The sequence below is a fragment of the Quercus lobata genome, chromosome 2 (genome assembly GCF_001633185.2).
Source record: "Quercus lobata isolate SW786 chromosome 2, ValleyOak3.0 Primary Assembly, whole genome shotgun sequence".
Classification (NCBI taxonomy): Eukaryota; Viridiplantae; Streptophyta; class Magnoliopsida; order Fagales; family Fagaceae; genus Quercus; species Quercus lobata.
Genome location: NC_044905.1, coordinates 51,159,914 through 51,231,202, shown reverse-complemented (window position 1 = coordinate 51,231,202; position 71,289 = coordinate 51,159,914). Strand labels below are relative to the sequence as shown.

The window sequence follows — 71,289 nt, the reverse complement described above, 5'->3', positions numbered from 1 at the left end:
TGTGTGAATATAGTATTGTGTTACTGGGTGTGTGTGACTTACTGAATGTATATTTATGTAATTTTGTTGTTATTATGAATGTGTGGGAACTCGAACATTGTTGCAGGATTGAGATTTTGGATTGTTATACGGATCCTCTTGGTTGGAAGGATGCCCTTTTGGCGTCTGGAAATGGTGGGAGTCTCTCTAACGAAGCTTCGACCGGAGCTAGTTTGTGTAGGAATGTGAAGGATATGGACAAGTTGTACTCTTCAATTATCGAGCTGGGAAAAGGTATTGGTCGAATGCGTATTTCTTTTCACTGTTTCGTTGTTGAGCTTTAAGTAGAAATTGTACCTACTAGGAAGCTTGGAATGTAGAGTGTATTTTGTTGGCCTGTTGGCTAAATGGTGAAGGGGTGGGGTAGTGGGTCTTAGTTTTGAACATTAGTCATTAAAAGGAAAAGGGTGTTTTTTATTCTTTAGGTTGTTACTTGTTAGTGATTTTGTTTTGTAACATTGATTTGTGGGTGGTGGTTTGTGGTTGCAGGAATAGTTGGACAAGGCAAAGTTCGTTTTTGTGTTGCCATAGACTCGGTAATTTTGGATCCCATAATTGAGAAAGTTTAGTATGTGCAAATTGAATGGCTGATGCAATTACTGTGAGGTTTAGTTGAAGATCTAGCCAGCCTGTTGGTTGTAGTGTGAGTGTGACAAGTATGCTTTGCTATTTTTTCCATGTTCTTTTGCACGTTAATGTCATCTAGAATTTTGAATTATATTACGAAACCTGGGTTACAATTCTATCTATTTGGGTAATGTGTGGAAAAGTACCAAACATGGACCAAAACAAGAAATTTGGGTTCTAAGATGGATCTATTTGGGGCATCCTGTCCTTTTCTGTGTTGGTGCATGGAAACTTCCTCAAGTGTCATTGATGTGCCATCAAACATCACGAGGAACAGGTTTTGCGAAAGAAAGTAAAGGCACATTAGGAGCTTTGGATTCTAAGATGAATCCATTTGAGGAGTCCTGTCCTTTTCTGAATTGGTGTGTGGAAACTTCCTCTGAAGTTCCAAAGATGTGCATCATGAGGAAAAGGCTTTTCCAAATAATCTATAGCCGTATAGGAGCTTTTATGTCTTGTGTTTATGCAAAAACTAGTTCGAATTGTGCTCTTCCTTTATTGGATTTATGCTAAACCGGCCATCATGTGCGCTTCCAGTATTTTGTCTAGTTCAGTTGATAAAAATTACATTGGTGTCTCATTTTAGACAAGCCGTTGGGGGGGGGGGGGGGGGGGGGGGGATGCATGGATGGCTTGTGGAATCCCTAAAAATCTCTTTATTAATATACATAAGTTCTCCTCCTCAAGTTTATTGTTCATTATCTTAATGGAAAATGGAAGTGCAGTAAAAGGAATTCTAGGACATAAAAGCAAATTTTGTATTCTGTTTTAGTGTAAAATGGAGGTTCATAATTATGCTGTCTTAGTATTTGAAACATTTGGACAATAATGTATATACCGAATGTAACCCGGATAATCCACTTTCAGGTTAGGAAATATGGAAAATACACAATATTTGAGTGAAATTTTATATAATATACAATTCTCTAAGAAATTTTTGTCTGAATATCTTTTGTCATGCAATGTCTTCAAATTCAAATTCTATGTAATTTTATGTAGTCATTTATAAGGTATGCTTAGTGCTTTTTAATACAAAATTATTAGGTTGGAGTGCAATCATTTAACTCCATAACCATCTTCACATTATATTTACTTTCAGCCTTTTTATTGAACAAGTTTAGAATAATTGAACTTATAAAAGTCCCCCAAGTTGGCATTTTTGCTAAAATTTCTTAAAAAATAAATTCAAAAAGAAAAATTACTCATTGACTCTTTGAGGTTTGTATTCAATTTATACAAGTGCCCATATTATTTTATATTCATCCTTGGAAAAGGAGGGGTATTTCAGTTTTAGTTTTGTCATTGTTGCATAAATTTGGGAATTTAAAACAGGGACAAGGTACAGTCTTTCTTGTCCTAATTATATGGGTGGGGCTTATATTTAATATTTATAAAGACAAAATGTATAAGTTTCACATGATTAGAGCATGTGAATCTCTTTTTCTGCTATTGGAGATATTATGTGAAATGAACCTACAACTGAATCTCATGAATTCAAATTAAAGTAAAGAGGGGGAAAGTAATAAAGTAAAAGGCATTATATTTGGTGCAATAATAAGAAAGATCAAAATAAAAATATTTATAGTTCTTTAGAATTATAGGATTAATCTTAATATAATATTGTTATATAGTAAATCAGTTTACTTAATTGTTTTATTTTGCTTAAAAAATTTTGTGGGGAAAAATATTTTCAATGTTAATTCATTTGTGCTATAATGTCACCCTAAATTTTGGGAATTATTTTTGTGGTTTATTTGCTCGTCTATGCCAGTAACATTTAAGATTTTTCTATCAAACTTCTGGTAATATTTTTGCTGTGCGTATTTGAGTGTGTTTGTGATGAATCCTCCTCAAATCTTACCAGGTTAATGAAATCTTAAGACATGCATCTATATCATCAGTTGCAGGCCTTTTAAGTAACCTTCGAAGCAATGGTATACACATGTTCTATTCCCTCTTGATTGATTACGATTTTCAGTTCTCATAAAAATCTAGTGATCTGTTGCAGCTGTAATTTTGTTGCATCACTGGCATTTTTTTCTGTTCTGTTATTCTCTGTTATAAAATCAAAGGAAAAAAGAAGTTTTTTGATGCACTTCAGCTTTTAGATGCATGTAGTTTCACTATTGTACTATGGTTTCAGATAGAGTTTCGAGCATCTTTTGGTTGTCACATTCAGACCTTCATGAAGACAGGGTTACTGCCGTTCTTGAGTATATGTCCTCGATGGTGGCCAGTATAGAACCGCTAAATCAATCTGCAAATGGGCATAGATGTAATTGGGAGAGCCTCCCTTTACTCAAATGTAATTATTGGAAAGGGAAGTTTCATGTCCGGTTTAAGCGCAGAAATGGTCGTGTTCGAGTGATGGTGATCTCTCCTGCTTTCTTTCTCTTTGGAAGTTTTTATACTTACAAAGTGGTGAACTGACTGTGTCTTAACATAAAAACTTCATATCCAGTCTGAAGAATTTCATGTTGAGCAATCAGCCATCAACTTTAGATCCATTTCATCCGAAGATGAAATAGTCAATCGAAGCCTTTTGCCAAAGGTCAGTTGAGTAGCTTGAACTTGTTGAGAGTTTTATTTGACATCTCTCTCTGTCTGCCTCTCTCTCTCTCTCTCTCAGACGCACACACAAAGAACCCAAGTTTTAATTGATGCTTCATTCATAAATCGGAAATGACTTTGTCCTCCATTCTTGTTTGGGAAATCATGTTTTCCTTGAAAATTCTCAGTTTCACTGTTTGAGTATAATTTGTAAGATTTTGTTATTATCAGTTTTTATATGTAATAATTTTTTATTGGAATAGAGGGGAAACCTCACTTACACAGTACGTGCACATAAAGTAAGTTGTTGTCTTCATCATCGTCATCTTAGAAATGTGTGACCATCATGACAATTAATTTTTTTCCTATCGCTCCTTTGACCCCTCTCTTTAGCATGATCACAACCCAATCTCTCAGCATATCCTTCACAATCTTCGCAGGAAAAATGACAGAAATAGAAATATCAGTAAAGGTTTAGCACCATGCATATTGAAATGTGATCATAATATTGATAATGAATTTTTGACATTAGGTCAATTTGTTTCCTGCTAAGTCTTGACTGGTTTAAGAATCACTGACCAAGTACGAGTCCACATGGTGAGCTGGTGCATGATTTTTCATCTTTTCCACCATCTCCAACACACCTATGGCCAGTCCGCTACCCAACTAGGTAACCACCAATGAGGAACCCAAAACTAAACACATTGCTCTTATCGATTTACTAACAGGCAAACATTTATCCTCTCTCTGTTGGTTTTTACTTTTGTAACCTCCACTCTCCTGGGTTGAGCCTCCCAAATTTTTCTTAATTCATTATTATGCAGAGTTCTGAAAGATAAAGATTAGCAAAACATTATATTCGCTCCCAAAGAAAAACATACCTAAATAATTATATTTCTTTGGACCTATCAATATTTGTGCAAGATTCCTCATTGTCATTGCCTGCAATGGTTTGGGGAGGGGTTTTGATGGTGGGTTGAGATCTGGTGGACTCAAACAGTTCACCACGTTCACAAATCTGATATCAAACAGTCCATAGAACCACTCAAGTTTCACTTTTCTTAAATTTTCACAAACTAGTGTTTCATGCATAGTTATAAAAACCGTATCGGAGGTTGACTTGGCTGTAGATTTGGTTCACTGGTTCATTTGTTCAACTAGTGGTTCATTGGTTGAATTGTAGGTTTATTAATTAATTAAATAATATATTTTATAATTATAAAAAGCAATTAAAATAAAATAAAAATACTCCATTTAGGTAAATAAATAAATTATAACAATAAAAAATTACATCATATGACATAAGTTAGAGAAAAAAAAAAAAAAACATCATTCACATAAATCATCCAATAACCAAGTTATATAGTTCAAAAGTCTTGAAACAACACATCTCATAGAATTGCAAAATAAAGTTTTAGCTTAATCATTAAACCCTAGAGATACATTTGTGAGATGTTGGAGTAGGCCATAGGATTGCTTTCTAACTTTTTAGTCTGATGAATTTTGACTCTTTTAGTGTAGAATTTCTTCCATTTTTGTCTTCCTTTTCTTCCACCCCCCCCCCAAAAAAAAAACAAGTTCATCTTTTTATACCTGCATCTATAATTTTATCACTGTCTCTTTGTCTCTTTTGGTCTCATCGCTATCTCTTAATGTCTTTAATTTCAACCCTCATCTCATGGCACAACTCTTACTTTATCTCTTTAGTCTTTAATCTTTATTAGATTATCTTTGCAATCTTCAGTAGTTTAGTAAATACAAAAGGTATTTTTTTGGTTTTATCCGCGGGTTAAAAAGATTAACCCTTGCAATCTGTCGGTTTACCCGGTTTGATAATGGGTCATTGCATATTTGGTATTTTAAACCAAAACATTCTGGATAATGCTTTGGTTCACAGTTTTTATGGTTTAACCAGTGGTTTGGTATGATTTTTGTAACTATGGTTTCATGAGAGTCTACTTTCAACAGATGCAATTCAATTTACAGCTGTCAGAGAAGGAGCAAATTGATAGGGCTAAGGTTGTACTTCCTTTTGAACACCAGGGTACGGAATCAGGGATGCTTGTGTGTGTGTATTTTCCTTTTTCGAAATGAATTATTATATTGCACTTCCAGATGTATTTTCCATTTGTAATCTCTTTTGTTAGATCAGAAGATGTGTCTGTTTTTAATGACTTCATACTTGACTTTTGATTGCTTTAGGAACTGGTAAACCCATTCAAATTTATGATGGTCGGAGATCACTTACGGATGGCAATAGTGAAGCAGAACCTGTTTCTACTGGAATATTGCAGACAAATGAGAACTCTAGCAAGGGTGAGATAATATATTTGCGTGATTCAGATGATGAGAGACCAGATTCTGATGAGGACCCAGATGATGATTTGGATATATAATTGTGTGTGCCTCATTCGTGATCTTGGACTGCCAGAGTACTGCATTTGTAAATTGATCTTCTCCTTGTTTCTTTTATCTATTGCGATGTTCAGACCTTATTATAAATGAAATAATGTTTTGTTTATGAATTGTAGATGCTCTGTACCAACTTAACCTTTTTGCATTTTGAATCAGTAGGGAATTGCGTTTTTTTTTTACACCTTTAAGTGGTATGATTCCTTTGTCTTTGAGAGAAGCAATCTGCATATAACCCATTAAGCTACAAGCAGAAATAGTGAAGAACATTACAATAGGAATTCCAAGTTCTTGAGCAGCAGTAATGGTGAATGGCATGAAACCATCTGAGATAATACAAGTCATGGAGGATTCTTTGAAGTTGCACCATTGAGTTTTACAAGGAGATCAGAAAATGGAGCCCAGAAGTTTTTCATAATGGAATCACAAAGAAAATGGATATCTTGGGTAGCGTTGAGGTCCGATGGAGGGAGGCCGTCAGGAATGGTTTCAAATCGGAAGTCAGACAAGCCATCTAAGGAGTTGGGACCTCTAGATTGCAAAAAACGTTGGTGGTTGAACTCAGTGTTGACAAAGGTAATGTGAAAACCTTTATGGTGGAGAAGCTTTGAAAGTTTTAGCATTGACTTTATGTGGCTTTGAGCTGGGTATGGAATACAAACTGCATGAGGCTTATCAGTTACTACTGCCTTATTGGAAGAATCCATTTCCTTCTTTCTGTTGTGTGTTTATGAACCCAGATGTGCACTTTCATTGATGCATATAATAGGTTTCACTTGTCAATCTTGGCTATTTCGTTTGACCAAGATTTTTTTTTTTTTTTTTTGAATGTGAAGATAGAAGGCCAAGATTTAACGAGGATAAGAAGCGATTTCTCCACTTGTAGAAGAAACAAAAATCAAAACAAAAACAACAATAAAATACTCTCAGGATATATATATATATATATATATATATATTTTGAGGAACGAATATTCTCAGGATATGTATCTGTAACACCAGTCATTTTATTTGTCTTGTAATGGATTTTTAGTTTACATTGTTCAATTTGCATTTCCCTAAACAAGTGACATTTGGAGCCGGCTGATATATTCTCTTCATCTCGTCCTTAAACGCACTATTTACTATAGGTAATCATGTAAACAGCGGTGGTGGCTCCAAGATTTTATTTTTATTTTTAAGAGGTTAATAAAAAGATGAATTTTAGATAGAAGCTGAATCTTGTGGTCTATGACTATGAGGTTTCCTTATTACAAATTTGTCCATGTTGGGTTAAAATGAATTGACCCCTTAGCAAATTAATTAATTACCTAAGTTCAGGGACGAATGCAGGATTTTAAGTCGGGAGGGGGGGGGGGGGCAGAGATAAGTAATTTTTTTTTTTTTTTCAAATACGCATCCATATAGTATTAATAAACTATCAACCAAGACAAATACCCAAAAATCATTGTTTCTTAATATATTAAGATACAATTTACTAACAAAAACAAAAGATACAAAACACTATTGTTTCTTTATACAATCATCTATGAAAAGGGAACTCGACGCTCTTTCAAATCTTCAAAATCATCTACTATTGAATCCAAACTAAATGTCGAAGCTATATCCTTTTCAATGTATAACATCAAAGAGTCATTTAAAAAGTCATCTTCCATTTTGTTTCGAAGTTCAGTTTTGACAAATTTCATAGCTGAAAATGCTCGCTCTGTAGTAGCAGTAGAAACTGGAAGAGTAAGCACAAGTCTCACCATTCTATAAATAAGTTTGTAGTGTTCTGAATTTCCAGTTCTCACTAACCATTGAGACAACTCAGATAAAGTTTTCAATTTTTTGAACTCTGGATCTTGGACTACATTATGCTCAAAATGATAAAGCTCCTTCTCCAACACTTGTTTGTCATAATCTGTGAAATCTTGTGGATAGAAATTCTTTACGAACAAACAAAGATCACTAATTCTGAAAGATTTTAATGCCTCTCGAGGTTCTAAAGCTGAGCTAAGCCTAAGTAACTTCATTGCATCTTCATTAAACCGATAATTTAGTTCCTGTAGTTGAGAATCTATTGTAGCATAAAAAATATTTACTCGATAATGATGCTCATTTGTAACGTTATCTTGTTGATTACGAGCTCGACCTCGCCTTGCAACATAACGAGCATTCATATCCAGGACATCAATACGATGCTTCTCACAAAATGATATCACAGTGGTGAGTAATCTATCCCATCCATCATCTCTACATTTTTGGATAAGTGCTTTAGTAGATGAAACTAAATGCATGACATTTAAAATGTCTTGAGATTGGCTTTGCAAAGCTTAACAAAGTTTATCAGTGATCTCCATAGTTTCCTTCTTAAGATGCAAGATGAAAACAAATTCAAATGAAGTTAAACCTTCATAAGCTGACTCTCCTTCTGCCCGATTTTCTCCATCAATTGCACCATCAATTATATTTTGTAAAACTTCAACAGTTGAACCAAACATCCTTAATAAGTTAGGAACTGATCTAAAATGTGAACTCCAATGTGTTTCTCCAGGTCGTTGTAAAGTGCCAATTTGATTAAGTCCACTTCCAGTCTCAAGCTCTTCAAGATCAATCAAACGTGCTATTTCATTAGCATTGGCAACTTTCAATTGCTCATTGCGCTTGCATGAAGCATTAACAATTTTGATCAGAAAAAGCAATGTAAGAAAAAAATGACTAATGGGAATAACTTGTTTTGATGTTTTTACTAATGCCAATTGTAAGCGATGTGCAAAACAATGGATATAGTAAGCATATGAGCAATCATTCAAAATCAAAGCTTGTAATCCATTCCACATACCTCGCATGTTGCTTGCTCCATCATATCCTTGCCCTCGAATATTTTGTATATCTAAGCAATATTGAGATAACAAAGAATATATCCCCTTCTTTAGAGTCAAAGCTGCAATGTCAACAACATGAATAAGCCTAAAAAAGCGTTCTTTCACAAAGCCTTCTGCATCAACATATCTAAACACCACAGTCATTTGCTCTTTCATGGACTCATCACGAGCTTCATCAACCATTATGCAAAACTTTGCATCACCAATTTCTTCTCGAATGGCCTTCTTCACTTTGGCTGAGAAAACATGTAGAATTTCCTTTTGAATCCTAGGTGATGTGTAGGTTGCATTTTTTGGAGCTTTTTCTATTATTTTAGCAACCTTCTCATTCCAAAAAGTCACAATACCCAATGATTCATGAAAGTTCTCACGATTTAATGAACTAAAACTTTCATCTCGACCTCTAAAAGCTATAGCTTGAAAGGCAAGATATCGCACAATAAAAATTATGGCCTTCAGTTGCAACCGATTATTTGCAATTTGTTCAGTAGTGAAATGATCAACTACCCTTTGCAAATGCTGCGATTGGTTCATCAAATCCTTACACATTTGCTCAGCAACTCTATGAGCTGAGTTAGGATCTTTTCCTATATGAACTTGAAAAGAACAATCTTTGCCCCCAACCTTTTTCCAATTTCTAAGTCCACCAATAATAAATGTATTTTGTCCCACAACCACATTTGGATTATGAAATACAAAGCAGGGTAGACAATAAGCTGCATCTGTTGTAGGAGAATATTCAAGCCATTTTGAATTATTTCTATACCAAGAAGCTTGAAAGCTATGATTGTGCTTTCCACTTTTTTGGAATGTCTCTAGAGGAGGTTGGTGCGGACCTTTTTTAATGTAAGCCCGTCGAATTTCATCACGTTGATTAACATGATATTCCCATATTTGTTTACGTGTTCCGGGATCATAATCCAAAGAATCAAGGTCAATTCTTTGAAATTGTGTTTGAGAGATTGGAACATCCGCATTTTCCGGAATTGGAACATCCACATTTTCCGGAATTGGAATAGCAACATTAGTTGTTGGCAATTCCACGTTGACTTCGAAAGAATTTGAAGTTGAACCTTTTCTTTTGAAAAAATCAAGCATTGTAGTTGATTTTTTCATGATCTACAAATAAAATAAAAATTATATAAGAATTACCGTTATTTTTTAAAATTTGTGTGATAATTTTTTATATTATATGATTTATTTTTTTTCTTTTTGCCTTTGGTCTGCCTACTGCCTTTAATGTCTTTGTGTTTGGACTGCCTTTATTTATGTCTCTGTGTTGTCTCTTCCTTTATTTATGTCTTTTATGTTTTTTGTATCTTTGTGTTGTCTCTTGTCTTTATCTTCCTAATTCTGACCCACTAACCCAAATACCCAATGAATCCCACTACAAACAGTCAAGCACTACTAACAAAAACTTTTCTTAACTTTACCTTTTTTTTTTTTTCTCCCCTGTCCCTTGTCTGTTGCCCAATAGCAACTCCACTTTTCCCTATTCCCTATTATTATGTCCAACTACCAGTCAACAAAGAAAAAACCATCTGACTATCACTACAATCTCTACTCTCTCTATCTATCTCTTTTATCTATATAATGCAAGAGTCACAACTCACAAACACAGAGTAAAACCAAAAAGCCAAAAAAAAAAAAAAAAAAAAACACAAATAGTTCAGTTCAGTTCAGCCGCAGCACAAGCACCAAATCACCAAATCAGTTCAGTTCTATCAGTAAAAACACAAACAAGAAACACTCAAACACCACAAGCACAGTTTCTTTGATTCTCAGAATCTCAGATCACAACTCACAAGGTTTTGAAATTTGAAGGAAAAGATAAGAGTTAAAGAGTAAATACCTGTGAACTGTGATTCTGTGAAGGCTCGAAGCTGGGCTGGGCAGATCGGGCAACGGCAGCGGCGGCAAGTGGATCTCGTCTCGCGTGGCGGCGGGGGTCTCGCTCTCGCCGGCGTGGGTCTCGCTCGAAGCTGGGTTCGCACTTCGCACTCCCTCACTCTCGTCTAGCTCTCTATCTCTCTCCGTCACGGTGTCACGGCAACACCGCTGCCTCTCTGTCTCTCTCCGTCTCGCTCGCAACTTTCGCCTCTCGGTCTCTCACTTTCCTTTCTTTTTTTTTTTTTTTTTCTTTTTTTTCCTTTGTTTTTTGCTTTCTCCGTTTCGTTTTGGAGTCTTGGACTGCTGAGAGCTGAGGTTTTTTTTTTGGATTGACATGGGTTATGGGCTCTGCTCTTAGCTGGCCGGATGATGGGCTAGGGGAAGGGGGGCCGGAGCAAAAATTTTAGGGGGGCCCAAGCCTTTTTTCTTTTTTTTTTGGAAAAATTTTACTTGCTAAATTTTTTTTTTTTTGGGCCCAGAGGGGGGCCCGGGCCCCCTTAGCCTTCTACCTGGGTCCGTCCCTGCTTAAGTTAATTAATTAATCAAATTATATGCAATAACGTGGTAGTACAAACAAATCACCAAATAACTAAATGCAATGGAAATTTAATTTGACACCGGTGATTTGTTTACGAATGGGGAAATCTACCGAGGCAAAACCCCACCAGGTGAATTTATGGTCACTACTCTCGAGATTCCACTATTATCAATCACAACCGGTTAAAAGTAAAAGGAATCCCAATACCAACCTACAATTAAACCCCTACCCCAATATCCTATTGGACTTGTATTGTAGTGGCAATCTCTCCGTTCAATGCACAAATCTCAGTACGTGACTATCTAATGATGCACGGATCCTAGTACATGACTAACATACCAACTTTAGCAAGATTGTTGGCTACAAAGTTCTTCAATTCATCAATAGTAAAGATCAAGAAGCTCCTTGGTCACAAAACCCTTGGCGTAAAGACGCAATAGCTTCTATAGAGAATATGATGAACTAGAGCAATTTCTTCCCCCGGTCACAATATGCATGGATTATTCTTTTGCAACACCTTGCATCACCTTGTGACGACTCATAAAATAATCCTTATATATGTCTAGGGTTGTGAGAAATAGGGACAGAGCCAAAACTTGAAGTTAGGGGGGGCAGTTTTATTGTTAGTTGTGTGTGGTGACTCTAGCTTTCGGCTCAGTTGCTTAATAATTAATGAGTTTTTTATTTTTATTTTATTTTATGTGTGCATCCAGGTATGGACAAAATTATTTTGTTTAAAATTTTTTAAAGGGTCAAGTTGTTTGTTTTAGGTAAAATTGGTTGATTGAGTTTAATTGTTTTTAGCTTTACTATTGGTAATTTTTGTTGTTGAATAATTTTTTTGGGCTTGTTTATTTTGCTTTAGATTTTAGATCTAGCCTTTAAAAGGAGGAAAATGCTAGAATTACAAACTTTTTTTTTTTTATAAATTATTAATGTGATGAGTGGTTATTTGTAAGTTAAAATGCGATGTAAGTGATGAGTCCAGATGCAAACTAATAAAAGTTTACTACCACAACAGTTTGTAAAAATGTTATAGAAAATTTTGTGGCTAGAGTAGTATTCCTAAAAGAATCAAAGATAATATTAAGGGAGGCAAAGTGTGATTTTATAGAACAAAATTGCTAAAATTGGTGACTATGTATATATTAATTATAAAAAAAAAAAGAAAAAAAAAAGTGGGGGCCATTGCCACCCCTAGTCTCCCTCCATCCCTGGTGAGAAAAGAAACCCTACACAAATACTCAAGGATATGAGTGTAATCAGATCTGGAAAACTTGATTTCGTAATTATCAACAAATATAGCTTGTGTCGAGCTTCAGCAGTAATTCTCGATAGAAAGGATTCTGTCGAGCTTTAATGAACAACACTTCCTTCACTTGTTTCTTGGTCAGATTTGCGTGACTTCAATACTAAACTTGAACACTTGTTTCTTGAAGTAGTAAACCCATCCTAGATCTACCCAATTACAAGTAAAGTGCGTTTTGTCAAAAGATTAGCCAATTACATAATTATGTCCCTAACAGTCCATAGTACTAGTAAGAAAATAAAAAATAAAATATTAGTTCATTTAGCGTATTGTTTCATAATACAAACATACTAATTATTGTTACTAAAATCACCTAGACAGCTATGTCAACCTTACCTAAATTTAAAATTTTAAAAGAAAAAAGAAAAAAAAGAAAGGGCAAAACTTACAGTACCTTATGTCCAGTACCTTAAATTCCCGTTTAATATTAAGACATGTAGCTACTTAACTAGAGACACTAAACAGTGTTGAAATTTTGCATGGACTGAGAAAACCCAACCCAACAACTCTTTCTCTTTCACTTTGATTGAACTCAAGAAACAAAACTCTCTCAATCCACTCCTCTCTTTGCTAGAAATCAAGCTCCCATACCCTCTTGAACAGCCGTGTGTGCCTTTGACTGTAACAAACTGTGGAACTCATCGTATCCACCAGCAGTAGCAGAATTTTCATACACCCAATTTCTTGGCTTATGAAAATCTATCTTTGGAAAGAGATTAAGTGGCCATTAGTCTTGAAAATATACCTTTAGAAAGAGATTTGATGGCTCATTCTTCCAATTGATAACACATTGACCAAAAATTGCGACCATAGTTTGGAACGTGTCAACAAAAACCATGGACAGCAAATCTTGGGACAAAATTGGCCAATGCCCTTTTCGCTCAAATTATATAGCCTTATGCCCCCCATCCCAAACTAATTAGGGAAATCCCCTCTTTTGTAACTTGATTTTCTCAAAATCGAGTTAAAAAAAAAAAAAAAATTTGGAGCCTTATAGTGGCGTTTTAATGAGCCTATAGTGACGTTTTAAGGACCTATAGTGGCGTTTTGGAACTCGATCTCCATGAAATCGAGTTATAGGCAATTTTTTTACCTATAACTCGAGTTCATGGAGGCGAAGTTCCAAAACACCACTATAGGTCCTTAAAACGTCAATATAGGCTCTTTAAAAAGTCACTATAGGCTCCTTAAAAACACCACTATAGGGCTTAACTCGATTTTGAGTAAATCGAGTTTTAAAAGAGGGATATTTCCCTAATTAGTTTGGGAAGGGGGGCATAAGGCTATATAATTTGGGTGAAAAGGGCATTGGCCAATTTTGTCCGCAAATCTTGATACACTCTCTCCTCCAACTCATTGAAGTTGCAAGAAAAAAAAAACAAAGACCCTAAATTGGATAAATTACTGAAGTGGGTTTGCATAACCTCCATTTACCACCGTGAATTTGTCTAGCGGAACACTAATTCTTGACTACTCTCATCTAACCTAAAAAAATTAATCTTCAAACCCAAAACTTGTGTTTTTGCATAACCTCCCAAAACTTGTGTATAATGGAGAAAATCCATTCTCTAAATTCCAAGCCCAACACTAGTCCTATCAAGGCAAGTCTATCAAAATTGTTTGATTTCTCTTTAAAAGGGTATGGGTGCTTGATTTCTAGCAAAGATAGAAGAGGGGAGTTGAGAGAGTTTCACTTGTTGAGTCCAATGAAAGTGAAACAGAAAACGCTACTATCTTCGTCGCAATGTTTGAAAGAGGATGAGTGTGTATCTAAGATTTGCCCAAAAAGAAAGAGCTGCAGAAGGTGAAAATTCATAACATACTTCAGCTACAGTTGGAGAGTGAAATTACGATTTACAATACAAGAAACTACTAGTGGAGATAGAAATATAGAAAAAAAGAAAGTGGTTCACAAAGGAGAAATGCAAAATCTCAAATAGCAATTAACAAACTGACAACATCAATGAAAGCGAAAGCACCCTATATTGTGAGCAAAGCATTCACTCAAAACCACTAGATCAAACACTTGGGGGCCAACTTTGCTCAATAAAGTCCAACCGTACATCATCAGTTGACACTTGATAGTTCAAACTTCAAGATGATGTACCGCATTGGTAAGACACTCCTAAAATCTGTAGCCAGGGATTATCCTTTCTTTTTTATAATCTAGGTACGGCCCGAACACGGTCACGACACGGTCACAACACGCTAGTACGTCCCAGACACAGATTTCGGTCGGAAAAATCATACTGACCGAAGTAAAAAAAAAAAAACCTCAACTTTCAGATCTAAAAATTTGAGTTGCCTCTTCTCTCAGGAACTTACTAGCTCAAGGTCATTGATGTTGTCGTCGTTGTCAGCATCTTGCCACTGTCTCCACCATGGAGTTGCCACGTTGTTGCTAACTTGCTGTAACGTCTACTACGCCGATCTCCTCCCCCGTTCTTCTTCTTGCTTCACCTAGCGTTGTTTGAATTTTTTTTGCATTTAACATTATTTTTGAAATATTTTAATTAGTTGTCATGTTTGCAAAACTATATAGTAAACTAGCTTCTAGAGACTCTAAAACTCAAGTTCAGAGGTTGAACTCGAGTTTCTAAGACTCGAATTGCATGTGATGGCAATCTGATGTGGAAAAAAATCCACATGAAAATCGAGTATTTAAAACTTGAGTTCCCATTCTCCAAATTCCACGAACAAGTCTATTTCTTCTTCTTCCTCTGTTCTCTTCTTCTTCTTTCCAAATCTGATTCTTCTTCTTCTGGCTCGATCTGGTCCTCTGTTCTTCTTCCTCTCCTCCTCCTCTTCTTCTTCTTCTTCTTCCTTCTTGATGTGCTCCTCTGTTCTCTATTCTCTATTCTCTGTTTCTCTGTTCTAGATCTGATTTGATCTGTTTCACTATAGAAATCAAGTCCTATGGACTCGGATTTACTTTTTACAAACTCGAGTCTATAAGACTCGAGATCTATGTGGCAAAAAAACCCTAGATCAGCAAGTAGAACTCAAGTCTTTGAGACTCGATATTTAGATGGAAATCGAGCCTTTAAAACTCAAGATGCTAGTTTGCAGTATTGTTTCTAACGTATGTAAACTTATTATATTCTTTCCCTCACTAATGCTATCTTGAAAATCACCTCAGCGTTATTTCCTCCTTTTTAGTTTCTTCCGTTGGTTATTCATTTTGGTCTTAATCTTTTGTGTGTTGCTTTTTAATTTTCACATGACCCACATGTTTTCTATTCAATTTAATTTTTTTTTCTTTTTCTTGTTTACGTAGTAAAGGTGGGTAGAGGAAAAATGGGGGTTAGCTAAGCTACACCTGTTCCCGTATAGGGCACTCAGGTTAAGACCCGCAAGCCAACCCTTATGGATGCCCACCAATGAAGAACTGCTGGTAGCGGGACTCGACCCTAGGTAGATTAGACGAACTGCCCGAACCTTACCAATTGAACCATCCCCCATTGGCATTCAATTTCAACTTTTATGCTTTGAAGGATGTCACATGAATAGCTATGAGTCTATGACTCTTTAATAAAACCATTTTGTATATTATTTTTTTTTTTAAACTTTAAACTAAAAATATGTCTATTATGTATTATATTACTTTTAATGCCTATGACTCTTCTTTGGTTTTATTGTTCTTCTCTGCTGTTCTTATTTAATTTAAATTCTAAAATGAATATAAATTGTCAAAAATATATAAAATTAATCAATTAATTATTAGCCATATCCCAGATGTGTCGTACTCTTTTTTTTTTTTTTAAATTGCCGTACTCCCGTACTTGTGTCAATATTTGTGCAACTTAGATCAATTCATAGTCACACAAAACCAATCTAATCTCTTATCTTCCATTGTTGCTTTAAGTATTTGTTTGTGGTAGTATTTCCAAGGAAAAAAAAAAAAAAAAAAAACCCATTTGAGTAAAGAGAGAGATTATACCAAAATCAGCGTCACCAGTAGATCAATCGTCGTTGGTCTTCACCATTGGGCACCATGCTTGATCATCTGGCGTCACCACCATTAAATTGAAATTACCAATCTCTTCTGTTAGGGATTTATTTTTATTATTTTTTACCTAAGAAATCACGGGCTAGAGATTTTTTTTTTTTACCAAACATGTGAGCTTACTCACTAAGTAGGTTTTTATTTATTTTTTATTTAGGTAATACTGACATGGCAGTGTGGTAGTCTTATGTGGCATTAAACCAATAGTTTATTTTGATGGTTAGCCAACATTTTTTATCAATTATTTATCTGTAGGGACCATTTTGATATAGTACCAAAAGGTTAGGTACCAAATTAACCCATTTGAAATGTCAGAAATCAAATTGATATACAGCGTAAAAATTAGAGACTAAATATATAATTTACCCTTTTATTTTTCATAAAAAGATAGTACTAAGAGAGATCTTGTGGTTGTGAGTTCTATTTAGCGGTGCTTGTAACTTTGCAGTTGCAACAAATATCATCTGTTTCTCTCTCTTTTTCAATTTTTCTCTTTTCTATTATTATTTCAAACTCTCTTATTTTATTACTTTAATATTAGCAATCCCAACTTTGACTTTTATCTCTCATCAGTTCCTTTTTGCTTTTTCATTTTGTTTGTAGAATGAAATTGTAAAATTTCATATACTTGCATGTTTTTTATTTATTTATTTATTTTTTTATCTTCTTTTTGTAACCAAATTGATATACAGCGTAAAAATTAGAGACTAAATATATAATTTACCCTTTTATTTTTCATAAAAAGATAGTACTAAGAGAGATCTTGTGGTTATGAGTTCTAATTAGCGGTGCTTGTAACTTTGCAATTGCAACAAATATCATCTGTTTCTCTCTCTTTCTCCATTTTTCTCTTTTCTATTATTATTTCAAACTTTCTCTTATTTTATTACTTTAATATCAGCAATCCCAGCTTTGACTTTTATCTCTCATCAGTTCCTTTTTGCTTTTTCATTTTGTTTGTAGAATGAAACCCATTAAGCTACAAGCAGAAATAGTGAAGAACATTACAATAGGAATTCCAAGTTCTTGAGCAGCAGTAATGGTGAATGGCATGAAACCATCTGAGATAATACAAGTCACTGGAGGATTCTTTGAAGTTGCACCATTGAGTTTTACAAGGAGATCAGAAAATGGTGCCAAGAAGTTTTTCATAATGGAATCACAAAGAAAATGGGTATCTTGGGTAGCGTTGAGGTCCGATGGAGGGAGGCCGTCTGGAATGGTTTCAAATCGGAAGTCAGACACGCCATCTAAGGAGTTGGAACCTCTAGATTGCAAAAAACGTTGGTGGTTGAACTCAGTGTTGACAAAGGTAATGTGAAAACCTTTATGGTGGAGAAGCTTTGAAAGTTTTAGCATTGCCTTTATGTGGTTTTGAGCTGGGTATGGAATACAAAGTGCATGAGGCTTATCAGTTACTACTGCCTTATTGGAAGAATCCATTTCCTTCTTTCTGTTGTGTGTTTGTGAACCCAGATGTGCACTTTCATTGATGCATATAAAAGGTTTCACTTGTCAATCTTAGCTATTTCGTTTGGCCAAGATTTAACGAGGATAAGAAGCGATTTCTCCACTTGTAGAACAAAAAAAAAATCAAAACAAAAACAACAATAAAATTTTCTCAGGATATATATATATTTTTTTTTGAGGAACGAATGTTCTCAGGATATGTATCTGTAACACCAGTCATTTTATTTGTCTTGTAATGGATTTTTAGTTTACATTGTTCAATTTGCATTTTCCTAAACAAGTGACATTTGGAGCCGGCTGATATATTCTCTTCATCTCGTACTTAAACGCACTATTTACTATAGGTAATCATGTAAACAGCGGTGGTGGCTCCAAGATTTTTATTTTATTTTTAAGAGGTTAATAAAAAGATGAATTTTAGATAGAAGCTGAATCTTGTGGTCTATGACTATGAGGTATCCTTATTACAAATTTGTCCATGTTGGGTTAAAATGAATTGACCCCTTAGCAAATTAATTAATTACATAAGTTAATTAATTAATCAAATTATATGCAATAGCGTGGTAATACAAACAAATCACCAAATAACTAAATGCAATGGAAATTAAATTTGATACAGGTGATTTGTTTACGAATAGGAAAAACCACCGAGGCAAAACCCCATCAGGTGAATTTAAGGTCACTACTCTCGAGATTCCACTATTATCAATCACAATCGGTTACAAGTAAAAGGAATCCCAATACTAACCTACAATTAAACCCTTACCCCAATATCCAATTGGACTTGTATTGTAGCGGCAATCTCTTTGTTCAATGCACAAATCTCAGTACATGACTATCCAATGATGCACGAATCCTAGTACGTGACTAACACACCAACTTTAGCAAGATTGTTGGCTGCAAAGTTCTTCAATTCATCAACAGTAAAGATCAAGAAGCTCCTTAGTCACAAAACCCTTGGCGTAAAGGCACAATAGCTTCTATAGAGAATATAATGAACTAGAGCAATTTCTTCCTCCGGTCACAATATGCATGGATTATTCTTTTGCAACACCTTGCATCACCTTGTGATGACTCATAAAATAATCCTTATATATGTCTAGGGTTGTGAGAAATAGGAACGGAGCCAGAACTTGAAGTTAGGGGAGGCAGTTTTACTGTTAGTTGCATGTAGTGGCTCAAGCTTCCGGCTCAGTTGCTTAATAGCTAATGAGTTTTTTATTTTTATTTTATTTTATGTGTGTATCCAGGTATGGACAAAATTATTTTGTTTAAAATTTTTTAAAGGGTCAAGTTGTTTGTTTTAGGTAAAATTGGTTGATTGAGTTTAATTGTTTTTAGCTTTACTGTTGGTAATTTTTGTTGTTGAATAATTTTTTTGGGCTTGTTTATTTTCCTTTAGATTTTAGATCTAGCCTTTAAAAGGAGGAAAATGCTAGAATTACAAACTTTTTTTTACAAATTATTAATGTGATGAGTGGTTATTTGTAAGTTAAAATGTGATGTAAGTAATGAGCCTAGATGCAAACCAATAAAAGTTTACTACCACAACAGTTTGTGAAAATGTTATAGAAAATTTTGTGGCTAGAGTAGTACTCCTAAAAGAATCAATGATAATATTAAGGGAGGCAAAGTGTGATTTTATAGAACAAAATTGCTAAAATTGGTGACTATGTATATATTAATTATAAAAAAAAAAAAAAATATATATATATATATATATAGGGGGCCATTGCCCCCCCTAATCTCCCTCTGTCCCTGGTGAGAAAAGAAACCCTACACAAATACTCAAGGATATGAGTGTAATTAGATCTGGAAAACCTGATTTCGTAATTTTCAACAAATAGAACTTGTGTCGAGCTTCTGTTGAGCTTCAGCAGTAATTCTCGATAGAGAGGATTCTGTCGAGACTTTTGTCGAGCTATAATGAACAATACTTCCTTCACTTGTTTCTTGGTTAGATTTGCATGACTTCAGTACTAAACTTGATCACTTGTTTCTTGAAGTACTAAACTCATCCTTGATCTACCTGTAACACCTCGACCCAATTTTTATAATTAAACTATGTGTTTAAGTGGTTAAGTATTATTAATATTTTAAGCCACTTACTTACAAAAATTAATATAAGAGTATTTAATAAACATATTATTTTATAATGTCATTGAATAAGAATTGTAAAGATTATAAATAATTGAAATGACTATTTGTATTATAAATATATACTTAGCATGTACAAAAAATATATTAAGTGAGTTAAGTTATTACATAGTTGGTATTTTAATTAAGCATGATGTATGAGATAGTATAGTAGAAATTTCACCCACCCACATGCAACCAATGGGAATTCAACACATAATGCCAAAGTTTCATGCATGTTGACAACCCAAAGACCAAGACTTGATTGGCCATGCAATCACCAAGCTCCACCTCACTTCTTCCTTGACTTTTGTCAAGACAAACATCCAAGAAGCCTCTCCATTTCCACCGGTCCATGCAAAATCAGAATTCTCACCTCTAACTTTACTCTCTTTTCTCTTAAGGAAAGTGCTAGGAACTCTCTTAAGTCCCTTTTGTCAAACCCATGGGTCCACACTTTGAAAGAAAGACAAGACTCTATCCTATTTCTTCTTCATACTCTCTCAAAGTAATTAGAATATATATCCTCTTTTAATGTGATGGATATAACTTTATAAAAGTAAGGATATATATATATATATATATATATATGTATATGCAAAATGATATTATTTTTGTACAAAAGTGTGAGTGTGAATGCAAGAAATTATTTTTGTAGAAAGGTGTGAGTGTGAATGCAAGAAAATTGGAAAAGTGGATGGTGAGATTTTTCCTAAGCTCCACATGTATTCCACCCAAAGTCCCCATCTTTTATCCCCTTTTTACTGGCCCAAAAGTCTTCCCCTTATCTCATTTTCTTGGCTGCACCAGACAGAAAGTCCAGGCCCTCTTTCCCTACTCTTTTCCTTGTTCTTTGTTTCTTTCTATCACGCCCCGAACCCAACTATAAAGATAGGCACGTGACAACCGTCGCACACATATATAGTAAACGCCCTACAAGTGTGCAAGGCCTTCTTAGCAACTAAAAATTTATCCTCAAAAATTAAATCAAATAAATCCAAAATATCTATACAATTTCTTTATGAAATAGATCTCCAATAATTTAATAGGAACAAAATCCAAACCTCACGTACATAATGCTAATTGGCCAATAAATATAAAACAATTAGAAGACCATCCAATCCCAAAATTACTAAGCTTCTTTTCCTGCTCACAACACAACATCAAAACTCCCAAGACTCGCTATTCTTCACAATCTGAAACTGGATGGGAAAAAGGGGGTGAGTTGACAACTCAATAAGTAACCAAAATCCTAATACGTTCTATCAAACAATAGATCTGTAAAGTAATAAGATGTAATGTGAGTTTTCAAAAGTTATAATATACTATGGGTTTTCAAAAATAACTAAAGAAGTTTCATAGTCTTAAAATAATAAGTTGCAAATAGATCACATACTTTAATCTTACAAATATATCATAGATGGTTTAGACAATAGTCAATTTTCCATGTATCAAAAGATATAACTTACAATAGGTTCCAAAAATACATAAGCAGTTTAAGTGACTCAAAATAGTTCAAATACTCAAACATTTTCAAAATCACATATGTAGTTTTAAGGACTCAAAATAGTCTAAATATTCAAACGTAATTCATATTCTTAACAATCTTATGACTATGGTCACGTTATATCCCCGTGATTGGGCATCAGAGTACCAATAAATAACCCCTATTGGCTGGGTATCAAAGTACCAATGAATAACCCCCATTGATTTGGGTATCAGAATACCAATGAATAACCCCTATTGGCTGGGTATCAGAGTACCAATGAACAACCCCCATTGGTTTGGGTATCAGAATACTAATGAACAACCCCCATTGGCTGGGTATCAGAATCAATTCATAGTCAAATTGTCCATAATCATATATATATAACATCATAGTTTCTAACAAACATATTTCTTATTCAAATATATATATATATATAATCATATATTCAATATTCAAATATATTTGTGATATTTCTATATTCTTTACTTTAAATCAATATAGCTAAAAAAAATAATTAGTTAAAATAAATCTTATATTCAATGCTCATATATATATATATATATATTTGTGGAAATTCTATATTCTTTATTTTGAATCAGTATAGCTAAAAAAACAATTAAATAAAATACATCATATATTCAGTAATCAGATATATTTGTGATAATTCTTTACTTGAAATCAGTAATACAATAGAAATAAAATTATAACAACTATAAACAATTTTCAGTAATTAAAATTACGCAAAATAAAATCAATTAGGATAAGGTTACTTACCTCAATCCAAAGCCTATTCAAAAATCCTTGCAGTTTCCCAAGACCAATCCAATGTAAACCTTTTAGCAAACTAAATAAAGAATTTACTCCAAACAAGTTTGTCACTTAGATCCTTGGACCTCAAATCTCAATGCCATCCAACACCACAGAGACAACAAGGCAAAGATGCTTTACACGTGAAAAGACTAAATTCTTGGAAACCTTCAAATAATTGGTATTGGCTTCATCTTTTATCTATCAATAAGGAACCTTAATGACAAGTCAGTACTGCCCAATAGTGGCCAACGCACATCTAGTTACATTGCCCTCAATAAGAATCATGGAATAAAAGTGATGTGCTTTTAGTGGTGAAATTTTGCTTAATTGGACATATACTGGTTGGCTTCTTAGATAGGAGAAAAGATGAGGAGGGGGGGGGGGGGGGGGGTGGACGGCAACTCCTCTTAGAAAATCTTTAGGCGTAAAAAACAAAATCCATAGGGTGGCTAGGGTTTACATGATACGATTAGGGTATAAATATTGCTAACTTCAACATCAGAAATTACTAAATTACGCCTAAAATAAATCTCCTTTTATTTATTTATTTATTTATTTTTTTGGAACCGGGTATTACACTTTCTTCTCCCCTTCTTACATGGCAGCCCTCCCTCTCTCACTAAAACAAAATATCCCTCTTTAAAGAAGAGATTAGAGGGTTAACACTAAAATTTCAGCTTCAAATTGTTGGGGGTAAGTAATCAAAACTTCATTTGTTTATTTCTACTTCTTTAACCTCTATCCTGATTTTATAGGCTAAATTATGATTCTGTTTTAGTGATTTGAAGGTTTGATGATATTATGGTTTATTGAATGTTTAATAACATATTTTAGTATGTTTATTATAGGTATAAAAATACCCAAATGAAATTAAGGCCTATTGCTATTTGTTGATGATTTTGTAAGAATATGTACTGAAGCTGTCTCTGTGACAAATTTGACGTTTACAACAAGAAAAATATATATTAAATCATATTCTATGAATTAGGATGCTAGGAGTAGTTTTTATGAATTCTAAGACACACATGGTTGTTATGGAAGTGGTCTCATAGAATTTGAATGAACATAAAAATAATGGTTTAATTTTGGACAGATTTGAGTATGCTGTCTTGTGTGATTTTTAGTAAATCATAGGTTTATTCTTTGACTCTGAAATTTTTATGGTATATATTGGACATACAGGGGAGTTGTTCTGTAAAATTTCATGACAATTGGATGTGTGTGAACAGCTCATTTGTATTTTACAAATGAGGCATACGTTGCTGGAATAATATAGTGAACAGTAAGGGACATGCCTAACTTTGAGGATTTAATTCTAAAGTTAAGGTGAATCTTTTGAGCTATAATTTAATACGTTCATCCTTTGGTATGTTAGGATCATACATAAATTTTATGAATTGGTTTCTCTATGATTTAGTACATCATGTTGTCTGATGAATATATTTTGTATTTGTGGGAACCTCGTTGAGGTGGGATTAGGATTTCCTTGATTCTAAGAGATAGGCTTTGAGATGAATTTGTAAGTTTATGATAAGGAATTATGGATAGTAACAAGCTTTGATATTTGGTTTAGGTGTTACCAGTATCCAAGTCTAAGCTCCTTCGACTTTAGGCTCTCGGTTCCTCTGCTTTCAGATAAGAGATAAGTTATATGGGCATTTGGTAAGTCATGAGGTTATTTTAAAGTATATTATGCATTAAAATGTTTTTGATTAGAGATATGTCATATAATCATTATTTTGACAAAGATATGTTCGTGAGCTTTCAAAAACTTATGTATAGGATTTAAGCATATTGATGCTATTACTGATTCCACGAACATGATGTTTAAAGAAAAGAATGGAAATGCTATTATTATGAAATGTTATGCAAAATAAGAAAATTTAAGTATGATGTAAAGTATGAAAGGTTTTCGGGTTATGTTCTCTGGTGATCTGAACTCGGCTAGTAGGGGTTAATTATTGGCTTTTCATGGAAAAATGTTATCTGTTTGGCCATTTAAAGTAGAGGAAATTGGGCTGCCTGTAACTCTAGGCCATTTAAAGTAGAGGAAATGAGGTTGCTTGTAACTCTAATCTGAACAAGGCCTTCTCCACACTGTGTACAGACGATGGGGAGAAATAAAACCTTGAGGAGATGTGCTATCAGGCCTCTCAAAGAGGACAATATCATGCACACGAGGTTACCCAAATGTGATGAGGCCTTCTCTGTACAGACTTATTAGATATGGACTAACCAATATGTTATGAACAGCTATGTTATGTTATTAACAATGAGAGAATTATTTTGTTTAAATGCATTGTGAAAAAGTAAAAGCTCTTATGGCAAGAAGAAGTTTCTGATGAAAAGGAAAGTTGTTTATTAAAGATAAAAGTTTCTGAAATTCTGTTGTGCTATAAAGATAAAACTTCTGATGAAAGTACAAGTTTATGTTTAAAAGTTATTAGATATCTGTTTTTATAAAACGTTAAGTTTTTTGACCATGAAAGTTATAGTATTTTACGAGAAGAAGTTTATAAAGAAATGTTTTCTTATTAGTCAAGATGTTTCTAGTTTAATACAAAGTTGCCGATTATCTGATTTAAGTTAAAATGATTATTTTGTAATGAGAATATACATATGGTGACTTTGTAGGAAATGAAAGAAGTTTAATCCGAAAGGTTTTGGTAATATTAACTTGATAAGAAAAAGGAGAACAATTATTTTCTATGAAGAGCGTATAAGTTATTATTATAAATAGTATAAAATACTATGCATAAAAAAATGTTCTCCTATTCGACTATTCAAAGAATGAAATGATCTAATTTACATGCATCCTTATTAAATTCTCATATATCTTACCTTTATTGAGCTGTGTAGCTCACCCCTTCCACTCTTTTAGTTAGCAGGTTTTATTTTGGAGCAGAGGGGGCCTTAGTCGAGTTTTGGAAGGAGCTGGTTTTAGTTTTATATGTATAGATCCTAAATTAGCAATTTGATATTTAGCTTTGTAGTATTGTGTATTTTAGGATCTAATGAAAGTTGTGTACCTTAAAGTATTAAGAGATGTATTATGTGAAAGTGTGGAAATTAAATGATTGGTGGATTATGTTATATTTCGAGTACAGTGTAGATGCTCTGACTATCAAGTGAAAAATTATATCAAGAAGTAAAGAAAAAAGAATAACAAGAAAAAGGGAAGCTTTTAAAAAAAAAAGTTATGTTAGTTCTTGTTAATATCAGGTTTAAACTTGATATTAGCATGCCGGTCATGGTCACAAATCCGGATGTCGAGTTTGGGGTGTGACACTACCCATTTACAAGTAAAGCGCGTTTTGTCAAAAGATTAGCCAATTACATAATTATGTCCCTAACAGTCCATAGTACTAGTAATAAAATAAAAAATAAATTATTAGTTCATTTAGCGTATTGTTTCATAATACAAACATACTAATTATTGTAACTAAAATCACCTGGACAGCTATGTCAACCTTACCTAAATTTAAAATTTTAAAAGAAAAAAGAAAAAAAAGAAAGGGAAAAACTAACAATACCATATGTCCAGTACCTTAAGTTCTCGTTTAATATTAAGACATGTAGCTACTTAACTAGAGACACTAAACAGTATTGAAATTTCACATGGACTGAGAAAACCCAACCTAACAACTCTTTCTCTTTCACTTCTATTGAACTCAATAAACAAAACTCTCTCAATCCACTCCTTTCTTTGCTAGAAATCAAGCACCCATACCCTCTTGAACAGCCGTGTGTGCCTTTGATTGTTACAAACTGTGGAACTCATCGTATCCACCAATAGTAGCAGAATTTTCATACACCCAATTTCTTGGCTTATGAAAATCTATCTTTGGAAAGAGATTAAGTGGCCATTAGTCTTGAAAATATACCTATAGAAAGAGATTTGATGGCTCATTCTTCCAATTGATAACACATTGACCAAACATTGCGACCATAGTTTGGAACGTGTTAACAAAAACCATGGACAGCAAATCTTGGCACAAAATTGGCCAATGCCATTTTCGCCTAAATTATATAGCCTTATGCCCCCCATCCGAAACTAATTAGGGAAATACCCCTATTTTGTAACTCGATTTTCTCAAAATCGAGTTTTAAAAAAAAAAATTTCTGGATCCCTATAGTGGTGTTTTAAGGAGTCTATAGTGACGTTTTAAGGACCTATAGTGGTGTTTTGGAACTCGATCTCCATAAAATCGAGTTATAGGAAATTTTTTTACCTAGAACTCGAGTTCATGGAGGCCGAGTTCCAAAACGCCACTATAGGTCCTTAAAACGTCATTATAGGCTCCTTAAAACGCTACTATAGTGCCTAACTCGATTTTGAGTAAATCGAGTTTTAAAAGAGGGACATTTCTCTAATTAGTTTGGGAAGAAGGGTATAAGGCTATATAATTTGGGTGAAAAGGGCATTGGTCAATTTTGTCCGCAAATCTTGATACACTCTCTCCTCCAACTCATTGAAGTTGCAGGAAAAAAAAAAAAAAACAAAACAAAAAACAAAAAAAAAGAACAAAACAAAACAAAGACCCTAAATTGGATAAATTACTGAAGTGGGTTTGCATAATCTCCATTTACCACCGTGAATTTGTCTAGCGCAACACTAATTCTTGACTACTCTCATCTAACTTAAAAAAATTAATCTTCAAACCCAAAACTTGTGTATTTGCATAACCTCCCAAAAATTGTGTATAATGGTGAAAATCCATTCTCTGATTCAAATTCCAAACCCAACACCAATCCTATCAAGGCAATTCTATCAAAATTATTTGATTTCTCTTCAAAAGTGTATGGGTGCTTGATTTCTAGCAAAGATAGAAGAGGGGAGTTAAGAGAGTTTCACTTCTTGAGTCTAATGAAAGTGAAACAGAAAATGCTACTATCTTCGTTGCAATGTTTGAAGGAGGATGAGTGTGTATCTAAGATTTGCCCAACAAGAAAGAGCTGCAGACAGTGAAAATTCATAACATACTTCAGCTATAGTTGGAGAGTGAAATTTCAATTTACAATACAAGAAACTACTAGTGGAGATAGAAATATAGAAAGAAACAATGTGGTTCACGAAGGAGAAATGCAAAATCTCAAATAGCAATTAACAAACTGACAACATCAATGAAAGCAAAAGCACCCTATACTGTGAGCAAAGCATTCACTCGAAACCACTAGATCAAACACCTGGGGGCCAACTTTGCTCAATAAAGTCCAAGCCGTACATCATCAGTTGGCACTTGATAGTTCAAACTTCAAGATGATGTACCGCACTGGTAAGACACTCCCAAAATCCGTAGCCAGGGAGTATCCTTTCTTTTTTATAATCTAGGTACGGCTCGGACATGGTCACAACACGATCACAACACGCTGGTACGTCCCAGACACAGATTTCGGTCGGAAAAATCATACTGACCGAAGAAAAAAAAAAAAAAAACCCTCAACTTTCAGATCTAAAAATTTGAGTTGCCTCTTCTCTCAAGAACTTACTAGCTTAAGGTCATTAATATTGTCGTTGTTGTCAGCATCTTGCCACTGTCTCCACCATGGCGTTGCCACGTTGTTGCTGACTCGTTGTAACGTCTACTACACTGATCTCCTCCCCCGTTCTTCTTCTTGCTTCACCCAGCGTTGTTTGAATTTTTTTTGCATTTAACATTGTTTTTGAAATATTTTAATTAGTTGTCATGTTTGCAAAACTATATAGTAAACTAGCTTCTTGAGACTCTAAAACTCGAGTTCAGAGGTTGAACTCGAGTTTCTAAGACTCGAATTGCATGTGATGGCGGTCTGATGTGGAAAAAAATCCAAATGAAAATCAGGTATTTAAAACTCAAGTTCCCATTCTCCACATTCCACGAACAAGTCTATTTCTTCTTCTTCCTTAGTTCTCTTCTTCTTCTTTCCAAATCTGATTCTTCTTCCTCTGGCCCGATCTGGTCCTCTGTTCTTCTTCCTCTCCTCCTCTTCTTCTTCTTCTTCTTCTTCCTTCCTGATGTGCTCCTCTGTTCTCTATTCTCTGTTCCCTGTTCCTCTGTTCTAGATTTGATTTGCTCTGTTTCACTATAGAAATCAAGTCCTATGGACTCGGATTTACTTTTTACAAATTTCAGTCAATAAGACTCGAGATCTATGTGGCAAAAAAACCCTAGATCAGCAAGTAGAACTCAAGTCTTTGAGACTCGATATTTAGATGGAAATTGAGCCTTTAAAACTCAAGATGCTAGTTTGTAGTATTGTTTCTAACGTATGTAAACTTATTATATTCTTTCCCTTACTAATGCTATCCTGAAAATTACCTTAGCGTTGTTTCCTCCTTTTATGTTTCTTCCGTTGGTTTTTCATTTTGGTCTTAGTCTTTTGTGTGTTGCTTTTTAATTTTCACGTGACCCACGTGTTTTCTATTCGATTCAATTTCTTTTTTTCTTTTTCTTGTTTATGTTGTAGAGGTGGGTAGAGGAAAAATGGGGGTTAGCTAAGCTACACCTGTTCCCGTATAGGGCACTCAGGTTAAGACCCGCGAGCCAACCCTTATGGATGCCCACCAATAAAGAACTGCTGGTAGTGGGACTTGACCCTAGGTAGATTAGACGAAGTGCCCAAACCTTACCAATTGAACCATCCCCCGTTGGCATTCAATTTCAACTTTTATGCTCTGAAGGATGTCACGTGAATAGCTATGAGTCTATGACTCTTTAATAAAACCATTTTGTATATTATTATTATTTTTAAAACTTTAAACTAAAAATATGTCTATTATGTATTATATTACTTTTAATGCCTATAACTTCTTTGGTTTTATTGTTCTTCTCTGCTGTTCTTATTTAATTTAAATTCTAAAATGAATATAAATTGTCAAAAATATATAAAATTAATCAATTAATTATTAGCCATATCCCAGACGTGTCGTACTCTTTTTTTTTTTTTTTTAATTGCCGTACTCCCGTACCTGTGTCAGTATTTGTGCAACTTAGATCAATTCATAGTCACACAAAACCAATCTAATCTCTTATCTTCCATTGTTGCTTTAAGTATTTGTTTGTGGTAGTATTTCCAGGGGAAAAAAAAACCATTTGAATAAAGAGAGAGATTATACCAAAATTAGCGTCCCCAGTAGATCAATCGTCGTTGGTCTTCACCATTGGGCACCATGCTTGATTGTCTGGCGTCACCACCATTAAATCGAAATTACCAATCTCTTCTGTTAGGGATTTTTTACTTAAGAAATCGCAGGCTAGAGATTTTTTATTTTTTATTTTTTTTACAAAACATGTGAGCTTACTCACTAAGTAGGTTTTTATTTATTTTTTATTTAGGTAATGTTGACATGGTAGTGTGGTTGTCTTATGTGGCATTAAACCAATAGTTTATTTTGATGGTTAGCCAACATTTTTTATCAATTATTTATTTGTAGGGACCATTTTGATATAGTACCAAAAGGTTAGGTACCAAATTAACATATTTGAAATGTCAGAAACCAAATTGATATACAACGTAAAAATTAGAGACTAAATATATAATTTAGCATTTTATTTTTCATAAAAAGATAGTCTAAGAGAGATCTTGTGGTTGTGAGTTCTAATTAGCAGTGCTTGTAACTTTGCAGTTGCAACAAATATCATCTATTTCTCTCTCTTTCTCAATTTTTCTCTTTTCTATTATTATTTCAAACTCTCTTATTTTATTACTTTAATATCAGCAATCCCAGCTTTGACTTTTATCTCTCATCAGTTCCTTTTTGCTTTTTCATTTTGTTTGTAGAATGAAATTGTAAAATTTCATTAACTTGCATGTTTTTATTTATTTATTTACTTTTATCTTCTTTTTGTAACCAAATTGATATACAGCGTAAAAATTAGAGACTAAATATATAATTTACCCTTTTATTTTTCATAAAAAGATAGTACTAAGAGAGATCTTGTGGTTATGAGTTCTAATTAGCGGTGCTTGTAACTTTGCAGTTGCAACAAATATCATTTGTTTCTCTCTCTTTCTCAATTTTTCTCTTTTCTATTATTATTTCAAACTTTCTCTTATTTTATTACTTTAATATCAGCAATCCCAACTTTGACTTTTGTCTCTCAGCAGTTCCTTTTTGCTTTTTCATTTTGTTTGTAGAATGAACTTGTAAAATTTCATATACTTGCGTGTTTTTTTTTTTAATTTTTTTTTATTATCTTCTTTTTGTAACTTCGATATATTGAAATTATCTTTTTATTAGATTTTGTATAATTTAAGTTCCCTAATGGCTAACCTAAAAGGGAAAAGAAAAATTCTTACTGACCTGTTTGGATTGAGTCGTACTGCTTCTTCAAGAAATAGGCCGCTTGGCCTATGAACGAAAGAATTCTTTTTGCTTTAGTTTAATTTAGGACAAGTGATAACACATATAGAGATATATATATAAGCAAAACTGAAAGAAAATATAATTAAATTCTATATTGAAGTGTAATTTTTCACCATGTGTCTCATCTTATTTTTAAATTTGTGTGTCAAGTGAATTATTAGGTGCAAAAATCAAAGTGTCTAAATTCAATTAGATTTTATATTGAATTTTAATTGGAGTTCAAATTTATGCCATGTGTCTCATCTAATTTTTTAAATTTTTGTGGCAAAATTTGTGTGTTAAGTGAATTATTAGGTGCAAAAATCAAATAGTTTAAATTCAATTAGATTCTAAATTGAATTTTAATTGAAGTTTAATTTTGCGCATCTAAATTTTTAATTTTTGTGGCAAGTGAATTATTGAGTGCAAAACCCGAAGAGACTAGATACAATTAGATTCTAAATTATAAATATATATATATATATATATATATCTATATATAATTTTGATTGTTTTTAATTGTACTCGTGTATATGCACGGGGTTACACACTAGGACAATAATAAATAAAAGGGTAAAACTTAGATACAGTACCTTATGTACAGTTCCTTAGGTACACCTTCTAAATTACTGCCACCTGTCTAGTTTAATAACTTAGCTAATGTCTGTTAACACTGTCTCATTCTTTTTCTTTCTTTTTTCCTTTCTTTTCTTGGCCCACTAGCAAACTATGGGAGGGAGGGATCTGAACACAATGTAAAGCCCAAAGGCCAGTCCAAGGATGGGAAAAGGCCCATCCATACACCAATCCAGACCTAACACGTGGACTAAGCCCGAGGAGGGAAGGCATGAAGACCACGCTGATTTAGACTTAACATGTGAACAGAAGTCTAAGGATGAGAAACAGACGGACCCACCATTCGAGGAATGAATGCACCTCAGGAATGCCTCAGTTGGCCACCTGCACCAAAAAGTAAGGCACTTTAGAAGACTTCAGAGATGTGCATGTGAAGAAGAGAGGAAATATCTGGGGTAGGTAGCCATCATCTTTGCATTCAATACACTACACCAACTGAGCTGGCCACATTTATGAGGAAAGGACACTTGAACAATAGTTTTACAGCTCAGAACACTCTATACCACCTCTAGAAGGGTTATGATGGGATAAGCATCCCAACTACAACCCTGAGGCATATAGGTGGAGGGCTCAGATGTATTAGGGGAGACTATATAAATGAAAGGAACCCCTCTAGGAAAGGGGTGGAGAAACAAAAGTAAAACTAGAGATAGGAGTGTATCAACTTGTGTGAAGAAGATAGCAAACAATATATGAACAATCCTTCCTCGGACAAGCTCGAGGAAGAGTATACTTAACTTGTGCTTCATTTCATCATATTATGAGTCATTACTTTGTTAATTTCACGCTTGGATCTTACATAGCATTATAGTTGACTTAGAAAGCCTACTCTCTTACAAATTAAATGTGTTGGGCCAAAAAATTGAGTTCCACTATTCTAAGTGGGCTTGAGCCATTTTTTGAGCTCTTACACAAACCTATTTAGAATCTTAGATCTCTTACCCACCTCACACCAGATGGCTATTATTGTGAGATTTTATAATCTAAAATAGCAAAGAAGAACCCAATGCGTACAAAAATCAAATTTTCCCTCTCAATAATGCTATGTTCCAAATGACGGCAAAGCAAAAGATGGTCAATCTATGGAAATTTCTAAGAAGACGATGACCAGGCGTACATGCACTCAAAAGATGCACTACCTAATTTCATTTTTCTAGATGGAGTAAGTGAGTCCGTAGATTGATTGGTAGGAAAAAAAAATTGATTTTTGTCTTTGAATTTCTTTCAAAGCCAAATCTTGACATCAATACTCTAAATTGGGCTTCTGGCATGAAGTTCAGTAGCGAAGTGGTCGTTGGGTTTGGGTAGGAGTATGGGTATGCGGTGGTTTTGTTTGGGTATGTATGGGTTGGCTTTCGGCGTTAACTCAACTTCAAACCCAGTATTTTTTTACGTTTAATTTTGGAATTTAAAATTTTCTATATGGCTACTGATAAATATTCAAGCGTCAAACAAAAAGGAGGAATGAAGAAATTTGGTTACCGTTGATTGTGTGAGAAATTTGAGGCTCTTAGATTTTTTCTCAAGCTAGGGAAAAATAGAAGAAGAAACAAAGGAGAGACAGTGTTAACGAGGGTTAGTGGAGTTATTAAAAACTAGACATGTGGCAGTAATTTAGAAGGGGTACTCAAGGAATTGAATATAAGATATTGTTTTGGTTGTTATTGGTTTGGATTTGGGTTGGGGTTTGCAATGGTGGTGGGTGGGTTGGTTTTGGTTTATGGTGGTGGATGGTGGGTGGTGGGTTGGGTTTTCTAATGGTGGTTGGATTGGATTTTTGGATGGGGTGGTGGTGGTGGCTTGGGTGGTTGATTAGGTTTCTGATGGGATAGTCGTGGTGGATTAGGTTTTCTGATGGTGGTGGTGGTGGCTTGGGTGGTGGATTGGGTTTTCTAATGGTGGTGGCTTAGGTGGTAGATTGGGTTTTCTGATGGGGTAGTGGTGGTTTGCGATTTTCCAATGGATTGTTTTTGTTTGGGAGAAGAGAGAACATAGAAAGAGAGAGGAAGAAACGAATAAGAATAAAAAAGAATTAAAAATTAATAAAGAAATAATATTTTAATGAAGTGGTAAAAAAATTAAACCTTTGTTGTGAGGTGTATTATAAAGTGTGGTGTTAAAATAGATAAAGTAGTGTTTTGAGTTGTTAAAAACTATATTATTTAGCAACTTCACTGTGAATGTTCTAAGAGCTCATAACTTTTCGTTAATTATGCATTAATTAACAAGTGGTGTAATTAGGTGTTTCACTAGTCAGACTACAATTAAAGATTAAAAAAAAAGCCATTGGCATTGCTTATCATCCTAGCACTAAATTGCCAACTCGACAATAATGTTGGAACTTGGAATATGAGTAGTGGACATTTTTTGCCCGCTACTTATTATATAAAAACTAATAAGAGTTCGTAACTTTTCGTTTAGTAGGCATAAATTAAGAAGTAGTGTAATTAGATGTTTCACTAGTTAGACCACAATTAAATATTAAAAAAAAAAAAACCACTAGCATTGTCGATTATTCTAGCACTAAGGTCTTTTTGGAATCTGTTTATTTTACTGAAATTGAAAATTTTTTGTTGAAAGTATTGTAAATATATGTAAAAGTTAGCTGAAATAGTACAGTAAGACACATAAATAGTATTAAAAAAATGTAATTAGACCCATGAATAATAGCAAAAATAAGCTGAATAGTAAAATAAGTTGGCGAAAATAATCTTTGCAAAAAGGACATTAAGGGTGTGTTTGTGAATCAATTATTCACCATTTGTGTTTTTGGCTAGGTCCCCCGGCACTGTTCACGACCCAAACAAAAACGCGCATACCCATGTATTTTTGGATCCCACAGCTCTATTCATACCTTTAAAAATTATTTTGTTACAGTGTTTTCAGTAATAAGTTTTTAGTTTTTAGCAAATAAGCGGTATTCAAATTGACCCTAAATAAACGCAGATCTTTTGGGGGCATATTTGCAAAAATCCCAAAATCTTAGGGTAAGTTTGGTTCAGCTTTTTGTAAAAGTGCATAATGAAAAAGTGGAGTTTCAAAAAGCTGAGTGTTTGGTAAAAACTGTTTAAAAGTGCATAATGAAAAAGTTGAGTGTTTGGCTAGCACTTATAAAAGTGGCCGTTTAAGGGGTAAATTACCAAAAAGGACAATGTATATATAAGGGAATTTATTTCATACTTTTTTTTTTTATGTGAGTTTGTTTCATACTTAAATCAATTACTTCATCATACTTAAATCAATTTTTTTCTTTTTAAAAAAATTATTTTTTTCTTACCAATATTAGCTAATAATAACCTACCACTTAAGATTTATTATGAAAGTATTGTAAAAATATTGTGATAAAAATTGATACTAATTTTAATTTTAACATGCTATTAAAATTATTTTTTCTCTTTCTAAAAAAATTATTTTTTTCTCACCAATATTAGCTAATAATAACCTACCTTAAAATTTATTGTGAAAATATTATGAAAATATTGTGATATAATTTCTTTTTTTCCCTCTTTTTTTCACTCCACACACGTGGGCTCTACTTCTTTTTTTTTTCTTTTTTTTTCCCCCTTTTTTTTTCTCATCCACCCACGTACCCACACTATTTTCTTTTCTTTTTTCCTTCTTTCCTCTACCATCTTCAGTCCAGAACATTCCCGGCTCTCTTTCTTTTTTTTTTTTTTTTCTTTTTTTCCTCTTAGCACTTCGGTCCAGAACACAACTCTCTTTCTTCTTTTTTTACAGCTCTCTTTCTTCTTCTTTTTTTTCCTCTTAGTACTTCGGTCCAGAACACAGCTCCTTTTTTTTTTTTCTTCCCCTCTTAGCACTTCAAAACGAACGAAGGAACCAAACTCACCCAACTCATCCAACTCTAGAACGTAACCTTAAGTGCTTGGATCGGGAAGATTGGATGGTCGGTAAATCTCTCCGCCCCCCCCCCCCCTTTTTTTCGTCAGTCTTCTTGATCCGCCAGAGGGTCTTGATCTGCTGTTGTTCTAATTTTCTTGTTGTTGTTGTTGATCTGCTGTTGATCCGAAAGAGTTGTTGGTCTAATTTTTTTTTTTCTGTTCTTGATCTGCTGTTTCCGAAAAAGTTGTTTGTTCTATTTTTTTTTTCTGTTCTTGATCTGCTATTTCCGAAAGAGTTGTTGTTCTAAATTTTTTTTTTTCTGTTCTTGATTTGCTGCTGTTGTTGTTTTGATTTTAGATTTGTTGTTTAATAAAGGGTAATTTGGTAATTTCCTGTGAGCCCAACGGCTATATCAAAACGCTCCATTCACGTTTTGATTTATAGACCTCAGGAGGTCCATAAATTTTGCGCGTTTTGGACCTTGTTTTTGCCTAAATCCAAAAGGCAGCTTTTATCAAAAAGTTACGTTTTGGACTGTGCCAAACGCCATTTTTCTACCGCTTTTTCTTATATGCGCGTTTTCAGCTCCTAAAAGGGCAAACAAACGCACACTTACTCTTCTTCAGTTCTTCCACAAACAAACAAACTAGGGTTTTAGGGTTTTCTTACACTCTTCAAAACAGGCTTCAATGGCGGAATCGATTTGCAGAGCACTCCGAGACGGTGCGTTGCAAGGAGAACACGCACCGGCTCTAACCATCAAGGACTCCATTGCCTCACCTTACGGTTTCCACGTCTTCACTCACCTCCTCACCCAGCTTTCCACCAACATTTTGGCGGCAAAATCCCAATCACGGTCAGTTGCTGCGTGTTTCAAATTTCATAAACGCCGTCGTATTTCTCTCTCTCTTTTTGAAAAAAAAAATAAAATCGGTTTCAATGTGATCGCAGTGGTCTCGTGCTTGTCGCTTTCTCTCGAAGCCCGTCGTTTTACTTGGATTTGTTGAATAGGAAAGGCATCGATGTAGCTTCGTCCCAAAAATGGTAAACCCTTTTTTTTTCATTATTATGATGCTGTTTGTTTTTATAAATGTATATTTTTTTAATTTTCAAATTTATCCCAAAATTTTACTGAGAATAGTTGTAGAATTGGAACTACATTATTTATGTGTGAATATAGTATTGTGTTACTGGGTGTGTGTGACTTACTGAATGTATATTTATATAATTTTGTTGTTATTATGAATGTGTGGGAACTCGAACATTGTTATACGGATTGGGATTTTGGATTGTTATACGGATCCTCTTGGTTGGAAGGATGCCCTTTTGGCGTCTGGAAATGGTGGGAGTCTCTCTAACGAAGCTTCGACTGGAGCTAGTTTGTGTAGGAATGTGAAGGATATGGACAAGTTGTACTCTTCAATTACCGAGCTGGGGAAAGGTATTGGTCGAATGCGTATTTCATTTCACTGTTTCGTTGTTGAGCTGTAAGTAGAAATTGTACCTACTAGGAAGTTTGGAATGTAGAGTGTATTTTCTTGGCCCGTTGGCTAAATGGTGAAGGGTGGGGGTAGTGGGTCTTAGTTTTGAACATTAGTCATTAAAAGGAAAAGGGTGTTTTTTATTCTTTAGGTTGTTACTTGTTAGTGATTTTGTTTTGTAACATTGATTTGTGGGTGGTGGTTTGTGGTTGCAGGAATAGTTGGACAAGGCAAAGTTCGTTTTTGTGTTGCCATAGACTCAGTAATTTTGGATCCCATAATTGCGAAAGTTTAGTATGTGCAAATTGAATGGCTGATGCAATTACTGGGAGGTTTAGTTGAAGATCTAGCCAGCCTGTTGGTTGTAGTGTGAGTGTGACAAGTATGCTTTGCTATTTTTTCCATGTTCTTTTGCATGTTTATGTCATCTAGAATTTTGAATTATATTACGAAACCTGGGTTACAATTCTATCTATTTGGGTAATGTGTGGAAAAGTACCAAACATGGACCAAAACAAGAAATTTGGGTTCTAAGATGGATCTATTTGGGGCATCCTGTCCTTTTCTGTGTTGGTGCATGGAAACTTCCTCAAGTGTCATTGATGTGCCATCAAACATCACGAGGAAGAGGTTTTGCCAAAGAAAGTAAAGGCACATTAGGAGCTTTGGATTCTAAGATGAATCCATTTGAGGAGTCCTGTCCTTTTCTGAATTGGTGTGTGGAAACTTCCTCTGAAGTTCCAAAGATGTGCATCATGAAGGCTTTTCCAAATAATCTATAGCTGTATAGGAGCTTTTATGTCTTGTGTTTATGCAAAAACTAGTTCGAATTGTGCTCTTCCTTTATTGGATTTATGCTAAACCGGCCATCATGTGCGCTTCCAGTATTTTGTCTAGTTCAGTTGATAAAAATTACATTGGTGTCTCATTTTAGACAAGCCGTTGGGGGGGAGGGGGGGGGGGGATGCATGGATGGCTTGTGGAATCCCTAAAAATCTCTTTATTAATATACATAAGTTCTCCTCCTCAAGTTTATTGTTCATTATCTTAATGGAAAATGGAAGTGCAGTAAAAGGAATTCTAGGACATAAAAGCAAATTTTGTATTCTGTTTTAGTGTAAAATGGAGGTTCATAATTATGCTGTCTTAGTATTTGAAACATTTGGACAATAATGTATATACCGAATGTAACCCGGATAATCCACTTTCAGGTTAGGAAATATGGAAAATACACAATATTTGAGTGAAATTTTATATGATATACAATTCTCTAAGAACTTTTTGTCTGAATATCTTTTGTCATGCAATGTCTTCAAATTCAAATTCTATGTAATTTTATGTAGTCATTTATAAGGTATGCTTAGTGCTTTTTAATACAAAATTATTAGGTTGGAGTGCAATCATTTAACTCCATAACCATCTTCACATTATATTTACTTTCAGCCTTTTTATTGAACAAGTTTAGAATAATTGAACTCATAAAAATCCCCCAAGTTGGCATTTTTGCTAAAATTTCTTAAAAAATTAATTCAAAAAGAAAAATTACTCATTGACTCTTTGAGGTTTGTATTCAATTTATACAAGTGTTTATATTCGTCTTTGGAAAAGGAGGGGTATTTCAGTTTTAGTTTTGTCATTGTTGCATAAATTTGGGAATTTAAAACAGGGACAAGGTACAGTCTTTCTTGTCCTAATTATATGGGCGGGGCTTATATTTAATATATATAAAGACAAAATGTATAAGTTTCACATGATTAGAGCATGTGAATCTCTTTTTCTGCTATTGGAGATATTATGTGAAATGAACCTACAACTGAATCTCATGAATTCAAATTAAAGTAAAGAGGGGAAAGTAATAAAGTAAAAGGCATTATATTTGGTGCAATAATAAGAAAGATCAAAATAAAAATATTTATAGTTCTTTAGAATTATAGGATTAATCTTAATATAATATTGTTATATAGTAAATCAGTTTACTTAATTGTTTTATTTTGCTTAAAAAATTTTGTGGGGAAGAATATTTTCAATGTAAATTCATTTGTGCTATAATGTCACCATAAATTTTGGGAATTATTTTTGTGGTTTATTTGCTCGTCTATGCCAGTAACATTTAAGATTTTTCTATCAAACTTCTGGTAATATTTTTGCTCTGCGTATTTGAGTGTGTTTGTGATGAATTCTCCTCAAATCTTACTAGGTTAATGAAATCTTAAGACATGCATCTATATCATCAGTTGCAGGCCTTTTAAGTAACCTTCGAAGCAATGGTATACACATGTTCTATTCCCTCTTGATTGATTACGATTTTCAGTTCTCATAAAAATCTAGTGATCTGTTGCAGCTGTAATTTTGTTGCATCACTGGCATTTTTTTCTGTTCTGTTATTCTCTGTTACAAAATCAAAGGAAAAAAGAAGTTTTTGTTGATGCACTTCAGCTTTTAGATGCATGTAGTTTCACTATTGTACTATGGTTTCAGATGGAGTTTCGAGCATCTTTTGGTTGTCACATTCAGACCTTCATGAAGACAGGGTTACTGCCGTTCTTGAGTATATGTCCTCGATGGTGGCCAGTATAGAACCGCTAAATCAATCTGCAAATGGGCATAGATGTAATTGGGAGAGCCTCCCTTTACTCGAACGTAATTATTGGAAAGGGAAGTTTCACGTCCGGTTTAAGCGCAGAAATGGTCGTGTTCAAGTGATGGTGATCTCTCCTGATTTCTTTCTCTTTGAAAGTTTTTATACTTACAAAATGGTGAACTGACTGTGTCTTAACGTAAAAACTTCATATCCAGTCTGAAGAATTTCATGTTGAGCAATCAGCCATCAACTTTAGATCCATTTCATCCAAAGATGAAATAGTCAATCGAAGCCTTTTGCCAAAGGTCAGTTGAGTAGCTTGAACTTGTTGAGAGTTTTATTTGACATCTCTCTCTGTCTGCCTCTCTCTCTCTCTCTCTCAGACGCACACACAAAGAACCCAAGTTTTAATTGATGCTTCATTCATAAATCGGAAATGACTTTGTCCTCCATTCTTGTTTGGGAAATCATGTTTTCCTTGAAAATTCTCAGTTTCACTGTTTGAGTATAATTTGTAAGATTTTGTTATTATCAGTTTTTATATGTAATAATTTTTTATTGGAATAGAGGGGAAACCTCACTTACACAGTACGTGCACATAAAGTAAGTTGTTGTCTTCATCATCGTCATCTTAGAAATGTGTGACCATCATGACAATTAATTTTTTTCCTATCGCTCCTTTGACCCCTCTCTTTAGCATGATCACAACCCAATCTCTCAGCATATCCTTCACAATCTTCGCAGGAAAAATGACAGAAATAGAAATATCAGTAAAGGTTTAGCACCATGCATATTGAAATGTGATCATAATATTGATAATGAATTTTTGACATTAGGTCAATTTGTTTCCTGCTAAGTCTTGACTGGTTTAAGAATCACTGACCAAGTACGAGTCCACATGGTGAGCTGGTGCATGATTTTTCATCTTTTCCACCATCTCCAACACACCTATGGCCAGTCCGCTACCCAACTAGGTAACCACCAATGAGGAACCCAAAACTAAACACATTGCTCTTATCGATTTACTAACAGGCAAACATTTATCCTCTCTCTGTTGGTTTTTACTTTTGTAACCTCCACTCTCCTGGGTTGAGCCTCCCAAATTTTTCTTAATTCATTATTATGCAGAGTTCTGAAAGATAAAGATTAGCAAAACATTATATTCGCTCCCAAAGAAAAACATACCTAAATAATTATATTTCTTTGGACCTATCAATATTTGTGCAAGATTCCTCATTGTCATTGCCTGCAATGGTTTGGGGAGGGGTTTTGATGGTGGGTTGAGATCTGGTGGACTCAAACAGTTCACCACGTTCACAAATCTGATATCAAACAGTCCATAGAACCACTCAAGTTTCACTTTTCTTAAATTTTCACAAACTAGTGTTTCATGCATGGTTATAAAAACCGTATCGGAGGTTGACTTGGCTGTAGATTTGGTTCACTGGTTCATTTGTTCAACTAGTGGTTCATTGGTTGAATTGTAGGTTTATTAATTAATTAAATAATATATTTTATAATTATAAAAAGCAATTAAAATAAAATAAAAATACTCCATTTAGGTAAATAAATAAATTATAACAATAAAAAATTACATCATATGACATAAGTTAGAGAAAAAAAAAAAAAAACATCATTCACATAAATCATCCAATAACCAAGTTATATAGTTCAAAAGTCTTGAAACAACACATCTCATAGAATTGCAAAATAAAGTTTTAGCTTAATCATTAAACCCTAGAGATACATTTGTGAGATGTTGGAGTAGGCCATAGGATTGCTTTCTAACTTTTTAGTCTGATGAATTTTGACTCTTTTAGTGTAGAATTTCTTCCATTTTTGTCTTCCTTTTCTTCCACCCCCCCCCCAAAAAAAAAACAAGTTCATCTTTTTATACCTGCATCTATAATTTTATCACTGTCTCTTTGTCTCTTTTGGTCTCATCGCTATCTCTTAATGTCTTTAATTTCAACCCTCATCTCATGGCACAACTCTTACTTTATCTCTTTAGTCTTTAATCTTTATTAGATTATCTTTGCAATCTTCAGTAGTTTAGTAAATACAAAAGGTATTTTTTTGGTTTTATCCGCGGGTTAAAAAGATTAACCCTTGCAATCTGTCGGTTTACCCGGTTTGATAATGGGTCATTGCATATTTGGTATTTTAAACCAAAACATTCTGGATAATGCTTTGGTTCACAGTTTTTATGGTTTAACCAGTGGTTTGGTATGATTTTTGTAACTATGGTTTCATGAGAGTCTACTTTCAACAGATGCAATTCAATTTACAGCTGTCAGAGAAGGAGCAAATTGATAGGGCTAAGGTTGTACTTCCTTTTGAACACCAGGGTACGGAATCAGGGATGCTTGTGTGTGTGTATTTTCCTTTTTCGAAATGAATTATTATATTGCACTTCCAGATGTATTTTCCATTTGTAATCTCTTTTGTTAGATCAGAAGATGTGTCTGTTTTTAATGACTTCATACTTGACTTTTGATTGCTTTAGGAACTGGTAAACCCATTCAAATTTATGATGGTCGGAGATCACTTACGGATGGCAATAGTGAAGCAGAACCTGTTTCTACTGGAATATTGCAGACAAATGAGAACTCTAGCAAGGGTGAGATAATATATTTGCGTGATTCAGATGATGAGAGACCAGATTCTGATGAGGACCCAGATGATGATTTGGATATATAATTGTGTGTGCCTCATTCGTGATCTTGGACTGCCAGAGTACTGCATTTGTAAATTGATCTTCTCCTTGTTTCTTTTATCTATTGCGATGTTCAGACCTTATTATAAATGAAATAATGTTTTGTTTATGAATTGTAGATGCTCTGTACCAACTTAACCTTTTTGCATTTTGAATCAGTGGGTAATTTTATAGATTAATGAGAAGCTAAGCTTTCTTATTACACAATAATGATAACAATCAATATGAAATTAAGTCCTTCTCAACATATTCTTCCCTCTTTCTACTTGTCTGCAGTAATTCTCTCCGACAAGTATTTACTCTCTCGTCTAGTCTGAGTTGTTATTAATTTGTCAGTTGATGCTTATGGCTGCCAGATTGGGTGGACAAGGCAAAGACCGGGTGCTAGATATGCTCAATGAAACCCTGCTGCCTTGAGTGGAGGATGTCCTAGTTCACCTAGACTTTCGAGGATGTGATAATAGCGGTCTAAAATATGCGTGGAAGAGAAGCTATTCTTTGGTGAAGATATGTGATGAACGTTACTCAGAGGGGATTCGTATGTAACTGTTGTGTGATTCGTTTCAAGTTTATTCATGAGTCATGATCATGAAATGAAATTATAATCAGGGGATTGTATTTACATTTTGTTATTTGGAGCTTGTTATGAAAATATATCTTGTTGTTATACTCGATCCTTGCAAAAATATTTCTTCTGCTTAATATTCCAAGATAGAAGAGATATTTCCTTATCTTCTGATCTTCCATGGGAATTCTTGCCCTTGCTCTTGTAGATCCTCATGCGCTTCCCATTTCTTAAAGGTTTATCCTCCATTATCACACCCGCCTATCCTCCTAGACTCCATTATCACACCTACCATCCGTGCCAAGCTCCATTATCATAGCTACACACCCTCAACACCTCAAAAACACATAACTGCCATTTTATTATACTAAGGAGAGATGATGCATTACCACCCGAACCACTCAAAATCCTGCCATCCTTTTTACCACATACCACGACCAGAACCCTTAGCCAACACCTGCCATTTCCTAAATTGTCTACCACTAACTAAATCAGAGTGCGAAGCCACTACTTGAAAGCTCTGCAATGGAAGATAAACACTAAACTTAGGTCTCTAAGCTTATAGCTCGTATGGAGACGTGCAATTGTAATGATTTCGTAGCTTTCAGTGGACAAGGTAAATGCCAAGTCTCTGGAGATTCTTTTAGGGAAACTCATATCCTATAAAACCTTTAACAGCTTTGTTGCCAAGGTCTCACATAGGGTTAGATCCCACAAGCGCAAGATCAACACCTATGTGAGGGGGTGGTGACATATACTTGATACATATGATACCTCTTCTTTTTGGTGAATCACACTCATCTTGACATCAAAACAACATCATAACATAAGGCAATGCACTGATTTTTTATTTTTTATTTTACAAGAGAAGGATGTTGCAACAAAGAAATTAAAAAATTGGACCAAAAATGATTCTTAAGACATTTGGTAGCTAGTTTGGCCAGAGTTCTGGTTTTGTTTACAAGGAGTTCAAGAACTACTGGAATTGTGATCTGGAAAACAGCTGAGCATTCTTGAGGTCTTCAATTGGTGCAGAGAATCTCCATGGTGGTTTCCTTTTCTGTTTCCAAATTTGTTCTATTTCCTTGCTTCTTACCAGCACAAAGATTCTTCTGAAACCCAACTCTTTTGCCTTCAAAACAGCCTCATTGGCAGCTACAAATCTGGGCACTTAGCAATTCATAGATTTGGTGCTATAGTAAGTTAGTAACCCATAAAAAGCTTTTTCACCTCTCTGGATTTGTTTTCAAAGTCTATGCCAGTTCTCTTGTTTTGTTTTCTCCATGCTCCATCTACTTTGATTAAATTCTGCCAGTCCTCCACGTAGGGCTTTGAGTGGTCTATTATAACCAAAGAGAAGACTAATATAACCAAAGAGAAGACTATTAAATTCTGCATCGATGATGAGAAAGTTAAATATTTCAAATACATCAATAAGATAAGGAAAATCAAGAGAGCGCCATTCAAACTATATATATGCTAGTGTTTGTACAACCTCGCATGTGGAGCCTTTTCATACAAAATTATAAATGTTCATTTAAGAAACCTTCAAATTGATCATCCAAACTTACATAAACTAAATAATTCCCCACAACCCCATCAAATTTCCCTACTACTCCTCTAGTCCACAGCAATAGCAGCCCAACTCTAAAAATCAATGATGTAGATTAAAATAACTCTAAATTAAACCTAACCAAATCCATAAACTGTCATTAACACCTATAAATGGAAAATTATTAGGTACTCCCGTAGTACCAGAAATGCGTACTCCCCCTCTCACATGAATGGTGGGTTCCACCATGAATTTAATTAGTGAGACCCATCATTCATGAAAGAGAAGGAAATACACATTTATAGTATTTCGAGAGTACACAATAAGTTACCCCTATAAATACTCATGAATTTCACACTAACGAAGTCCAGAATCGGAAAACTACAATTCACCTGGTAATTATTTCTCACTTACACAATGAAGAAACAAGTACCTGTCAGTCTTTTTCAAGCAATGATTTCCACTAGTTTATCATTCATTCGTATCCATTCGTTCTGCAATCAGTGCAATGAATCTTAATGCAATGTTTAGTCATACAAGGACGGGAGTGCTTGATTTGATCATCACATAACAAACAATACATGTGGCGCAATAATAACTTTACAAAAGGAGAACAAGTTTGAGAGGGCTTATAAACAAGTAGCAGACCCATTGAGAACTTAGTTTGAGTACAAACCAGATTTTGTCCGCTCAAAGTAACTGAAAACCACTCAAGGCAGTGAATTTGACTTCACAAGAGAAGGAATGAGTTCGGTAACACCAACTTAATAGGAATTTTTGCGAAATACACAATATAACAACGATCAGAATGAGGATGATTGCAATGCGTACTTAACAAAGCCTACTTGAAGTGAGGATGATGCACTCACAAAAGATATAAATTTCATTGAACAAGAATTCAAATACATGGGGACTTAGCCCACAATCTTCTACAAGTTTACATTGATAAGTCTACATCTCTACATAGAGGGCTCTTGATAGAGAATCTGAATTTGCCATTGCATCTTGGATGTTGGATGGTCAAGGGCCCTTTCTTGTAGAATGAAGTTTTCTATTTATAGGCAATAGATGATAGTTATTTCTAGCCACACTTAATATAAACAAACTTAATTGCGGGTACCTTATTATTGTCACTTCAAAAAAAAAAAATTCTTCAAAATATATTTAGCCCTTTGATAAAAGAACTTCACTCGCCAGATTGTTAAAGTTAATGGATGAAGATCCAAGTGGACAAGTGGCCTCTTCGGCAATTTTTTTCCACTCCATTGCATTTTTCTTCATTTTCTTACCCTTTTCTGTTTCCATTAATTCCCTCACAATCTTCTCTACTTTCTCTCTTTTGACATCATTATCAATTTCCATGCCAATGCCCCATTCATTGCAAGTATACTTGCAATTTGTTTGTTGATCGCCCAAATATGGCCAACAAAGCATTGGTACTCCTGCATACACACTTTCAATGGTTGAATTCCATCCGCTATGTGTTATGAACCCTCCCACTGCAGGGTGGTTCAACACTTCCTCTTGAGGGCACCAACTAGCTATAAAGCCTCTTTCTTTACTTTCTACCTCAAACTCAGGTGGCAAAATGGTTGATTCTCCATCAACTAAATCAGACCTAATTATCCACAAAAAGGGGTGCTTACTATTTGCAAGTCCACAACCAAACTCAATCAATTGTTTTCGTGTCATAACAGTTATGCTACCAAAATTCACATATATTACTGAGTTGAGTGATTTAGAGTTAAGCCAATCGAGGCACTCAGTTTCTTCTTTCCATAAATTGTACCCAATTGATTTCGAAAGGTCATTGGGTAAGTGATTGATTAGTAGTGGTTGGAGAGGGCCAATGGCATATACATGAGTAAACATGGTTGAAAGAGCATCCAATACCTCTTTTTCTAATGCGTTGAACGTGTGAATAACAATTCCCGAAGCTTTAGGAGCTCTTTCTGCTGCTTCGATCGCAAGTTTAAAGAGAGCATCATTTGGATCTATGTTTTGAACGACACTTGGGAGATCCCTTAGACGGATGTTTTTCATACCTGGAATCCAGTCTATCACTCTGTCCAAATACCCATTTGTGAGGTAACTCTCATCTGCAAAATCAATGAATGATTTTAGCTCAAAAAATTGTGATTAGTTGTAACAAAATAATGCAATATTTCAGTAGGGAATTGCGTTTTTTTTTTAAAACCTTTAAGTGGTATGATTCCTTTGTCTTTGAGAGAAGGAAGCTGCATAAAACCCATTAAGCTACAAGCAGAAATAGTGAAGAACATTACAATAGGAATTCCAAGTTCTTGAGCAGCAGTAATGGTGAATGGCATGAAACCATCTGAGATAATACAAGTCACTGGAGGATTCTTTGAAGTTGCACCATTGAGTTTTACAAGGAGATCAGAAAATGGTGCCAAAAAGTTTTTCATAATGGAATCACAAAGAAAATGGATATCTTGGGTAGCGTTGAGGTCCGATGGAGGGAGGCCGTCAGGAATGGTTTCAAATCGGAAGTCAGACAAGCCATCTAAGGAGTTGGGACCTCTAGATTGCAAAAAACGTTGGTGGTTGAACTCAGTGTTGACAAAGGTAATGTGAAAACCTTTATGGTGGAGAAGCTTTGAAAGTTTTAGCATTGCCTTTATGTGGCTTTGAGCTGGGGATGGAATACAAACTGCATGAGACTTATCAGTTACTACTGCCTTATTGGAAGAATCCATTTCCTTCTTTTTTTTATGTGTGTTTGTGCACCCAGATGTGCACTTTCATTGATGCATATAAAAGGTTTCACTTGTCAATCTTAGCTATTTCGTTTGGCCAAGATTTAACGAGGATAAGAAGCGATTTCTCCACTTGTAGAAGAAAAAAAATCAAAACAAAAACAACAATAAAATATTCTCAGGATATGTATCTGTAACACCAGTCATTTTATTTGTCTTGTAATGGATTTTTAGTTTACATTGTTCAATTTGCATTTTCCTAAACAAGTGACATTTGGAGCCGGCTGATATATTCTCTTCATCTCGTACTTAAACGCACTATTTACTATAGGTAATCATGTAAACAGCGGTGGTGGCTCCAAGATTTTTATTTTATTTTTAAGAGGTTAATAAAAAGATGAATTTTAGATAGAAGCTTAATCTTGTGGTCTATGACTATGAGGTTTCCTTATTACAAATTTGTTCATGTTGGGTTAAAATGAATTTACCCCTTAGCAAATTAATTAATTACCTAAATTAATTAATTAATCAAATTACATGCAATAACGTGGTAGCACAAAAAAATTACCAAATAAACAAATCACCAAATAACTAAATGCAGTGGAAATTAAATTTGACACAGGTGATTTGTTTACGAATAGGGAAAAACCACCGAGGCAAAACCCCACCAGGTGAATTTAAGGTCACCACTCTCGAGATTCTACTATTATCAATCACAATCGGTTACAAGTAAAAGGAATCCCAATACCCAATACCAACCTACAATTAAATCCTTACCCCAATGCCAAATTGGACTTCTATTGTAGCGGCAATCTCTCCGTTCAATGCGCAAATCTCAGTACGTGACTATCCAATGATGCACGGATCCTAGTACGTGACTAACACACCAACTTTAGAAAGATTTTTGGCTGCAAAGTTCTTCAATTCATCAATAGTAAAGATCAAGAAGCTCCCTGGTCACAAAACCCTTGGCGTAAAGAAGCAATAGCTTCTATAAAGAATATGATGAACTAGAGAAATTTCTTCATCTGGTCACAATATGCATGGATTATTCTTTTGCAACACCATGCATCACCTTGTGACGACTCATAAAATAATCCTTATATATGTCTAGGGTTGAGAGAAACAAGGACGGAGCCAGAGCTTAAAGTTAGGGGGGCCAATTTTACTGTTAGTTGCGTGTGGTGGTTCTAGCTTCCGGCTTAGTTGCTTAACAGCTAATGAGGTTTTTTTTTTTTTTTTAAATTTTTTTATGTGTCCATCCAAGTATGGACAAAATTATTTTGTTTAAAATTTTTTAAAGGGTCAAGTTGTTTGTTTTAGGTAAAATTGGTTGATTGAGTTTAATTGTTTTTAGCTTTACTATTGGTAATTTTTGTTGTTGAATAATTTTTTTGGGCTTGTTTATTTTGCTTTAGATTTTAGATCTAGCCTTTAAAAGGAGGAAAATGCTAGAATTACAAACTTTTTTTTACAAATTATTAATGTGATAAGTGGTTATTTGTAAGTTAAAATGCGATGTAAGTGATGAGCCCAAATGCAAACCAATAAAAGTTTACTACCACAACAGTTTGTAAAAATGTTATAGAAAATTTTGTGGCTAGAGTAGTACTCCTAAAAGAATCAATGATAATATTAAGGGAGGTAAAGTGTGATTTTATAGAACAAAATTGCTAAAATTGGTGACTATGTATATATTAATTATAAAAAATAAAAAATAAAATAGGGGGGGCCGTTGCCCTCCCTATTTTCCCTCCGTCCTTGGTGAGAAAAGAAACCCTACACAAATACTCAAGGATATGAGTGTAATTAGATATGGAAAACCTGATTTCGTAATTCTCAACACATACAGCTTGTATCAAGCTTCTATCGAGTTTCAGCAGTAATTCTCGATAGAAAGGATTCTGTCGAGACTTCTGTCGAGCTTTAATGAACAGCACTTCCTTCACTTGTTTCTTGGTCAGATTTGCATAACTTCAATACTGAACTTGAACTCTTGTTTCTTGAAGTACTAAATTCATCCTAGATCTACCCAATTACAAGCAAAGTGCGTTTTGTTAAAAGATTAGCCAATTACATAATTATGTCCCTAACAGGCCATAGTACTAGTAAGAAAATAAAAAATAAATTATTAGTTCATTTAGCGTATTGTTTCATAATACAAACATACTAATTATTGTTACTAAAATCACCTGGATAGCTATGTCAACCTTACCTAAATTTAAAATTTTAAAAGAAAAAAGAAAAAAAAAAAAGAAAGGGCAAAACTTACAGTACCTTATGTCCAGTACCTTAAATTCCCGTAATATTAAGACATGTAGCTACTTAACTAGAGACACTAAACAGTGTTGAAATTTCACATGGACTGAGAAAACCCAACCCAACAACTCTTTCTCTTTCACTTCGATTGAACTCAAAAAACAAAACTCTCTCAATCCACTCCTCTCTTTGCTAGAAATCAAGCACCCATACCCTCTTGAGCAGCCGTGTGTGCCTTTGATTGTAGCAAACTATGGAACTCATCGTATCCACCAGCAGTAGTAGAATTTTCATACACCCAATTGCTTGGCTTATGAAAATCTATCTTTCGAAAGAGATAAAATGGCCATTAGTCTTGAAAATATACCTTTAGAAAGAGATTTGATGGCTCATTCTTCCAATTGATAACACATTGACCAAACATTGCGACCATAGTTTGGAATGTGTCAACAAAAACCATGGACAGCAAATCTTGGGACAAAATTGGCCAATGCCCTTTTCGCCCAAATTATATAGCCTTATGCCCCCCTTCCCAAACTAATTAGGGAAATGCCCCTCTTTTGTAACTCGATTTTCTCAAAATCAAGTTTAAAACAAAAAAAAAAAACAAAAAAATTCCTAGAGCCCTATAGTGGCGTTTTAAGGAGCCTATAGTGACGTTTTAAGGAGCCTATAGTGACATTTTAAGGACCTATAGTGGCGTTTTGGAACTCGATCTCCATGAAATCGAGTTATAGGCAATTTTTTTTACCTATAACTCGAGTTCATGGAGGCCGAGTTCCAAAACACCACTATAGGTCCTTAAAACGTCACTATAGGCTCCTTAAAAACGCCACTATAAGGTTTAACTCGATTTTGAGTAAATCAAGTTTTAAAAGAGAGGCATTTCCGTAATTAGTTTGGGAATGGGGGCATAAGGCTATATAATTTGGGTGAAAAGGGCATTGGCCAATTTTGTCCGCAAATCTTGATATACTCTCTCCTCCAACTCATTGAAGTTGCAGGGGGAAAAAAAAAAAAAACAAAGACCCTAAATTGGATAAATTACTGAAGTGGGTTTGCATAACCTCCATTTACCACCATTAATTTGTCTAGCGCAACACTAATTCTTGACTACTCTCATCTAACCTAAAAAAATTAATCTTCAAACCCAAAACTTGTGTATTTGCATAACCTCCCAAAACTTGTGTATAATGGAGAAAATTCATTCTCTGATTCGAATTCCAAGCCCAACACCAGTCCTATCAAGGCAAGTCTATCAAAATTGTTTGATTTCTCTTCAAAAGGGTATAGGTGCTTGATTTCTAGCAAAGATGGTTAAGAGAGTTTCACTTCTTGAGTCCAATAAAAGTGAAACAGAAAACGCTACTATCTTCGTCACAATGTTTGAAAGAGGATGAGTGTGTATCTAAGATTTGCCCAAAAAGAAAGAGCTGCAGAAAGTGAAAATTCATAACATACTTCAACTATAGTTGGAGAGTGAAATTGCGATTTACAATACAAGAAACTGCTAGTGGAGATAGAAATATAGAAAGAAAGAAAGTGGTTCACAAAGGAGAAACGCAAAATCTCAAATAGCAATTAACAAACTGACAACATCAATGAAAGCAAAAGCACCCTATACTATGAGCAAAGCATTCACTCAAAACCACTAGATCAAACACTTGGGGGCCAACTTTGCTCAATAAAGTCCACGCCTTACATCATCAGTTGACACTTGATAGTTCAAACTTCAAGATGATGTACCGCACTGGCAAGACACTCCCAAAATCCGTAGCCAGGGAGTATCCTTTCTTTTTTATAATCTAGGTACGGCCTGGACACGGTCACAACATGCTAGTACGTCCTAGACACAGATTTCGGCCTGAAAAATCATACTGACCAAAGCAAAAGAAAAAAACCCTCAACTTTTAGATCTAAAAATTTGAGTTGCCTCTTCTCTTTGGAACTCACTAGCTTAAGGTCATTAATGTTGTCGTCGTTGTCAGCATCTTGCCGCTGTCTCCACCATGGCGACGCCACGTTGTTGCTGACTCACTGTAACGTCTACTACACCGATCTCCTCCCTCGTTCTTCATCTTGCTTCACCCAGCGTTGTTTGAATTTTTTTTTGCATTTAACATTATTTTTGAAATATTTTAATTAGTTGTTATGTTTGCAAAACTATATAGCAAACTAGTTTCTCAAGACTCTAAAACTCGAGTTCAGAGGTTGAACTCAAGTTTCTAAGACTCGAATTGCATGTGATGGCAATCTGATGTGGAAAAAAATCCACATGAAAATCGGGTATTTAAAACTCGAGTTCCCATTCTCCACATTCCATGAACAAGTCTATTTCTTCTTCTTCCTTAGTTCTCTTCTACTTCTTTCCAAATCTGATTCTTCTTCTTCTGGCCTGATCTGGTCCTCTATTCTTCTTTCTCTCCTCCTCCTCTTCTTCTTCTTCTTCCTTCTTCCTTCCTGATGTGCTCCTCTGTTCTCTATTCTCTATTCTCTGTTCCTCTGTTCTAGATTTGATTTGATCTGTTTCACTATAGAAATCAAGTCCTATGGACTCAGATTTACTTTTTACAAACTCGAGTCTATAAGACTCGAGATTTATGTGGCAAAAAAACCCTAGATCAGCAAGTAGAACTCAAGTCTTTGAGGCTCAATATTTAGATGGAAATCGAGCCTTTAAAACTCAAGATGCTAGTTTGCAGTATTGTTTCTAACGTATGTAAATTTATTATATTCTTTCCCTCACTAATGCTATCCTGAAAATTACCTTAGCGTTGTTTCCTCCTTTTTAGTTTCTTCCGTTGCTTTTTCATTTTGGTCTTAGTCTTTTGTGTGTTGCTTTTTAATTTTCACGTGACCCACGTGTTTTCTATTCAATTTAATTTCTTTTTTTCTTTTTCTTGTTTATGTAGTAGAGGTGGGTAGAGGAAAAATGGGGGTTAGCTAAGCTACACCTGTTCCTGTATAGGGCACTGAGGTTAAGACTCGCGAGCCAACCCTTATGGATGCCCACCAATGAAGGACTGCTGGTAGCAGGACTCGACCCTAGGTAGATTAGACGAAGTGCCCGAACCTTACCAACTGAACCATCTCCCGTTGGCATTCAATTTCAACTTTTATGCTCCGAAGGATGTCACATAAATAGCTATGAGTCTATGACTCTTTAATAAAACCATTTTGTATATTATTATTATTTTTAAAACTTTAAACTAAAAACATGTCTATTATTTATTATATTACTTTTAATGCCTATGACTCTTCTTTGGTTTTACTGTTCTTCTCTGCTGTTCTTATTTAATTTAAATTCTAAAATGAATATAAATTGTCAAAAATATATAAAATTAATCAATTAATTATTAGCCATATCCCAGACGTGTCGTACTCTTTTTTTTTTTTTTTTTTTTTTAAATTGCCGTACTCCTGTACCCGTACCCGTACCTGTGTCAGTATTTGTGCAACTTAGATCAATTCATAATCACACAAAACCAATCTATTCTCTTATCTTCCATTGTTGCTTTAAGTATTTGTTTGTGGTAGTATTTCCAGGAAAAAAAAAAAAAAAACCCATTTGAATAAAGAGAGAGATTATACCAAAATCAACATCACCAGTAGATCAATCATCGTTGGTCTTCACCATTGGGCACCGTGCTTGACTGTCTGGCGTCACCACCATGAAATCGAAATTACCAATCTCTTCTGTTAGGGATTTTTTTATATTATTTTTTACCTAAGAAATCATGGGCTAGAGATTTTTTTTTACCAAACACATGAGCTTACTCATTAAGTAGGTTTTTATTTATTTTTTATTTAGGTAATGCTGACATGGCAGTGTGGTATTCTTACGTGGCATTAACCAATAGTTTATTTTGGTGGTTAGCCAACATTTTTTATCAATTATTTATCTATAGGGACCATTTTGATATAGTACCAACTACCAAAAGGTTAGGTACCAAATTAATACATTTGAAATGTCAGAAACCAAATTGATATACAATGTAAAAATTAGAGACTAAATATATAATTTACCCTTTTATTTTTCATAAAAAGATAGTACTAAGAGAGATCTTGTGGTTGTGAGTTCTAATTAGCAGTGCTTGTAACTTTGCAGTTGCAACAATATCATTTGTTTCTCTCTCTTTCTCAATTTTTCTCTTTTCTATTATTATTTAAAACTTTCTCTTATTTTATTACTTTAATATCAGCAATCCCAAATTTCACTTTTATCTCTCATCAGTTCCTTTTTGCTTTTTCATTTTGTTTGTAGAATGAAATTGTAAAATTTCATATACTTGCGTGTTTTTTTTTATCTTCTTTTTGTAACTTCGATATATTGAAATTATCTTTTTATTAGATTTTGTATAATTTAAGTTCCTTGATGGCTAACCTAAAAGGGAAAAGAAAAATTCTTACTGACCTGTTTGGATTGAGTCATACTACTTCTTCAAGAAATGGGCTGCTTGGCCTATGAACGAAAGAATTCTTTTTGCTTTAGTTTAATTTAGGACAAGTGATAATGCGCACGCACACACACACACACACACACACATATATATAGGCAAAACTGAGAGAAAATCTAATTAAATTCTAAATTGAAGTCTAATTTTTCGCCATGTGTCTCATCTTATTTTTAAATTTGTGTGTCAAGTGAATTATTAGGTGCAAAAATCAAAGTGTCTAAATTCAATTAGATTTTATATTGAATTTTAATTGGAGTTCAAATTTGTGCCATGTATCTCATCTAATTTTTTTAATTTTTGTGGAAAAATTTGTGTGTTAAGTGAATTATTAGGTGCAAAAATCAAATAGTTTAAATTCAATTAGATTCTAAATTGAATTTTAATTGGAGTTTAATTTTGCGCATCTAAATTTTTAATTTTTTTGGCAAGTGAATTATTGAGTGCAAAACCCGAAGAGACTAGATCCAATTAGATTCTAAATTATAAATATATATATATATATATATATATAATTTTGATTGTTTTTAAATGTACTCGTGTATATGCACAGGGTTACACACTGGGACAATAATAAATAAAAAGGTAAAACTTAGATACAGTACCTTATATACAATTCCTTAGGTACCCCTTCTAAATTACTGCCACCTGTCTAGTTTAATAACTTAGCTAACGTCTGTTAACACTATCTCATTCTTTTTCTTTCCTTCTTTCTTTTTTCTTTTCTTTTCTTGGCCCGCTAGCAAACTATGGGAGGGAGGGATTTGAACACAATGTAAAGCCCAAAGGCCCAGTCCAAGGATGGGAAAAGGCCCATCCATACACCAATCCAGACTTGACATGTGGACTAAGCCCGAGGAGGGAAGGCATGAAGATCACGCTAATTCAGACTTAACATGTGAACAGAAGTCTAAGGATAAGAAACAGACGAACCCACCGTCCGAGGAGTCTGAGGAATGAATGCACCTCTGGAATGCCTCAGTTGGCCACCTGCACCAACAAGTAGGGCACTTTAGAAGACTTCAGAGATGTGCATGTGAAGAAGAGAGGAAATATCTAGGGAAGGTAGCCATCACCTTTGCATTCAATACACTGCACCAACTGAGTTGGCCACATTTATGAGGAAAAGACACCTGAACAATAGTTCCACAACTCGCAACACTCTCTACCACCTCCAGAAGGGTTATGATGGGATAAGCATCCCAACTACAACCCTGACGCATACAGGTGGAGGGCTCAGATGTATTAGGGGAGACTATATAAAGGAAAGGAACCCCTCTAGGAAAGGGGTGGAGAAACAGAAGTAAAACTAGAGATAAGAGTGTATCAACTTGTGTGAAGAAGATAGCAAACAATATATGGACAATCCTTCCTCGGACAAGCCCGAGGAAGAGTATACTTGACTTGTGCTTCATTTCATCATATTATGAGTCATTACTTTGTTAAGTTCACGCTTGGATCTTACATAGCATTATAGTTGACTTAGAAAGCCTGCTCTCTTACAAATCAATTGTGTTGGGCCAAAAATACTGAGTTCCACTATTCTAAGTGGGCTTGAGCCATTTTTTGAGCTCTTACACAAACCTATTTATAATCTTAGATCTCTTACCCTCCTCACACCTAATGGCTATTATTGTGAGATTTTATAATCTAAAATAGCAAAGAAGAACCCAATGCGTACAAAAATCAAATTTTCCCTCTCAATAATGCCATGTTCCAAATGAAGGCAAAGCAAAAGATGGTCAATCTATGGAAATTTCTGACAAGAGGATGACCAGGAGCACATGCACTCAAAAGATGCACCACCTAATTTCATTTTTCTAGATGGAGTAAGTAAGTCCGTAGATTGATTGGTAGGAAAAAAAAATTGATTTTTGCCTTTGAATTTCTTTCAAAGCCAAATCTTGACATCAATACCCCAAATTGGGTTTCCAGCATGGAGTTTGGCAGCGAAGTGGTCGTTGGGTTTGGGTAGGAGTATGGGTATGCAGTGGTTTTGTTTGGGTATGTATGGGTCGGCTTTCGGCGTTATCTCAACTTCAAACCTAGTATTTTTTTACGTCTAATTTTGGAATTTAAAATTTTCTGTATGGCTACTGATAAATATTCAAGCATCAAACAAAAAGGAGGAATGAAGAAATTTGGTTACCATTGATTGTGTGGGAAATTTGAAGCTCTTAGATTTTCTCTCAGGCTAGGGAAAAATAGAAGAAGAAACAAAGGAGAGACAATGTTAACGGTGGTTAGTGGAGTTATTAAAAACTAGACAGGTGACAGTAATTTAGAAGGGGTACTCAAGGAAACGAATATAAGATATTGTATCTAAGTTTTGCCCTAAATGAAAACATCTGCAAAGGCTTTAGTCAAATTCCAAACCTAAATCCACAGTCAATCAAAATCCAATATAAAGCATGTAGAGTAAAATTACTCTAAATTAAACCTTACAAACCAAATTCATAAACTGTCATTTACACCTATAAATACTCATAATCATCTCTCACACACACAAAGTTTTAGTATCCAAAAACTCCAACACACCTGATAATTATTTCACACCAACACAATAAAGAAACAAGTACCTGGCTCTCATAGTCTTTTCCAAGCAATGCTTACCACTAGTTTATCAAATCATTTGTATCCATTCGTTCTGCAATGAACGTTAACGCAATGTTTAGTCATACAAGGACGGGAGTGCTTAATTTGATCATCACCTAACAATACATGTGGTGCAATAAAAATATCAACCGGTCAACTCTATATATATATCACTACAACAAATTTGACTTTTTTCAAGGGTTAAAACCCTTAAAAAAAGTATTATTTTGAGGCCCTCAAAACAAGTGCTCTAATCTATATATATATATAAAACCGAAGCTTTTGAAGCTCCCACAAATTTCCACGTCAGCACAGTATTAAAAAAAAAACATAATTCCATGTCAGCACAGTATTAAAAAAAAAAAAACTTAAAATTAAAAGCCAACTATCTCTCAAACAAAAAACCCTAAAAGTCTAAAAGCAGCCGTGCTCTCTGCCTCTCCAAGCCGTTCTCTCTGTATCCCTGATGACCATAGCCATCTCTCCCACCCATAACTGAGCCGTTACCCATCATAGCCATCACAGAATCTCCAATGTCGCAGGCCAAGTTAAGCAGGTGAGATGGTCTTAATATCATGTATCTAATCTTTCCCTTTCTCTTTCTCTTTCTCTTTCTCTTTCTAAATATTTGTTTTTTAATGTTCATTGGCTTTGCTTCTTTTTGTTGATTCCTTAACTGAATTACTGTTGTTGCTTAAGTAATATTTTGATTTTTTATTCAGTTCTTTTGCAAATACTGTTGTTGGGTATTGTTAGGGTTTTTTTTTTTTTTTTTTTTTGGGATTTAATTTTGTGAATTCTTATCTAGATTCATGTGGCTACCACTTAGAAACTTGATTTTAGTGAGTTTCTCTGTAGGCGTTGATTTGTAAGCCTTTTAATTCTTGATGCAAATTCGAAATTCATAAGGAATTTTAAATTCTGATTCTTTGGGATTGTGTATTTGAAATTTTAGTGGAAACAAAGCTATGGGTTTGAATTTTGTATGATTCATATGTCAGATATTGGGATTGGTATTGACGGTGATATTGGGTTTGAATTTTAGTGAATTTTATCGTTTTTCCGTTTTTTGTTTTCTCTTTTCCCTCTGTGAGAAGAAACCCATTGAAGGTTAAGAAGAAAGAACAGAGTAGCCTTGCACCATCGGTCTGCCAGGAAAATCACTATGGTAAATTGATTTCTTTTATTGTTCCCTTTCATTGTTTACTGTCACGCTACTGTTATTGCTCAATCTCTTCTTCACTAACATTGTTGACTTTTTGTTTTCTTCTTTTCATTTTTCTGTTTTATGCTTTCTCTTTTCTCTCTGCGAAAAGAAACCCAACGAAGGTTAAGGAGAAAGAACAGAGTAGCCTTGCACCACTGGTCTGCTAGCAAAATCACTACGGTAAATTGATTTCTTTCATTGTTCCCTTTCATTGTTTACTGTCACACTACTGTTATTGCTCAATCTATTCTTCACTTTCACACTACTGTTATTGCTCAATCTATTCTTCACTGTCACACTACTGTCTTTTTGGTTCCTTCCACTAATTTGATAGAAATATTGTTTTTCCATTGTATGTTTTGATTTAGACAACTTTAGTCAATTTTCCAAATTACACCACATTTGCTTTGGCGACATAAAAAAAATGTTAGACATTTTGGTGAGGAATAAAAAACCCATGGAAGAGTTGGGTTTCTGGCTTTAAATTATTCATGACAGAATTTGATTAGTTATGTAGTTCCATATATTTAATACTCCCCAATTTGTTTGTTCTGCCTGTTTGTTGTGTTATTTGATGCATTACAGGAGCTGTCAATTTGTCAATAGGATGTGTATTTCTGTTTTAATTTTTTTTTTTTAATAATAACAAACGTTAATAACTAAGACATTGAAATTTTGTGCACACCATGTGTTTGACAAAATGCCTTACTTACTCTTGCATTAGTTTATAGCCACTTTATGGTTTGTGACTCTTGGTTTTAGTTGCTATTGGTAATTGACTAATTTTTGTTATGTATCAATCATAAGTCATGATGATATGAAAAATGAGTAGAATTTATTTAATTCGGCAACCTACTTATTTTAAGAAAAGTGTTAATGTAATTTAAAAGTTTCACTTATTAGGCCAAGAGCAACAGCTTTTGTATTTAAATTTTTTTTTAGTGTGATTTAAAGGTGGCTTGGTGTTTTTCAATATATTATTGGAAATGAATTGTGAGTCTACAATTGTAAAGTCTCATTACATTAGAGTTTTGCTGATTTGATAGGGCATTTGTGGTGGCATTGGTATTGAACATTGAATTTTGATATTCTTCTTGAGTTTTAATTTCGTGTTCTTTTTGAGTATTTTCAGTTTAGTTGGATTTGAAGTTTCATAGGAAGGATTTTGTCTAGGCTTCAACAAAAAATGATTTCATGATAGTGGGACCAATAATTTTATTTTTGGAAGAACAGTGGGCCCTTTTTTATTTAATTTTATTAAATTTGCTTGAATTATTTGAACATTTACCTCATTTAATTTACATAGACAATTGTTTTTCTTGGGCTGAATGAATTGTTTACTCTATTAAGGTAACAACTAAGACATTATATAGCACTTACATCCATTCAAACAAACACGTAAAGCTGTACATTGAGGTCTATACAAATAAGACAAAGACAAACGACCACGTCAATTAACATCAATCACTCACACATGAACCATTCTTCTTTTTTCCTTGCTTTACCCTCTTTTTCTATTTGCTGAGATAGAGTAAATTTGTGGTTTGGTAAGAGTACTTGCAGCACACAAATGATAATTACTATAGTTCACAATCGAATGAGTTTTATTATAGCTCACAAATGAGTGTTTTTTGGAACATGCAACTCCTACTGCTAATGGTTTGAAGCCATGTCATATCTGTAATGCAATAAAGATAAATAGCAAATGAGTGTTCCCAAGTAGATCAAAGATGACTTTTGTTTATCATGTGGAACTAACAAAAATGTGAAAACCATAAATGCAGGGTTCTAAACTGATCATTAACATATTAAAGGGAACATCAATAGTTAAGGCCACCATATGCCAGTCAAGTCTTCACAGTTTTGCTTTTGTTGGAGGATTATTAGCAAGTCCACAAAATCAAGTAAAGGTAAAGGCAAAGGAATAGAAGTGAGCACACCAAATGAACATACATGGATTTGGGTGTACATGGCATATGATTTAAGAAATTGTATATTAATTGCATACATAATGCTACCTTCAGCAAAATTAATCAAATAATGTAGTATGAAGTCCCATAAAATTGTGCCACTTCTTTTCTTAGGTTATTATAAGCAAGATTCCAACCATTGCCATTGCATAATTTTTATTTTATTAATCAGTCAGATGCAAGACCCTAATTGATAGTTTAAATTTTAAAATTAAAACAAAATAACATATTCAGTGACTATTATGAAGCAATAAAGGAAGAAGATACAAAAAACACTTTAAAGTTTTTTTTTCTCAATTTATTTGAAATATTGATTAAGTAGTTCTTTAAATTTGTGTTTCATACATTTTATGGATAGTTGAGGATATTAAAGATTTAATTCTTCATTTTATTTTAAACTTAAATTTGTGTTTCATACATTTCTATTTCATTAAATTTATACACAATAGCTTTCCCGTGCATCGCACGGGTTAGCGACTAGTCTTATTTTGAGGGTCAAGAGACCCTTAAATAACCTTTTACCAAGGTTTAAAAGATTTATATTTACAACCTTTGATAAATAAGGTTATTTAAGGGGTCTCTTGACCCTCAAAATAAGATTTTATTTTATTTAAAAAAAAAAAAAAAAAACCACAATCATGCACAAAAATATAAATATATATATATATATATATATATATACACACACAAAAATTCACAATTGTTGAGATGATATACTATGATATTGATGTATAGCCATTATGGGTGCCCTCAAGTTTCTGAAAAAGAGAGAATGATACCAAAAGTTGGTTAATTTCCCAGCAAGTTTCTGAAAAAGAAACGTCATTCACCAAAAAGAAGAAAACTTCTTTGTTTGTTCTCAAAACAGACTTAAATCCGATTTAGCTTTTCTAGGATGAAACAAGATAAAGTGCAAATGTAATGTAAGTACTCTAAAATAATATTTTAATGTTATAATACATTCTGATTTAAAAATAATTGCTAAAATCAAAGTAAATGCACATACCCAAAGGGCCGTTCCATCCACACCAAGAGTTACTACAAGGTCAACTTTTGTATGCAGCAGCAAAACTTCCTTGTCTGCAATAAGAGAATAACAGATATTAACTTTAAATCCATAGGTAATATTGAAAAGAATAACCATCCCACATGAAAATTTAGTAATTAATGAGTATTAAAACCGATATTAACTTTAAATCCATGCAAAATGTTTCCACTTAACCATTGCCTAGAACAGAAGGCACTAGCATGCAATAATTCAGGGACTCAATTTGGCAACAAAAACTAGTATCATGTCAACCCTTTATTGCAACATAAGCTGACAAAGTTTGCTGCAAATCGAAACAAGCACATACATACATGCATTTATTAATACACACAGACACACACAAATGAATAGCCCTTAAACTTGGAACACAAGATTAACAGATGTGAACAACCATGACAATAATTAAATAACATTGTGAGCAAGAACATAAGTCTCATATGCAAGGTTTTAACACAGCATCAAAGAAGAAACTTTTCATTTTACTTATAAAAAAAGCATCAAAGAAGAAACCAAAGTTACAGAGTTTATAACATCTGGTCCAAATTGAAGAAACCAAAGTTCCAGAGTTTAAAACATATGATCCAAATTTAAGTTTAATCTTTGCTTAGATATAGTGACTAGCTTGAGTTGATTTTCATACCTAAGTGATCACTACTAGATTGGGCCGATTGCGAGGTGATATAACTCAACATTTGCATCATCATATTGTCATAATGTGCTCTTTGTTCTGCCATTTGACTAGCTTGTTGTTCCTCAAAATGTCTTCTTTGTTCAGCCATTTGAATAGCTTGTTGTTCGACTATGCTTTTGAGGTGCTTTTCTTCTTTCAACTCTGCCTCAGCCTCTATTCGTTTGTGTTCAGATTCTAAGCGTTTTTGTTCAAATTCTTGGAGTCGCTTCTCAAGATCATACATTCTAGATGAAGAGGAAGAGAAATATCTACCGATAGAGAGAGAGAATGAGAGAGAATACCAAAAATTGTATGGATGGTTCTACTATGTAATTTTCATAATTTCTCGGGAAAAAAACAGAGAAAGACAGACCTGTAATTGGAAAATGGGGTGGCGAAGAGTGCTCAGTTAATCAACGGCTTGCTTGTCGTCGGAGATGAGATAGTTGACCATCGCAAATCAACCCGTCAGAGATGAGATGAGCTCCGATCTTTGAGTTTCCTGAGATGAGCTCAGATCAATTTTGAGAGAATTTTTTGAGATGAGCTCCGATTTTGAGAGAATTTTCTGATTGTGGAGCCTGAACAAAAATGAGCTTTCCCTTTTGTATTTTAATTTTGGACTTTATTTCAAGAGTTGGAAACTTTGAGATATCTTCTATCAAAGGTTATGCTAGGATGCGTTGAAAAATGTTTAAATTTGGAGCTAAAATTAGCGCTGGAGTGTAAAATCTAGCCTGCCTAATTTTAATAAATTATTCCGAGGGTTGTATAGGTTTCTTTCAAGGATTTTAATGACCTTCGGAATAAAGCTAATCAAACTTAACCCCGCGCCTCAATTTTTAGTGATGGTTTCGGCCCCTTTTAGTCAACCCTTGAGAAAAGTGGGTTGAAACAAGTCAAGTTTGTTGTAGTGTATATATATTCTTTTTTAAAGTAAGTGATAGACAACTAGCTTGGGTTTTAGTAGGGACGGAGCCAAAAATTTTTGTTTGGAAGGGTCAAGTTGTGGCACTAATATATATCAAGACAACTCCCATACACATATATATACACACTTTTTTATTTGATAAGTTATATATATGCACACACCCCGCCAAAAAAAAAAAAAAAAAAAAAAACTTAGTATTTTCAATCAAAATTATATTTGATGGCGATCTTTCAGAAAATAAAATTCATTTTTACCATTTTCATGGTGAAATTTTTAAAGAGTTTCATTTTCAATACAAATCATCAACTTGTAAAAAAATCTTTCAACTAAACTAATGAAATTTTCAAAAATATGAATGATCCAAAACTTGGAGGAATAAGTTAAGCAACAAACAAATTTGAAGCTATCTTACTCTAACCCATCATTTGGCAACTAAAAAGACATTTCATGCTTAGTTTTAGTGATAAGATTTTTTTTAATGAGTTAGTAACTTTTTAATCGCCACATAACAGGTTGAAAAAAATAGATTTAAACATGTTTGGTGCCAAACTTTTTCAAATATTTAACAAATATAAGAGCATATTTTATAATAAAAAACTAGAATTGTGAAAAACAAAGTTATATCTCTATAACTATAAGACTAATTATTTTTTTAAGAGCATCATTGAATTAATTCAAATATTTGGAGGGGCCAACATTAATTTTTGTATACTAAATTTTGAAAACATTAAAATAATTATATATATTAAAAAAATCAAAATTGGGGGGGGGGATGACCCCCTCACCCTATAATAGTGTTCCGCCCTTGGGTTTTAGGCCCTAGTTGTCATAAAATTAATCAACTTTTGACCAATTAATTAATTACTTATGCTCTTGATTAAATTTATTAACATATCTAACAAGTACAAATCTTATAGACACCAGAAATGATGACCTAAGAAAACTAATGAAATTATTTTTTACACTAAAAACCCTAGAGGGGATTTCACCTAAACAATACTCAAGGCAACATATCCATTAATAGAATTGAAGTTTGTACAATAGACTTAGCTTCAAATCTACTGCTACCTTATATAGTACTTATAGACGTGACCGCACATAGCTCTGAATCCACAAACTCTTCTATTATTTGTTGTTACACACGAATTCTCCTATTCATGACTCCGAGAACTTTGTTCAAAAATTTGATCAACAACTGTGGTTAACTAATTGTAGCAACTTTGCTTTATAACTGGATCTGATGTTTGCACGTAGTCTTTAGTTATAACTTCAAAAGGGTTTGGAAAAACTCTAGATCTATGTACAAAACACTAACCTATTATGTATTCAAAAATGTGCTTGGGGTTGTATTTATATATAATTGGGATCCATCAAAACCCTAGACCAAACAGTTGAGATTCAATTCCGTCTGAGTCTTAATCTGTCGAGACTTGTAGTTTGACTAGTCGAAGTAAGTGGATTTTGACCTGTCGAGCTTATTGTGATAATGTAGTCTTCTAGCTTTATCTTTTTTGCAATATTGAGTCTTCACCTATTCTGAACTTGATTTTCTTGTTCCAATTGTATGGGTCATATATGTAAATTGGCATATCCTGAAACAAAACACATTTTTCATGTATTTGAGTCTTAGTTTCTAGTGTGTTGAAGAAGATCTTAAAAAAAGTGGTAATATTAAAGATTCAAGAACACTCAACGAACTGCAGATACCGATACATGTCGATTTATCGACATTTAATGAACCTCGATACTTGCTTGACAACTCTCGATCTATTGAGCCTCAAGTAAATTCAATTCCAAGTTCCGTTTTTGGTCCATGATGACAAGGCTTCCTAAGGATTCGTGTATTAGGGTTCCAGAGCATATAAAAGGCATGTTAATAGCTGTCATTAGAGGTACAGAGAAACACAAAGAGAAACATGCTTGATAGGAGTTGCTGCAACATTTTGTTTGATGACTTAGAGTCAAGCCTAAAGAAAAGGTAAAACAAAGCTCTTGAAAATATAATAATTAATATTTGAAATTGCACAAACTTTTTGTTTATTATGTCCCGCTGTTAATGTATCTATTAACACCATAAAATATCTTAATGGCCCACAAGGTGAGTGTATTGGTCCACAAATATTACCTTGAATTATTTCTAAGAAAGATGAAGATTCAGCAACTATCTTTTATTGTGATGGTTTGATAATTAGTTTACCTTGAGAACATGCACTACACAAATAATCACTTATTAAAAGAATCTTTTGGTTCTTTATGGGGTGTCCATAAGAGTTCTCAATGATTCTATGCATCCTTATTGACTCGGACGTCCAAGAAAATCATGCCAAAGCATAAAAATCTTTGGGTCAAGCACTTACAGTGCACTACAACATTTACTTCGATTGTTCATAATGCGGTATAATTTAACCAATAAAAGAAAATAGACAGTTTTTATAGTACGAGCTTTTGACTCAAAACCATTGAAGTAATATAAAGATCTTTCTTTTTTATTGCCTACATTTTTTATTTATTTATTTAAAGGTAAAGTAATCATGTATTCAATAATGTAGATTTAGAGATATGGAAACATAGTGGCTTATCTTTGTATGGTTTGTAGCTCCAGCTGTATAGTGTCAATTAGTTGATAGTATTCCAACAGAATGACTCCAATAGTGGAGAGGCAGTTTGCCATGATAACTTTAAGATTGAAGGGGAAAAATTGGTGCAACTGGAGGGAGAGAGAGTATGTCCAGTTGTGTGTAGAGACTGGTTAAGTTTGTCCCCTTTATCATGCACTTAAATGAATTTCCCATTGATAATGCGCTTTTAGTTATTGTGAAGCTGTGAATAGCCTTCCATGGGAAGGGCTTTTGTAAGATAGATTTGTGCCTTCCATGAGAAGGGATTTTGTAAGAAGTATTTGTGCCTTTTAGGAGAAGGGTTTTAGTATTAGAAGTTCATGCCTTCCATGAGAAGGGCTTTTAGTATGAGTTTTTGATATCTCTTGAGAAGTATAGAGATGGTAAAAGATATAGATGTTTTGCGGGATGTAGTATTTGTAATTTGTAAGATACATGAAAGTATGAGAGATGTGGAGGTTAAAGATAGTAAAGATATGAGATTATAGCAACTAGAGAAGTTATAGTGATGACTTGTGTTGCTTTCCAAGGGGAAAGATTTTGGAAGAGAAGTGAAGAGGGAGATGTAATTAGAGGATATGGGCTGCAAGATAGATGTATCTGAATATGAAGTGTGAGAGAATGAGCATAAGAAGAGTAATGGTGCTATAGTTTGACTAGCAATGTTGTTGAGATTTTTTGCTAGAGGATGATAAAGGTTTATTAGTAGTGATATAAGGGGCAGTTGTGAGCTAAGGGCTAAAGAGCTTAGTTTCTAATTTGGAAGCTAAGAACTCATAAGCTCAAAACTTCATTAAGAGTTTAAGAAGATAATTAGAGGGAGAGGGAAAATAGAGAAGTTTATGAGAGAGTTGTTCTTCTCTATTGGTGTGTTTTGGTGTGTTGATGAGGGATTCTATTTATAGCTGAGTTTAAGGGGGTACTTAGCAAAGAATCTCAACCAAAATCTGTCCCAATCAGGAATAAATCTTCAGAAAATCGATCTTGGATTTGGCCGAAAATGGTATTTCAGCTTTAAGGGGTTTTTGTAGTTTTGGTAATATTAGCTGGAGGAAAGACCAACAAAAAAAGAAAGGATTTTAGCAATAAAAAAATAGTTTCTTTGGTTGGTTTTGGTTTTTAGTCAAATAAAGAAATTCTGTAATGTTAAGGATGTTGGGTTAGCTATCATATTTGTTTTGAAAAAGCTGTCACAGCTGTCATAAGACAGCTGTTGTTTGGGGCTAAAGTAGATGAAATCACCTGAATGATGTTAAGTTGCTAGAGAGAATATTCAACATTTATTTCATGAATTTGGCTAAAAATGGTAAGATTTCTTTTAAGGATTTTTTGCAATTTTGGGTATGGCAGTTGTACGTGCAAGTTAGAATTAAGCTTATTTATGTGAGTAAAATAAGTTATCTAACAGTACATTTACATGAGAAAGCTCGAGAAGATGCAAGCTTTGACATGACACTCAAACAAGAAATAAAGAAATTCATGGTAAGACATGAAAAAGACGCACTTTTAAACAAGAAGAAGAAACTAATTAAGAAAACAACACAGGATGTACGTGGAAACCCCTAAAGAAGGGATAAAACCCATGATTTGAGCAAGAACAAAACATTCTTGCTCAGCTTAGCTTGTATTATGTATGGGAAAAGAGATCAGTTTACAATGAAGTTGCCTTTCTCTCCTACCAACTCTTTACTTTCATCTCAAAATATCTGGTTGGGTTCTTGCCCTAATAGCACAACTACATGTTCCTTTTATACTCTATGGAACATGGCTGGATACAAGGACAAGTGTCAAGTCATCATATTTTCTCTTTTGGATTTTTTCACACCTGTGATATTATCTGCTAACTAAGGGTTAAGAACTACGCCAACGTGGCACTGGGACCCGTGGGTAGGTAGCTTTGCCACTACTTAGGAGACAAGTCTTAGACATTGAGAGGGACATCAGAAGTACCTTGATTGGTACACGTGTTTCCAAGGTGACTCATGGTGCACTCAGCCAATAAAGGGTGTCCTCATAGCCTCTGACCTTAGAAGGTCACTATCTCCCTTTTTATGAGTGCTTAAGTACCATGCCAAGTGTAAATCTTACTTCCTTCCTAAGGCAGTCACGCTTTTAGCATTGACCAAGACAAAAATCTCTTAGCCATCGCCTACTCTCCCTTGCCTCATAGTTGCTTCATGTGTAAAGTCCAAATTCAACCACTTACATATTCTCTCATGCCTTAGTGGTGTTATGTACAGCAGCTGGCTGCTAGTATTGAGCATTAAATGTCTGGTAATGTCACTTTTAGCCGGGTGTCAAATGCTGAACACATTGCTAGTGTTCTGCTGAAAATGTTTCATCTTTTGGGTATTTATATTTTTGATCCAAGATTCTATTACAATACATTTTTATTAAGTGTTCTCTGATTCGTATCTAACTGTTCTGTGGTTCGTTGCAAGTCTATTCATGAGTCATGATCATGAAATGAAATTATAATCAGGGGATTGCATTTTTACATTTTGTTATTTGGAGCTTGTTATGAAAATATATCTTTTTGTTATACTCGATCCTTGCAATAAAATTTCTTCTGCTTAATATTCCAAGATAGAAGAGATATTTCCTTATCTTTTGATCTTCCATGGGAATTCTTGCCCTTGCTTTGGTAGATCCTAATGCGCTTCCCATTTCTTGAAGGTTTATCCTTCACCCATTATGACATCCACCTATCCTCCTAGACTCCATTATCACACCCACCATCCATGCCAAGCTCCATTATCATAGCTACACACCCTTAACACCTCAAAAACACATACACAATTGCCATTTTATTATACTAAGGAGAGATGATTCATTACCACCCGAACCACCCAAATTCTCTCATGCCATGTGTAGAGAGGGAAAATTTCCAAACTATCACAGGCTGACACATCATACTACCAAGTTCACAAAATACAGCCAATTACAAAGTGCCACATACTACTACTAGGTTTTGCTTTCACTACTCAAAAACCAACAGAAATTTTCCAAGTGTCATTGAAATAGAGACATAAAATGCATGCAAAAACCAATCACACATCAATGCGTATAAACGATGACATAAGTAGTCCAACACGTGTAAGCAATGACGTGAGCAATCCAGCACGTGTAAGAGATGACATAAGCGGACCAATCAGGATGTGACATGTGTCACCAATTAGACTCCCCCATGTGTCACTCACCCACTCCCAAACTCCTATAAATAGAAGTCTTCCTAAGGCATTTGAAGAGACCAAGACATCTTGTGAGAGAGGACCAAGCCATCTAGAGCACAAGCAGCATCAAAGAAGATTCAGAAGTACTGAAGCTCTGCTGGAATCAAGCCCTGAAGCCTCTAGCAACTTTAAGAACTTTGACCTCAAATGCAAGGAACATTTAAAGCAGAATCATCTAAACGACCTGCCTAGATCTCAAAGGTCACTAGAATCAAGCTCAAAAGCCTCCAGAAATCTCAACAAACCACAAATTAACGAAGTTCTACGGATTCAAGCCTCCAAAGCCCCAAAGAACTTCTGCCTTCAAATACAAAGAACATTCGAAGAGGAATAATCCAAATCATATTCCTAGATCTCAAAGTTCACTGGAACCAAGCTTAAAAGCCTCCAGAAACCTTAACAAACCACAAATCAGTGAAGCTCTAAGGATTCAAGCCTCTAAAGCCTCGAAGAACTTCCACCACAAACCTTCAAAGACGAAGAACGCACCAAGAACACGGAGAACACGTGAAGAACACAAAGAATAAAGAATTTCTAACAAGCTCATAGCCAAAAATTCATTGTAATTCTGTTTCAAGGGTCTTCGATCCCTTCCTCAACCAAATTGAAGGATATCTTGTGTTCAAATCAAAATCACATTACCATAATTCCAATCAACAAACCTTTCAAGGAGATCGAATCAGAGGATCACTCTTTTGTAATCATAGAGAATTGTATCACACATTCATCAATACAAATTTGCATTTGTGAAACCATATTTACTTGTTTGACATTATTTTGAACTGAGAAATTTAGTCGTCCACACCATGAACCACATAACACTACCACAATCCTCCCCTAACCATCCCCTAACCAACGCCTAGAACCACCCAAAATCCTGCCATCCTCTTAACCACATACCACGACCAGAACCCTTAGCCAACACCTACCATTCCCTAAATTGTCTACCACTAACTAAATCAGAGTGCGAAGCCACTACTTGAAAGCTCTACAATGGTAGATAAACACCAAACTTAGGTCTCTAAGCTTATAGCTCGTATGGAGACGTGCAATTGTAATGATTTACCTAGCTTTTAGTGGACAAGGAAAATGCCAAGTCTTTGGAGATTCTTTTGGGGAAACTCATATCCTATAAAACCTTTAACAGCTTTGTTGCCAAGGTCTCACATAGGGTTAGATCCCACAAGTGCGAGATCAACACCTATGTGAGGGGGTGGTTACATATACTTGATACATATGATACCTTTTCTTGTTGGTGAATCACACTCACCTTGACACCAAACCAAACGTCATAACATAAGGCAATGCACTGATTTTTTTTATCTTTTTATTTTACAAGAGAAGGATGTTGCAGCAAAGAAATTAAAAAATTGGACCAAAAATGATTCTCAAGACATTTGGTAGCTAGTTTGGCCAGAGTTCTGGTTTTGTTTACAAGCAATCCAAGAAATGCTTGAATTGTGATTTGGAAAATAGCTGAGCATTCTTGAGGTCTTCAATTGGTGTAGAGGATCTCCATGGTGGTTTCCTTTTTTGTTTCCAAATTTGTTCTATTTCCTTGCTTCTTACCAGCACGAAGATTCTCCTGAAACCCAACTCTTTTTCCTTCAAAACAGACTCATTGGCAGCTACAAATCTGGGCACTTAGCAATTCATAGATTTGGTGCTATAGTAAGTTAGTAACCCATAAAATGCTTTTTCCCCTCTCTGGATTTGTTTTCAAAGTCTATGCCAGTTCTCTTGTTTTGTTTTCTCCATGCTCCATCTACTTTGATTAAATTCTGCCAGTCCTCCACGTAGGGCTTCGTGTGGTCTATTATTCTCCTTTCTCTGTCTTTGGTTTATGCAATACCTGTCAACCAAAGCTTAGATGTTAGTGAGGTTTCATAGGGATTTGGTTGTTTGCCCTCATAAATGACTTGGTTCCTGTGGAGCCATAAGTCCATTAGGTTGTGAAAAGCACTTGCACTGTGTGGTTTAGTGTCTCAAGTTTGTTTGCTCATCATCCAGTGAATTAGCCTTCTCTTTAGATTTGAACGTTGTAGTTCCAAGATTCTGATGGTTAGTTTTGAACCTAGCAATATGGCTCTTGAAAAAGCTATTGTCTCATCTTCTTACAGAGAGCAAAGAGTTGTGCACTGGAGGCCCTCTTTTTGCCAGGAAAGCTTGACAATTGACATGGATGGCAACATGGAAAAGCTTCTAAATGAAAGTGATAATCTTCAGAGGTAGTTTGGTTTTCCATAGCAAGTTCCAAATCTCTTTGGGGATAGTTGATTGTCTGTACTCTCTGGGACTAGAATCCTGGCGTAACAACTGGTAAGCCCTCTTTACTTGGTATGCACGTTTGTTTGAATAGGGTATTGGTAGTTTTGGTGAGCGGGAAGGACATAATTTTTTCACTGTGGAAGGGGTTGTAAAGCTTTTTAACCAACTCCGCCTTCCATCTTAAATCAGTATGGTTAATCAAGTCAGACACTTTTGTGACTTGGTGGAGAGCAAAGGGCATCAGGTTTGGGAGGTAACCAGGTTGGGTGGTTTAAGGGGATGTCACAGTAACAACCAGGACATACTTTCCATTCTCCTTAGTGGAGTAGAGGGGGTTCGGTGTCTAGGATGTTTTTCTAGATCCACGAGTGGCGATTTTTGGGTTTACATTTAAATAAGTCACTTAAAGGAAATTATTTTGTCATGAGAGTAAGGGCATTTCGATTTAGGTAAATACAAAAAAAAAAAAAAAAAAAAAAAAAAAAAAAAAAAAAAAAATCATGAAAGTCCCAGTTAGCAACCATTTAGTCTTAACTAAACTATCAACATATACAAAGACAGATAATCAACTAACTTCATTAAATTTTGGTATTTAATCATTCAAATTTTCAAACCAACTCAACTTTACTTTCAAAAAAGGCATTACGCACTATCAACCAAACATTAAATAAAGTAAGACAAGTTAGACACCAACAAATAAGATACAATAGAACTATTTCTATTATTCTATAAAACTATATCTATCAGGTATTTTGCACTACCAATATACATTTAATATTCATTAGTTATTATCAAAAATGAGCTAGAGAGAGATATTCTCTTTTCAGAGACTTAAGTAAAGTTGTTCTTTTTTGCTTTTGTTTAAAAAAAATCTCAAAGTCTCAGTGCCCTCATTAGCTTAGAGAGAGAGAGAGAGAGAGAGAGAGAGAGAGAGAGAGGCCAATTTGGGTGGCCGGTGGCAGTGCGACGAGAGAAGCAAATTTGATGATGGAGATTCAAGTTTTGACGGACGGAGTTAAGAGCATCTTATTGCCTCAATTTAGTCAGAGTTGGGAGCATCTACATAACTATGTTCTAAAACTTTGACTATAGTACAAAGATATATTTTGAATAACAAAAAAATTGTAGTTTTGTATTTTGTTCTTGGTAATACACAATTATAGTGATTTATTCTTTTGAATGCGTGGTGTAAATGAGACTCAAGAGGAGGGGAGAAGATAATTAAACTAATTAAGTACCTCTGCTATTTCCTTGGGTTTCCCTTGCTTCACTAGAGTTGAGCCTCAATTTTGTGACTTTATTTTAATATGAATGGTTACTATATATGTAAATAAATTTGCTCTCTCTCTCTCTCTCTCTCTCTCTCTCTCTCTCTCTCACATATTTGCATTTTATATGGACATGCATGTTGTCCATTATTTGATGTGCCTTGTGCTGATAGAAACTGTGCTAAATTTTAAAGCAGAATCTTTG

The 71,289-nt window shown here is 34.4% G+C and overlaps 5 protein-coding genes across 12 annotated transcripts in view; 2 read left to right on the top strand and 3 right to left on the bottom strand.

Annotated features, from left to right (window-relative positions):
* LOC115975787 (elongator complex protein 5-like) overlaps positions 1-6,159 on the top strand; it is a 6,764-nt gene extending 605 nt beyond the window's left edge. The window contains exons 3-9 of the mRNA XM_031096770.1: positions 107-273; positions 529-575; positions 2,531-2,600; positions 2,810-3,036; positions 3,128-3,217; positions 5,185-5,260; positions 5,419-6,159. Of these exons, the coding sequence (XP_030952630.1) occupies positions 107-273; positions 529-575; positions 2,531-2,600; positions 2,810-3,036; positions 3,128-3,217; positions 5,185-5,260; positions 5,419-5,612 (871 nt within the window). The 3' untranslated portion in view covers positions 5,613-6,159. The remainder of the gene's footprint in view (positions 1-106; positions 274-528; positions 576-2,530; positions 2,601-2,809; positions 3,037-3,127; positions 3,218-5,184; positions 5,261-5,418) is intronic.
* LOC115975789 (7-deoxyloganetin glucosyltransferase-like) lies at positions 5,666-17,895 on the bottom strand. The gene is made up of 2 exons (XM_031096771.1): positions 17,210-17,895; positions 5,666-5,864 (listed from the first exon to the last, which is right to left on the bottom strand). Exons 1-2 carry the CDS (start codon positions 17,679-17,681, stop codon positions 5,686-5,688), a joined length of 651 nt encoding a protein of 216 aa, XP_030952631.1. The 5' UTR covers positions 17,682-17,895; the 3' UTR covers positions 5,666-5,685.
* A 17,519-nt stretch (positions 17,896-35,414) lies between these two features.
* Positions 35,415-42,393, top strand: LOC115975785 (elongator complex protein 5-like). 4 transcript variants are annotated; one of them, XM_031096766.1, is made up of 10 exons: positions 35,415-35,804; positions 35,900-35,991; positions 36,222-36,389; positions 36,645-36,691; positions 38,627-38,696; positions 38,908-39,134; positions 39,226-39,315; positions 41,283-41,358; positions 41,517-41,757; positions 42,083-42,393. In XM_031096766.1, exons 1-9 carry the CDS (start codon positions 35,638-35,640, stop codon positions 41,708-41,710), a joined length of 1,131 nt encoding a protein of 376 aa, XP_030952626.1. In that variant the 5' UTR covers positions 35,415-35,637; the 3' UTR covers positions 41,711-41,757; positions 42,083-42,393. The 4 variants fall into 4 exon arrangements, with proteins under 4 accessions (XP_030952626.1, XP_030952627.1, XP_030952625.1 ...); XM_031096767.1 differs by having other exon boundaries at positions 42,063-42,393; XM_031096765.1 differs by lacking the exon at positions 42,083-42,393 and having other exon boundaries at positions 35,418-35,804; positions 41,517-41,844.
* A 725-nt stretch (positions 42,394-43,118) lies between these two features.
* On the bottom strand, positions 43,119-46,713 carry LOC115975784 (7-deoxyloganetin glucosyltransferase-like). 5 transcript variants are annotated; one of them, XM_031096760.1, is made up of 4 exons: positions 46,041-46,713; positions 45,038-45,942; positions 44,277-44,337; positions 43,119-43,652 (listed from the first exon to the last, which is right to left on the bottom strand). In XM_031096760.1, the coding sequence occupies exons 1-3, from the start codon at positions 46,561-46,563 to the stop codon at positions 44,290-44,292; spliced, it is 1,476 nt and encodes a 491-aa protein (XP_030952620.1). In that variant the 5' UTR covers positions 46,564-46,713; the 3' UTR covers positions 43,119-43,652; positions 44,277-44,289. The 5 variants fall into 5 exon arrangements, with proteins under 5 accessions (XP_030952620.1, XP_030952622.1, XP_030952619.1 ...); XM_031096762.1 differs by having other exon boundaries at positions 43,119-43,631; XM_031096759.1 differs by having other exon boundaries at positions 43,119-44,337.
* An 8,955-nt stretch (positions 46,714-55,668) lies between these two features.
* LOC115975786 lies at positions 55,669-61,404 on the bottom strand. The gene is made up of 4 exons (XM_031096769.1): positions 61,140-61,404; positions 60,737-61,035; positions 60,055-60,128; positions 55,669-55,923 (listed from the first exon to the last, which is right to left on the bottom strand). Exons 2-4 carry the CDS (start codon positions 61,008-61,010, stop codon positions 55,900-55,902), a joined length of 372 nt encoding a protein of 123 aa, XP_030952629.1. The 5' UTR covers positions 61,011-61,035; positions 61,140-61,404; the 3' UTR covers positions 55,669-55,899.
* Positions 61,405-71,289: the final 9,885 nt, after the last annotated feature.

Excerpts from the sequence above, each read along its gene's own strand:
- LOC115975784 (XM_031096759.1), bottom strand. The coding sequence starts at position 46,563 with ATGGATTCTTCCAATAAGGCAGTAGTAACTGATAAGTCTCATGCAGTT. Across the intron at positions 45,943-46,040 it reads AGGAATCATACCACTTAAAG|ATGAGAGTTACCTCACAAAT; the intron begins GTTTTAAAAAAA and ends TTGATTTTGCAG. Across the intron at positions 44,338-45,037 it reads CCATTAACTTTAACAATCTG|AACGAATGGATACGAATGAA; the intron begins GCGAGTGAAGTT and ends CACTGATTGCAG.
- LOC115975785 (XM_031096766.1), top strand. The coding sequence starts at position 35,638 with ATGGCGGAATCGATTTGCAGAGCACTCCGAGACGGTGCGTTGCAAGGA. Across the intron at positions 35,805-35,899 it reads GCGGCAAAATCCCAATCACG|TGGTCTCGTGCTTGTCGCTT; the intron begins GTCAGTTGCTGC and ends ATGTGATCGCAG. Across the intron at positions 41,359-41,516 it reads ACTTCCTTTTGAACACCAGG|GAACTGGTAAACCCATTCAA; the intron begins GTACGGAATCAG and ends TGATTGCTTTAG.
- LOC115975789 (XM_031096771.1), bottom strand. The coding sequence starts at position 17,681 with ATGGATTCTTCCAATAAGGCAGTAGTAACTGATAAGCCTCATGCACTT. Across the intron at positions 5,865-17,209 it reads TTCTGCTTGTAGCTTAATGG|GTTATATGCAGATTGCTTCT; the intron begins GTTTCATTCTAC and ends GTAGCTTAATGG.
- LOC115975786 (XM_031096769.1), bottom strand. The coding sequence starts at position 61,010 with ATGTATGATCTTGAGAAGCGACTCCAAGAATTTGAACAAAAACGCTTA. Across the intron at positions 60,129-60,736 it reads ATCTAGTAGTGATCACTTAG|ACAAGGAAGTTTTGCTGCTG; the intron begins GTATGAAAATCA and ends CTCTTATTGCAG. Across the intron at positions 55,924-60,054 it reads TGGATGGAACGGCCCTTTGG|AACGAATGGATACAAATGAT; the intron begins GTATGTGCATTT and ends CGTTCATTGCAG.